At 37.3% G+C, this 72089-nt stretch overlaps 1 protein-coding gene across 2 annotated transcripts; it reads left to right on the top strand.

The window, feature by feature from the left end:
• Positions 1-24515: 24515 nt before the first annotated feature.
• On the top strand, positions 24516-55528 carry ASMT (acetylserotonin O-methyltransferase). 2 transcript variants are annotated; one of them, XM_020992918.2, is made up of 8 exons: positions 24516-24881; positions 27335-27506; positions 33191-33320; positions 37447-37515; positions 39110-39228; positions 46186-46326; positions 51179-51301; positions 54663-55528. In XM_020992918.2, the coding sequence occupies exons 1-8, from the start codon at positions 24813-24815 to the stop codon at positions 54872-54874; spliced, it is 1035 nt and encodes a 344-aa protein (XP_020848577.1). In that variant the 5' UTR covers positions 24516-24812; the 3' UTR covers positions 54875-55528. The 2 variants fall into 2 exon arrangements, with proteins under 2 accessions (XP_020848577.1, XP_020848580.1); XM_020992921.2 differs by lacking the exon at positions 46186-46326 and having other exon boundaries at positions 24519-24881.
• Positions 55529-72089: the final 16561 nt, after the last annotated feature.

Here is a 72089-nt window from a genome sequence, read left to right as displayed (position 1 = left end):
TTTGTACCCATTCCATGTTTTCCTGATTGGCACATAGCAATCACTTGTTGACTGACACTGTGCTCCATGCGCGGAATGCTGTCCCCACACTTTCCTCACAGCCACCTCCTGCTTGTCCAATTCTATTTTTTAACAAATTGTTTTCTTCTCTTACATTTTGTACCTCCTTCTGCATTTGGCCTATTTTACTTTTTAAAGAGTTCTTCTCAGTGAGTTTTTGTGCCTCCTTTTCCATTTGGCCAATTCTCCTTTTTAAGGAGTTGTTTTTTCAGTGTACTTTTTTTTTTTCAGTTGGCCAGTTGTTTTTTTAGGAACTTGTTTTCTTCAGTGTACTTTTTTTTTTCCCATTTGGCCAATTGTATTTTTTAAGGACTTGTTTTCTATAGTTAATCTTTGTCCTTTCTTTTCCAAGCTATTGACTCTTTCTTGCATTTCTTTTCCCAATATTTCTTCTACCTCTCTTGACTTTTAAAGTCCTTCTTGAAGGCTTTGTGGGCTTCAGACCAGTTCATATTCCCTTTTGAGGTTTTGGATGTGGGTTTGTTGACAATGTTTTCCTCTTCAGAACTTCTGCCTTGATCTTCACGGTCCCCATAATGAGAATCTATGGTCATTGTACATTTCTTTTTGCTCATGGTGTTTGCTTATTTCCTGGCCTTTAAAAAAATTGAACTCTCCTGCTGGGAAGCAGGGGACGCTGACCCAGGCTTCTTGTGCTGCGAGCCTGAGGCCTGGTCACGGGCTTTGTGTGCTGGGAACTCCAATGCTGGCAGTTGGAGGCTGTAGGGTTCTGGCAGCTTACCTGGAATCACTGGAGCTCTAGTGGTAGGGATGAGGAGTCTGGCTCCTTTCTTTGGCGCCTTACAGATGGACATTTCACTGCTGTAGGATGTTCCTCTGCCTGGAGCTTTCCCTTTTGGAGTTGTGCTTCCCAGAGTTTTGCTGAGGTACTGGGAGACTTGGCTGCTGGAGAACACCATGGCACCTGGTGGTTTTCTGAGCTGGTTTCCATTGGTTCCCCTGCTTGTACTGAGGCACTGGGGGGTCCTGGTGTTGGTGGTTACCTGCTCTAACACCTAGGGTTCAGGATCTCCCTCTGGTATGCTGAGGTTGGGCTTTCCGCTAGCTTCCCATCTGGCCATCTTGCATTCTGTACTGCTTCCCCTCCCCCAGGGCAAGAGGGGCCTTTCCTGTTAATCTCCCAAGTTTCCTGGCCCATAGGATTGCTATCCCCTGTCTTTCTATTGGTTCAGCTGTTGAGAGTTTTTCCTGGGTGATATTTTCTGGGCTTTCAGAGGTTAGTAAGGGAGGGTGAGAGCAACTTATTTCTTACTCTGCCATCTTGGCTTCTGGAAGCAGAACTCTCCCACAGCCACCTTCTGTATTTGATACTTCAAAGATCAGTGATTTCACTGATGTGGATATTTCCTCCTGTCATCAATACAAGTAACAACCCCTTTAAATGTTAAAAGGTCTTTGAAAGTTATTGTAAATGAAAAATTAATCATCCTGAGGCCAGACCAGTGATTATCCTCTCTGAAATAGGCTAATTCTCAGTCAACAGACAATATTATCTCTTACTGGGCCTAAACTCTAAATCTCTCCAATTTGGTACAGCTTTGTAGAACTTTCTCTTTGCTGGTAACAGCCTTTGAGAGCCCTGATCCTCTTTTAGACTAGGACTTTAGTGACGGTAGAAATTTGCACCCATCCTAAGTTTTAAACACAACACAGCTGAAGGGCCTGAAGTTAAGACCTTAAAAAAGGCCTGCAATTCTGAGATCTACCTAACTGATCTTCCTTTCCTTTTCTTGTTCTACCCCTATTGTACATTCTCACAATGACCCATGGTCCTGGATCCCTCCTTGTTTTCTAGTCTATCACCCCTCTCCTGGTATCATTTCCATTTCTTCACAATTATGGCTCTTTCATTTGCCCTATACTCCTACTAGCCACTGCCCTCAATTTTTGACTCCTTTACTTGTACTGGCACCTTTCACAGACTGCTGCTCTTCAACCCTAGGTCATCCTTGCCATCTGCCTAATCTCCTATTCTCAAGTTAGGTATGCTATTGAAAGAAGTTGTACAGCTGTGACCACAGGGTTCATTTAAAAAAATCATGTCTCAACTTGGTCCTCACTACTTTATGGCAATCTTTTTGATTTTCCATAATTGGCATTCCAAAATGATTATAGCTGTGGCTGTTCCAAGCCTTCTCTCTCCTCAAGATTCCAATGCCATTTCTGTCTACCTCTTTTTTAAGTTTTATTAACGTTTTATTTTTCTATTACAAACATGTACACTTCATGAGAGGTCTCTTGTAAGAAAGTAAAACAATTTAGTAAAACCAATAATAAAGTGACTTCATATGAAAGTGTATGCCACATTTCACATCTGTAGCATCCCCTTAACTCGCTAGTAAAAAAACAACAAGAAGAAAACAGAAATCGATTTCATCTCCCTTCCACTCCAACCCCATTGTAAAAAAAAGAAAAGAAAAACAGGTTTATTTTAACAAATATGCATAGACAAGCAAAACAAATTCTTCCAATGCCTATGTACAACAATGTATGTTTTATTCTGTACCCTAAATCCATCAAATCTCTCTAATGGATTGCGTATTTCATTATCTGTTGTCTGGAATCATGTATGGTCATTATAAGGATCACAGTTCTTACAGCTTTCAAAGTTGTCTGCTTTTACAGTGTTGTTGTTATTGTATAAATTGTATTTCTGGTACTGCTAATTTAATTTTTCATCAGTTTATAATTTTTTTTTCTGCTGATACTGCTTATTTCACTCTACATCAGTTCACATAAATCATTCTATATCTTTTTGAAATCATTGATTTCCTCATTTCTTATAGCACAGTAGTTCTCCATCACATTTATATACCACAACTTTTCTAGCCATACTTTACTTGTTGGACATCTTCTTAATTTCCAGTTTTTTTCCCCCCACGACCAAAAGAGCTGCCATAGATATTTTTGTATATAGGACCTTTCTCTTTTCCTTTGATCTCTTTTGGGTGTAGATCTAGTAGTGGTGTAGCTGGGTTAGTAAATTTTTGTGTAAGATTCCAAAATGTTTTCCAGAATGGCTGTACCTGTTCCCAGATCAACCAATAGTGCATCAAATGTTCCTGTTTCCCCACAGTTCTTCCAATCTTTATACTTTTCCTTTCTTGTCATCTTGTCATCATGTCACTCTGAAGGGTGTGAGGTGGAATCTCAGAATTGTTTTAATTTGCAGTTCTGTAACTAGTAGTGATTTGAAGCACTTTTTCATGTGGCTATAACCTGGCCTTCTTTCCTTGAGAAATGCCTTTTCATATTCTTAGACCATTTTTCAATTAGGAAATGGTTCTTTTTCTTATAAATTGGAATCAGTTTTTTAAAATGAGACCTTTTATCAGACAAAGATAGGCTCTGAATCGGCATGTGACCTAGATATAAGAGCTTATGTCATAAACAAATCAGTAGAACATGGAAAAAAATTACCTATCAATCAGATCTATGTATAGGAGAACAGTTCATGACTAAACCAGGAGCAAGGAGAATCACATTTTGATTATATAAAATAAAAAACTTTTTACCAAAATAAATCTAACATAACTAAAATTAAAAGGGAAACAATTAACTGTCCATCTCTTAAAACAATAGACTACCCTCATCTCCTATTTTACAAGGAAAAATAAAGCCATTTTTCAACATGAACTCATTTGCCATTTCTATTCGGTGCCTCAAAGCTCTATAAATCTTCACCTATCCTTTCCCCATTAGTATCTGAGAACAGACTGATCCTGCTTCTTGCCAAAGCTACACTTGATCTCATCTACTTTGTGTTCACTTGGAGCTTGTTCCTTTGATCAGTACAAGATCATTAAATGGATTTGTCAGTCAGTTCACAGTAGAGAGATCACAAGGATAAATGAAGCAACATTTTCTAATTTTTTACATTGAAAAGGATAGTGGGATTGAAGCTTGAGAGAACACAAATAGGCATTATTGACCTAATTCTCTTAATTTCACAGCATATCAGAGTACTAGTTTCAGTCTATGACCCAAGGCTATATCAGAGTACTAGTTTCAGTCTATGACCCAAGGCTCAGAATCAAAGCTTTGTACTTACACAGATGGGGTTCAATCTGGAAGATGTTTCATCATGGTGCTATGGAACTGGCTCTTGAGTCAGAGTGCCTAGGTTTAAATTCTAGCTGTGCTCTCTATTGCCTGTGTCACTTGAGGCAAGTCACTACCTTCCTGGGCCTCAGTTTCCTTATCTGTGAAAAAGAGGGGGTTGGATTATGTCTTCTAAAATACCTTCCAATTCTGAATCCATCATCCTAGGATCCTATGACCCTACATCCAGGAGTCTTTGACACATTACCCTAACTATGGTTTCCTGTGGGGATATGAGAATTTGGCTCATTTTGCCCCCACCCTGGGAATTTTCTGAAACAATGAAGTCTCCAGAAAAAGAGAGCAAGTAGTACTCAAGCCAGAATTTCAAGGAACACACAAAAGTTAAACTCAGTGTTAATAAGATTATAAAGAAGATGCCTATGTTTTCACGTTGATGATGCCTTTTTGACCAGATGTGGACTTAGCCTTGCCTTGGGTATTGGTTGGCCTATTAATTCCATACTAAAGGCACATAAACCAGTTTCAGAATATCTGGACTATGCCCTTGGACTTTTCCTTTAAAAGGAATTACCTGATCAGTAGCAAATCAAAAACAATCATGCAGAGGATTAAATCTGGACCTTGCCCTTCACTGGTACTGTGAGTACCCCACATGTCACAAGTTAGGGTAATAGGGCTTATTCTCTAGCAACCCTGACTTTTCCTCTTGGGTGGCTTGAGGTATGGGCTCAAGTCAAGATTAATACTGTAAGTATGGAGGACTGCATAGGTCGCTGACAGATAAAAACTTACTGGAGAGGAAAAAGAGGAGCTTTGAAAGTTTATGGGCTCAGGTGTAAGACCTTTGTATTTTTTGGTTACATAAAATCAAGCCTGTCCATGTATTAGTCCAAGTTAAGGCTTCTTAATCTTATTTATGTCATGATCCCTTTTGGTGGCCTGTTCAAGTACGCAGAGCCATTCTTCAGAATAATGTTTTTAAATGTATAGAGTAAAATACAGAGGATGACACCAAAAAATGTTGCCTGTCAATTGGGGAATGGTTGAAAAAGTTGTGGTATATGATTGTGATGGAATACTACTGTGCTATAAGAAATGATGATCTTGATGATCTTAGAAAAACATGGAAAGACTTGCATGAAGTGATAAAGAGTGAAAAGAGCAGAACCTAGAGAACATTGTATGTGGCAGCAAATATGTGTGTGTGTGTGTGTGTGTGTGTATACACACACACACATATACGCATACATACATACATATATGTACACACACACGCATACATATACATATATATATATACATATATATATATACATATATATATATATATATATATATATATATATATATATATATATATATATATATATATATATATATATATATATATATATATTTCCCCCCCCCCTTTGGTGAGGCAATCAGGGTTAAGTGACTTGCCCAGGGTCACACAGCTAGAAAGTGTCAAGTGTCTGAGGCCAGATTTAAACTCAGGTCCTCCTGCCTCCAAGGCTGGAGCTCTATCTACGGTGCCATCTTGCTTCCCCTAACAATATTGTTTTCAGAACAACTTTGAGTGAATATTCAAGTCATTTTGACTATTATAAATACTCAGATTTACTACAAAGGACATATGAAGGAAGATACTATCTGCCCCCAAAGAAAGGACTGATAAATAGAAGCATGTATGGAATGATTTTATGTTTGTGTATATACACACACACACATATGCATCTAATGGTAGCCATCTCTAAGGTGGAGGGAGGGAAGAAAAAAAATTTACATGATAACTATTATATTTAAAAGGAATAGCAAGTTGTACATAATAGATTTACAGTTTCATGTGCAATCATCTTTTTTATTATACTCTATTATGATATGCTTGTTTTATTCCATAAATTAAAAATAAAATAATAATAATAAAAGAAATACTGTTGTCAAAACATAGAAAAAGAAAAACAGCTTTGGATCCCAGGTCAAGAGCCAAGGCTTGTGGATATTACCTCTGGCATACCTTCTCTGGCATTTGTCTTCTCTCCACCTGCACAACCTCTATCCTGGTTCAAATTCTCATCATCTCTTGCCTAGATTATTTCAAAACTCCCTAATTGGTGTCCTTGCAGCTAGTCTCTCTCCTCTCTAATCCATCCCCCATTTGTCTGCCAAACTGATGTTCCTAAAACACAGATTAACTAGGTCACTCCCCTACAGCAGACATTTTTTATTGCCTTCAAATTGCTGCTAGGACAGGGGTCAGTGGACTAGTTATAAAAACTATTTTGATTATCATTTCAATATAATTGGTTTCCTTTTATTTCTGTGCAGTTTACACATTTGGTTATTTTTTTATTACATTATGGCTTTATGATAAAATACAAACTTCTCAGCCTGGAATTTCAAGCCATCTACAATCTAACTCCTACCTACCTTTTAGATCCAATTTCCTATTATTCTACTTTATTCCCTTCCAGGCAGCCTGAGCTTTTTTTTTTTTTTTAACTATTCTTGGTTCAAGAAATAGTTCTCCATATCCATCTGTAATGTACCTTCTTACCTTTTACCCCGCAGAATCCTATCAAAGCATAACTCAAGGATCCCTGAAATCAATCCTTGAGGGGCTAGCAATCTATCTATATATAATCTCTATACAAAATTAACACCAAATAGTTAATGGGGGAAGGCCATAGGAGTTGGGAGGGACAGGAAAGGATTCATACAAAAGATGACCCTTGAATTGAACCTTGAAGGAAACTAGGGAGTCTTCTTTTCCGGTAAAATTCTTTGGGACGGGGACTATTTTATGTATTCCCATCACTTTCACAGTAACCTACATGAAATAATCTTTAATAAATGTTTGTTTAATAAAATTGAATTAATCCAAAAGGAAAAGGTTATTTTATGATTTCATTGGTATGGGAAATTCCCAATGAGGAAACTCCCTGTACCATTTCTAAGTGTTAAGAGATTAACACTTCCTTAAGGAGCCACAGGGGAGAATTCAGAAAGGCCTTACCAGACTCCTCCCAGGCACATTCTTTATATTCTCCCCTTTAAAATATTATAGTACCTTCAAATTACATAAAGGTGCCTCTGGGAGCATTGGCTTACACCCCCGCTCTGGATATCTCGTTGGAGACTTAATAAATCTTCATAGTGTCCAACAGCTCTCTCAATGCAATAGCTATAGGGTCCTCTTTCCTGCAAACCTTTTGCAGTACTTTGCATCCCTCTCAAGAGTCCACCACCACAAAGTGCAAAGAGTGTCAGAGATGCTAAGAACATGCACAGGTGATATAGCGAATCAGAAACAGTTAATCTCTAGTATTTGAAATATTTCAGGGTACTTTTAGTACCTTTTAGTATACTTTTAAGTTTATCAATCTTAAAGAATTTTTTTTGGGAAGCCTAAATTATTTTAAACCACTTTGATTAAAATGATGTGTTGGTCACTATGGTATTGCTTGCAGTAAGTGAGCTTCCTCTGGCAAGAAATATGAACCATAAAAATGTCAAATGTGCTGCATTTTTGTTGTTTAGAGTAACAGCTCTATGTGATTGGCTGGGGTATACAGCATCTCCCAGAGAGAGAACATTTCACTCGTTCATCTTGTAATGTATTTAAAGTGAGTGCTTCAGGAATGATAGATCCTAGCAGTAACTTTGTACCTCAAATATTGATCTACAGTTTCTATTGCTTGTATATTCAACACTGAATCTCATTACTTGAAGTAATCTCCTTAGTTGATTATCCTGAAGAGACAACAGCAACAGCTGTTCATTTAGCTTCTCTAGAACATTGCTGTTTGTTTTTAATTAAATAAGTGTAATTTATTGTCTTCCCTCAAGTCTTCTTGGATTGCTTTGAAATATTGCTTTTATTCTTGGGTCATTTTTATATGCAATGTCCTGGATACAATATTTGGACTAACCTAACCCCATTTGCTCTTTTTTAAAAAAAGCGATACATTACGCAGATATTTTGCAGCTTTTCCCCTCTGCAGATACAAATGAGAAAAAAAAAACACCACTGGTGGCCAGTTTTAGCTTTTCAATGAAATCATTAACTTTTTCAGAAACGAATTTCAGTTTTTCTTGAAGGTTTCAGTTTCATGACAAGTATCCCTGATTTGTCAGAGAATATTAGAGTTGGAAAGGATTTCAGGGCTCATCTAGTTCAGCCCAAACCTGAGAAAGTATACCCTTTTCAGTATTTCCAGTAAGTGGTTGTCAAGCATTTTACCTGCAGACCTCCTCCTTGGATAGTCCATTCTACTTTTGAACAGCTCTAATTGTTAGGAATAATTTCTTATCATTAAGCCTAAATTTGTCTGTTTGCAACTTGTACCTATTGCTCCTAGTTCTTGTACCCTCTGGAGCCAAAAAACTAAACAACAAAATACCAACCATACACCAATTTACTTTTCTCCCATATGAAAGTCCTTCAGTTCTTTATGGTAGTTATCATGTCCCCTCTGAGTTTTCTCTCATCCAAGGCTAAACATCCCCAGTTCCTTCTGCTGACCATGATATGGCATGGACCATATCCATTCACCATTCTGGTTGCCCTACTCTAGATGCTCTCCAGCTTATGATGTCCTTCCCACAGTGGGGCACACAGAAATGAATACAGTTCTCTAGATATGGCCTGACCATGCTGGACTACAGAGGGAGGATGGCTCACTTAATACAACTCAAGGTTGCATCAGCTTTTTTGGCTGCCATCTCACCCTGTTGACTCATATTAAGCTATTGATCATTTGCATGTTGCTGTCCAGATCTTTTTCAGATAAATTGCTGTCTAAGCATACCACTACAATTTTGTGTTTACAAAGCTGATTTAAAACAAATGAACAAACCCTCAAATATAAAGCTTTAGATTTAATCCTATTAAATTTCATCTTATTAGATTTAGTTCAATCCTCTGGCCTGTTAATACCTTCTGAATCCTAAATCTGACATCCAGTATGTTACTGTCACCTAGCTTGGTGTAAAAATAGATAAGAATGCCATCTCTGCCTTGATGAAAGTGTTAAATAGCACAGGGCTATGCATAAACCCCTGGGCTACTCCATTGGAAACCTTCTTCAAAGTTGACGTTGTGGATGAAAGATGGATAACTGAGGAAACAAAGGTTCTGAGCATATTGATTTATTAAGCAATGCATTTTGTTGTTGTTTAGTTATTTTCAGTCCTGTTTTACTCTTCATGACCCCATTTGGAATTTTCTGGGCAGTGATACTGACATGTTCTGCCACTTCCTTCTCCTGCTCATTTTACAGATGAGGAATTGAGGCAACAGAGTTAAATGATTTGCCCAGGGTCACATAGCTAGTAAGTTTTGAGGCCATATTTGAATTCAGGTCTTCCTGACTCCAGACCTGGTGCTCAATCCACTGCAGCACTTACCTCCCAATTGCATAATGAACTGGGACCAGGACCTTTCCTAAGCTTAGGGCTGGACCCCGTATACAGGGGAAGACAGACTTTTATACATTAAAAACAATCAAATAAGGCCAATTAATTAAAAGGAAACAATATATTAGATAATCTGATTTCTAATTGAATAAAAGATTAGTGACTTTCTAAATTGGGAAGGAGACAGTGAACAGGTGCAATTCCTTGAAATCAGAAAAGGAGGTGTCCCACTCCCCAAAGTGTCTATAAACAATCAAAGCAATATGGAAATAATAACTGATCAGCATGGAGCAAGTTTTCAGATAAGACATATGGGTTGCTCGAAATGTACAATCATTAGAAAACTCCTTTCATCAGTGTGACTGGGTTTCTGGTCAGTATAATGTAGGTCCTTGGCTAAGGGTCTCTAAGCAGCAGGAGGAGGTAGTCCAGCTTCCCAGCCATGCAGGGCTAGGGTCAAACACTACAATAAGTTTTTCTCCCAATTTCCATAATTGAATATAATTTTCTCACAAGACAGAATTTGGACTAGACCCATAATTGAATAGAAAGGGAACTGAGCTAGCTCCAGAACTTAGTCATGAGATTTAGTCAGTGTGGTTTGCTCAACTTTCACAATTAACATCCTGCTGTCGTAATCCCCTCAATTCCTTCAAAACTCAACCATTAATGACTACTCTGGGATTCCATCCATTCAACCAGTTCTGAATCTATCTAACTGTATTATCATCTAGCTCATATCTCTCCATTTTCTCTACAAGAATACCATGAAACTTTTGATTAAAATGCTTTTCTAAAATCTAGGTAAGCCAGATCAATGCCTATCAGTTTAATAAGGCTGTTCATAAAACAAGTAAGGTGAGTCTGTCATAGCCTACTTTTGCTGAAGCCATGCTGGCTTTCTGTGAGCCATTCTTTCTTTTCTAGATGTTTGCTAATCCATCTCTTTATTAAAGTATTTTCTTAGAATTGAAGCCAAGCTCACTGATATAAAGTTAAAAGATTTGATTCTCTGTTTTGAAATTTTGTTTTTGAAAAATCAAGATATCACTCAGGGGATAGTGAATTAGAGAATGACTGAAGAAGTTATGGTATATAAATGTGATGGAATACTATTGTGCTTTAAGAAAGGATGAAGAGGATGGTTTCAGAAAAACCTGGGAAGACTTATGTGAAATTATGCAAAGTGAAAAGAGCAGAACCAGGAGGACAATGTACACAGTAAAAGCAATGTTATAAAGATAACCAACTGTGAAAGCCTTGCATTAATAATGCCGATCAATATGATGACCCACCATAATTCCAAAGGATTCATGATGAAAAATTCTATCACCTTTCAGACAGAGAAGATAGACTCATTGTACAGATTGAAGCATTCTTTTCTTTTCTTTTCTTTTCTTTTCTTTTCTTTTCTTTTCTTTTCTTCTTTTCTTTCTTTTCTTTTCTTTTCTTTTCTTTTCTTTTCCCTTTTTTCTTTTTCTCTTCTCTTCTCTTCTCTTCTCTTCTCTTCTCTTCTCTTCTCTTCTCTTCTTTTCTTTTCTTTTCTTTTCTTTCTTCCTTTCCTTCCATCTTTCTTTCCTTCCATCTTTCTTTCTTTCTTTCTTTCTTTCTTTCTTTTCTTTCTTTCTTTCTTTCTTTCTTTCTTTCTTTCTCTCTCTCTTTCTTTCTTTCTCTCTTTCTTTCTCTCTTTCTCTCTTTCTTCCCTTCCTTCCTTCCTTCCTTCCTTCCTTCCTTCCTTCCTTCCTTCCTTCCTTCCTTCCTTCCTTCCCTCCCTCCATTTTTTTTGGAACATAGCTAATACAGACATCTCCTCTTGGATCAGTGCCTTGTGATGGCAGAGGGGCTCATGTAGTTCAATGAAACCATGTTATGCAGGGTTACTGAAGGTGGATAGGTCATAATGGAGAGTTCTGACAACAAGTAGTCCACTGGAAAAGGAAATGGCAAACTGCTTCAGTATCTTTGCCAGGAAAACCCGATGGACACTATGAAGGGCCTGGTGTGTTCTGGTCCATGGGATCATGACGAGTTGGATGTGACTGAATGACTGAACAACAACAATGCAGACATATCTCTTGCATGACTTCACATGTATAGTGGGTATTTGTATTTCTTGCCTTTTTAATGGGTTGGGAAGGGGAGGAGGGAAGGAAGTAATTTGGAGCTGAAAATAAAAATAAATTTAATTTTAAAAATTACAAAGAAAAAATCAGGACATTTGCTTTTCTCTAGTTTAAATTTTTTTGTTCTCTACAATCTTTAAAATATCATTGACAGTGGCTCAGCTATAACATCTGCTGATTTTTTTTCAGTATTCACAGATGTGATTCACCTAGAGCAGATGACTTGACTCCATCAAGAGCAGCTAGGAACTCTCTTGCTAAATCCTTATTTATATTGGGTATCAAATTCCTAGTATCTTTTTTTGTTCTGTCCTCTTCAGGTGAAAGATTGTTGTCCTTAATAGAGGAAGGATTTCTATGGAAACCCATGATTTCACTGGTATTGGAAATTCTCAGGCAAGAAAACTCTACCAAAGCAAGTTGTCACTTTTTCTGCAACTTACAGTCTTAGAGAATTGCCTAGAGGTTAAATGACATGCATAGGGTCATACAGTCAGCATAGGTCAGACATAGGCCTTGACCTCTGGCTTTTCTGGCTTTGAGGTCAGCTCTTTCTCTATACATTATTTTATGAGACCTCTCAATAGAGCAGATGTAAAAGAAGAATTAGGCCCCTTTTTTAGTGCTCTATCCACCATACTATCTAGCTACTTAGAATCTCCCTTTATTGGTTGCAACACTTTTTGAAGGATAAAATTTTCACCAATTCAAGTCAAAATGTTATTAGCTGTTCTGCTTTTGTCAGAGAAAGAATGACTTACAACGCTCTCTGGTTAATTGAAGTTCCCCATCCCCAGGTATGGTATCTATTCCCTTTAATTCTTATCTGTTTCTTCTTTCTATCTGGGTAGTCTGTAGCATACTCTGATGACTAAATCCCTCCTGTTTCCCTCCACTGATCTTCTTTCAAAAGTTTTCCACCATACTCCTTTCTATTTTTTTTTCCTCACATGAATGTACCTTCTTAATATGCAATGCTATTGAGAGGGTACATTCATGTGTACTCTCTCTTTTACCTCTGTTGTTTATTTTGAATACAATGTAACAATCCAGCGCCATATTCTAGTCATGGGTCTTATGCCAGCAAGTTTCAGAGATACTTACAAGGTCAAAATTGCCTCCTTGCAGTAAGACCTCTGGTTTATCTTGCATATTGCCTAAATTTTGTGCATTTGAATATAAACGTTGGATTCCATGCATTTTACTTTGGTTCCTTCCTTGGATTTTGTCTCCTTAAACTCCTGGATATCACAATGGCTCTTCTTCCTACATTGTTGCTGCCTTCTATGGTATCCAGAATTGTGGAGTAATACAGTACTTATCTTCCTTCCCCATTCTTTTCAGTTTAAAGCCTTTTTAAAAATTAGATTTATAAGACAGCGGACAAATACATTCTCAGAAATTTTGTCAGGTGCACAGAATTCATGAACAGGAGCCTATCATTTATATATTTTAAGCCATGATCCAGAAACCTAGATTTCATTTTGAGACAACACTTTTTTTAACCACTTGAGAAATTTTGCCACTTTCCTAAAATTTAAAGTAAGCTATATTTACAGTGTCCCTCTCATTGACTAGTTTAGCAACACTGTCAAAAAAAGGAAGGATTTTTAACAATATTCTTATTCCCCAAGTATAATGCCATGCCTGGGGAAGTAATGCTACTAAGTATCTTTAAGTAGAGACCTTAACGGAGATATTGTGTTGGGAAAGACCAGTACAGGTTAGACTAGTACTAGCTGACACCAAAGTTTCCTTTTACTCTGAGAGTCTGTAATTCCAATATCAATTCTTCCAGCAACCCTTTTCTTAAGTTAAGAGTGGCTTGTCTTCTTTTTGAAGAAAGTATTTAGCTTTTTCTCTATTACAAACTCTAAGATGGAGTGGCATGCCCCTCCTCTAGGTACTCACTATTTCCAATCTAGCAATGAGTTCCTCCCTTTTTTCGAGAATTGGGACCAAAACAGAATTTCCCCTTGTTGCCAGAAATAATCATTTGGCAAGAGAAAGAATTACTAGCTATTGTGGCACAAAAAGAGAGCTCACACCATTGCCTAGATAACTGGTGTTCCCAGTCATTATTGTATCATGCCTTTGTGTCAGACTGATGAGCTATTTCCTGAATTCCTCATGCTTCCTATTTTTGCCCAAAAGACCTGTGGACATAATATCTCTTCTGTTTCTTCTTTCAGAGATCTTTACTCAAAAATTCTCCAAAATGCTTTCCTTATTCTGAATTTCCCTGCATGATTATGTCTTCTTGGTATACAATATGACCATGGGTCTTTTGATAATTGTGATTTTTATATTGTTTGCTGTAATGGTTATAATGATAGCATTTCAATATGGAGCACTTAGGTTAAGTGATCATGATGCCCACAAAGAATATAGGCAAAGGTAGACAAGATTGTACTTTCCCACCATTCTGAACTATAATAAACCTGTGTCTGGCACTTAATTTTCATAGCTTCTGAAGTCCTGGCCAACTCTTGGCAACTCCCAATTTCTTGACCTGGTAAAGAAACTCTTTCTGCCTGAGCCTTCCCAAGCATAGTATTCATAAGCATCCTTAAGAACTTCTCCACCACATTTTGGTGTGATTAGGAGTTTCCCTTTCCATATCTGACACTGATTATTCTCTACCCAGCCTATTTTTAGGGCATGTAACTCCTTTACCTGAATACCAACTTTTAGCATGTTCTCTCTTTGTTATGTCTCCTTCCCTCTAATGCTGGATGACTTTCTGGTACCTGTGGGGATGAACTTCTGTCATCCATATTGCCATATGGTGTGTGTTAGTATATACTACAACTATGACGATGACTATGACGACAATGACGATGACTTCTACTACTATTTCTTCTTCATTTTCATCATTATCATCATCACCATCATTATCATCATTTTCTTCTTTTCCTTCTTATTCTCTATCTCCACTTCCTCCTCTTCCTTCTCTTTCTTCCTCCTACTTCTTTTTCTTCTTCTTCCTTCTCTTAATTGCTGAGCTACATAATGATAAAGCTCTTGTTTGTATCACCTTCCTGAATAATGATTTTCTTTTAATTCCTAAATTCAGGTCTGTACTTCAACCCAAACCACGAGGCCAAATAAAGCAGGTATCCATTCCCCCTTCCCACTTTTTACCTATTCTGTTTCTTTTGAATAAGGTATACTTTTCTAGAATTGTATTCCAGCCATTGGTATCCCATAAAGTCCCAATAATACCTATGAAGCCAGATTTATCTCATAGTATAAGGCCATTTCTATTGCCTGAGCTGTGATCTAGAAATACAAACCTCATTCTCAGATACTATCTGCTTGACCAGCTCTTCATTCATTTCCCAAACCTGCATTTCTTCAATGGTGGGCAGTGATGAAAACAGCAACTAGCCCCTTAAGGTCTTTTATTTCTTGCTTAGGACTTCATAACATTTAGCAATACTTTCTTGGTTCCTTCTGTAAGTATCATTTTTCAGCTTTGTCAGTCACCAAAAATGAGTCATATTTATCCAGTTTTACAAGTTTGGGGAAATTCTCTGTCACATGACTTGCAAGTAAAACCTCCTATGTGTGTTATTTGCTCCAATTAGACTATAAACTCCTTGAGAACAGGGACTGTATTGCTTTTCTGTCTGTATCCCTGGTACTTAGTAGCACAGTGGTTTTGCCCATAGTAAGTAATTTGACAAATTCTTTGTCTCTTGGACATATGCCACAGGAAGAAAGGAGAACCTTCTATTGTCATCATTTCAGCAAAGAACTGTCACAGTATTCTTTAGCAGGTTGTCATTAACTGTCATCCACTATTTATCTTCTTCCTCTCTGGATTATGCCTCATCTGACAGCATCAGAGGATATAGATGACCATTGTTGGAGAACAAGTCCTGGGCTACCTCCTCAGACACAATTTGTCTTCTCTTCTAGAAGGATGCGGAGGTATATAGCGATAGGGACTTTTATCTTCCCTCACCTGATCTGAGTAACTTCATTTTTAACCTGATTTTCATTTGAGTGTAAATGAGGAGACTCATCTACTTCTTTATGTCTTGGTTATATCTCTATCTCATTTCTTCTATTAAGACTGAACACATTGCAAAACAAAGTTGCCCTATTCTCTCTACTCTGAGGTCTATGACAGACTAGCAACCCTCTGTTCTCTCTCCTGGAACAAGACAGACTACTGTGTCTGTCAAAGGCCAGCTGCATATAGATTTTGATCCACCAAAACTACCCTTATTTTTCTCTTCATTTTGTACTAGTGAGAGGTTGCTTGTGTTCATAGTTCACTTAGTTAACAGAGAACAATGACAGAGCATTTGACAAAGGAATCTGTCAACCAGTGTCTATCCCTACTGTGACTTGTAATAACAATATGAATAAAGCTTTTATTTGATTCATACCCTCAACCTTGAGCTATGGGTCTTTTTTATTATTATTTTTAAATCACATAGAAAAACAGCCTAATTTTTGGATATAAATGTGAGTCTTATGACCTTGAAAGAACACAGAATGCTAAATGTAGGCCATTGCAAAATTTACCCTTTTCTAAACTTACTCAAAGTGAGGTCCTCAGCCTTTGTCTTTCTTTTTAGTGGCTTCCCTACAGGACTATTGTGGCAAATTGCTCTTGGATGACTACAGTCCAAGAGTTGCCACTTTCTTCTTTGGTTCCCTTTTAATATTTTGACAGGGCAGCTAGGTGGCACAGTGGATAAAATGCCAGGCTTGGAGTCAGGAAGACTCATATTCCTGAGTTCAAATCTGGCCACAGATACTTACTAGCTATGTGACTGGGAAAGTCACTTAACCCTTTTTGCCTCAGTTTTCTCATCTGTAAAATGAGATGGAAAAGGAAATTGCAAACCAAATGGGGTCATGAAGAGTTGGAAATAACTGAAAACTGGCTGAACAACACTTTGATAGCCCTCTTTAGTAATTCTTGATACTTTGACCTTTACTATCAACTTCTTTCTTCTTCTTCCACTAATTTCTAATGTTCTATTACAATTTGTTTTTCTTATATTGTCTTATGAATTACTATCTCCATCTTTTTGGGACCTTATCTGTTTACTTTTCTTCCTCTTTCTTCTTTCAACTCATCTTACTTTCCCTTTTGAAAATTATTTTATTGATATCTTTGGATTTTTTCATCACTTTCACTTCCAAATAGATCCTTCCCTACTACTTTCCCTAGAAAGCCATCTCTTTTTTAAAATAGTATTTCATTTTTTCCAATTACATGTAAAGATGATTTTTAACATGTATTTTTTTAAAATTTGAGTTCCAAATTTTCTCTCTCCCTCCCTCACTACATTCTCTGTAAGACAGTAAACAGTTTGATATAGGATTGGCATGTGCAATCATGTAAAACATGTTTCCATGTTAGTTAGTTGTAAAAGAGGAAACAGGCCAAAAGAAAAGAACCCCCAAAAGAAAAGAAAATCAAAATAGTATGCTTTGATCTGCATTCAGACTCCAGTTCTTTCTCTGGATGTAGATAGCATTTTCCAGCATGACTACTTTGGAATTGTCTTGGATCACTGTAATGCTGAGAAGAGCTAAATCATTTAAAATTGGTCATTGTACAATATTGCTGATACTGTGTACAATGCTTACCTCATTCTGCTCACTCACTTCACTTCGCATCAGTTCACATAAGCCTTTCCAGGTTTTTCTGAAATCATCCTGCTTGTCATTTCTTATAGCACAATAGTATTCCATTACATTCATATACAACAACTTGTACGGCCTTTTCCCTTTTTAATGATCTCTTTGGGATACAGACCCACTGCTGGATCAAAGGGTATGCTCAGTTTGATTGCCCTTTCAACATAGTTCCAAATTGTTCTCTGAGAAAGCTTTTTCTTGTAACAAAAATAACAAAGAAAGAGAAAAAGAAAAAAAAAGTTCAGCAACACTCATACAAATACATCAACGAAATCTGACAGCATATGTAATGTTCCATATCTATATCCCACCCTTCCTCACCTCCTCTCCCCCCCCCCAAAGTCTGGCGGGAATATCAATGGGGGAATCATAAGTTATAGTTTTGGGGATGTGGACTCACAGAATGCCTTGCACCTGGGATAATTATCCACTCAAGTATTTACTGTGTGAACAAGAATTCAAGGTTCACCCAGGTGCTATACAAATGCTACAAGGGACAAATATGCACTGCAAACAAGATTGTTTATTTTTATCCAGAAGTTGGTTAATAATATGTCTTTAGCTATTACTATTGCTATTCTTCCCATTTGGGGTTTTCTTAGCAAAGATACTGGAGTGTTTTGCTATTTCCTTCCCCAGCTCATTTTACAAGTGAGGAAATCGAGACATACAGGGTTAAATGATTAGCCCAGTCACACAGCTAGTGTCTGACGCTAGATTTGAACTCAGGTCTTCCTGACTTCCTGGAGACAATTGTTAACATGTATTTTTTCTTTATAAGTTTGAGTTCCAAATTTTCTGTCTCCCTCCCTCACTACCTTCTCCCTAAGAAAGTAAGCAAAATCTTCCTGACCCCATGCCTGGTGCTCTAACCACTGTCATCTAGCTGGCAATAATGTGTCTATTTTGCACAAAAGTCTTCTGTGGCTCCCTATTGTCCTTCAGATGAAATATTTTACCTTGCTTTTAAAGCCTTTTGTAATCTAGCCCCAACATCCCTTTCTAGACTCATTTCATATTGCTCTGCTTCACATGTTCTATTCTGTAGGCCAGTGCTTCTTAAACTGTGGGTCATGACCCCATATGGGGTTGCAAAAAATTTGGCAACAATAAAAGGTTTCTTAACAGGAAACAACCAAAAATTAATTAAAAAGCAAATGTGTTTCTGGCAGCACTTGCCGATGTTGTGCACAACTTCATTGCAGCTGTAGTTCTGAACACAAAGCATGCACACTTTGCACTGTGCATGCCCTCAGGCCATGCAACTAACAGCTGCCAAAACGTGACTAGAAAAATTTTAAAGAGTCCTGCTCTAGGCAAACTGGCCTACTAGCTATTCCCCTAACTCAGCATCCCATCTCCCACCACTATGTCCTTTCACAGGCTTTCCGAAATGTCTGGACTTCACCCCCTCCTCCCTTGCACCGCTTAGAATCCTTAGCTTCCTTCAGGTCTCAGCCTAGGGGTCACTTCCTATGGGAAGTCTTTCTGATCCCCTCATCATTAGTATTGTCTTCTTCCTCAAAGTATGTTGAGTTTATTGTTCATCTGAGAGGTAAGGCCATTCAGAATTGCTTTTAGTACTCAAATTTTGCTAACAAACTACTGAAGCCTTTTGTTCTACTTGGGAATGTGATCTGCTGCAATTCAGAATAATGTTGCTATATCCTTATCTGTGATATTTATCTCAGGTACAGTTCTGCTTGGGAATGTGGTCTGTTGCAATTCAAAATAATGTTGTTGTGTCTTTATTTGTGATATTTATCTCAGGTACAAGTATAAACTGTGAGCTCCAGGAGTTCAGCAAATTCCAACCGTTGTCATTATTGGTGAAACATGTAGGTGTGTGTGGGGGGGTCAGAATAGCAGCTGTTATTTGGAACTCTCGACAGTCATTTTTGCTGTTGTTAATTATGGTTATAGGAACACAAGATTTAGGACAGGAAGTAAACTGAGATATAATCTAGTCCAACTCCATCATTTTATAAATGGAAAAAGAGAGGTTGAGAGAAGTACAGTGACTTGACCAAGGTCATGCGGATTATCACAGGTCCTATGACCCTAAATGTCTAGTACAATTTCCACTACACTATGATGGAATTTATAGTGTATAAATAGATACTATTTTTTTAAAAAATAGTTACTATTATTTTGAATTTAACAATGATCAAAACAGAACATTTCCAGATTCGAAGCAGGACAAAGAGAACTACGTGTACATATCCTATTATTTAAAGCTTCCTTTGAAAAAAAAATATTAAAGCCGAAATGGTGAATTAGGGGCAGCCACCAGCTGAATTCTCCCAACAATCCCCTCCAAAAAACTTAAAAATAACACATAAAATAAAATTTTATAGTAGCACAGTCAATAAAATGTTGCGGTGAAACATTTTTCTGGCCTAAGAAAACTTAAAAGGTTGGTAGAAGAATTCTGTGACATGGGATGAAGGCTTGTCCAGAGCCCACAAAGGCAGTAGTGGTGATAGGGCTGCAGCAGCTTCAGGATCTCTCAGGCCAGAGACAATAAAAGATTGAGATAACCAGGGAGAAAAAAATGATAGAGGACCCTTTGCTGGCACTGAGTAGAGCTGGCACTGATGGGCAACTTTATTGCCCATATGCAGTTCTGTGCAGTTCCAGGGCAGAGAAGAGCACTGGTGGTTGGTCACAAGGAAGCAGGTCCCTGGTCAGAGTTCCAAAGCAAAGAGGAATGCCAGCACTTGTGGCTACAGGGGACCAGGTGCCCTTCCTAGATAAAGATGACAGGGCAGACCAAGAGAACAGTGACCACGCTTCTCTCAGGATCTCACCACCTTGGATAGTGCTGAAAATAGCAGCACAAAAAAGCCTAAAGCTTGGGTCAGGGCCTCCTCACCCCAAGATAATCAAGTTCAAAGTCAAGAAATAAGCTGGAAAAATGAGCAAACAACAACAACAAAAAAGAATTTGGCCATAAAAAGCTAACAGTGGCAGGGAAGATCAAGGCATAAACTCAGAAGAAAACACCAGTGTGAAAAAAGCTATTTAAAAAAATGTCTCAAAGAAAAATACTAATTGGACATAAGCCAAACAAAAATTCCAGGAAAAGTTGAAGAAAGAAATAAAAATGGTAAGGAAAAATTGGTAAAAGAAATGAGAGTGAGGCAAGAAAATTATCAAAAGAGAATTAAAAGTTTGGCAAAAGAGGTATTAAAATACTGAAGAAAATAACTCCTTAAAAAATAGGATTGACCAAATGGTAAAAGAGGGACAAAGATCCACTGAAGAGAAGAAATCCTTAAAAAGCATAATTGGTCAAATGGAAAAAAAGAAGTAGAAAATCTCACTGAAGAAAATAATTCCTTAAAAATTGGAATTGGGCAATAATTCCATGAGAAATAAACAATGAAGCAAAGTCAAAAGAATGAAAAAATAGAAGAAAAGAAGAAATATCCCATTGGAAAGCAACTGACCTGGAAAATAGATTGAGGAGAGAGAATTTAAGGATTATTAATTACCTGAAAGCTATGATAAAAAAGAGCCTAAGTTCAAGAAATTATAAAGAAAAACTGCCCCAATATCATAGTACCCAAGGGTAAAATATAAATTGAAAAAAATCTACTGATTACCTCCTGAAAGAGGTCCCAATATGAAAATTCCCAGGAAGTATAGCCAAATTCCAGAGCTTCTCTAGGTCAATAGTAGCCAGTAAGTAGCCAGAAAGAAACAATTAAAATATCATGGAGCTACAGTCAGGATCACACAAGATTTAGTGGTTTCCACAATAAAGGAGTGGAGGGCTTGGAATACGATATTCATGAAGGCAGAGGATCTAGGATTACAAGCAAAACTGACTATATCCTTCAGGGGGAAAATGGATGTTGAAGAACTAAATAAAAATTTTGACTTTCAAACACAGGACTTAAAAAGTAAACATGAAAGAGTAATGATAAAGGACTCAACAAAGTTAAATTATTTATATTTCTACATGGGAAGATGATACATGTAACTCCTAAGAACTTTATCATTATTTGGGCAGTTAAAAGAAGTTAATATAGGCAGAGAGCATTGGTATGAGTCAATTATGTTGGAATGATCTCCAAAACAAATGAAAGGATGAGAAAGAGGGATGCACTGAGAAAAGAGGGGGAGAGAGGTAGAATGGAGAAATTTTTCTCACATAAAAGAGGTATTCAAGGAAGAGCTTTTACAATGAAGAAGAAATGAGTGGGGAGTGAATGGGCAACGTGTTTACATCACTCTCATTGGAACTTGTTCAAAGATGAAAGATTACATATACCCACTCAGTTGTGTATAGAAATGTGACTTACCTAGTAGGACGAGAGGAAGAGAGAAGTAAAAGGAAGTGAGAAAAACCAGGAGATCATTGTGCACAGTAATAGCAATGTTGTCATTATTATCAACTGTGAAAGATTTGGCTATTCTGATCAATACAATGATCCAAGACAATTCCAAAGGAACCATGATGAAAAAAAAAAGCAATTCACTTATAAAGAGAGGACTGATCAACTGAGTGCAAAGTATGGTTTTCTCACTTTATTTTTTTCTTGCTTTTTTGGGAAATATGTTTAATTTTGAAATATGTTGTGCATGATTTCACATGCACAATTGATATATTGCTTGCTTTCTCAGTGGGTATGAGAGATGGTGGGAGGGAAGGAGAGAATTTGGAAGTCAAAATTTAAAAAGAAAATAGTGTTAAAATACATAAATAATTAAGTAAAATGTTTTTAAAAAGTATACAATAAGTTAAACATGCTATTTTCAAAGCTATCCTATTTGTCTGTTTCCTTTTGAACTTTATTCAGTTTTTTTCTGTGCTTTAAGAAAAAAATGGCTTCAATGGCCTTCTTTTCTCTTTTTTTCTGTGACCGTATTGCTAGCTTGCCTCTCTTACCCTACCTTTCTTTCTCTTACTGTTTCTTCTCCTACAAAAAAAAAAGCACAACACAATTCTTATAACAAATGAATATAGTCAAGCAGATCATATGGATGTTTCATATTGTACTTTGGGTCCATTGCCCCCTCTATGAGAAGACGGGTAACATGCTTTATCATTAGTCCTTGGAGTTGAGGTCAGTCATTCAAAGTTATTTTTTGTGACAGTTTTGTAGTTATTATGGAAATTGTTCTCCTGCCTCTACTCATTCATTTTCCCTAAGTTCATGATAGTTTTTCTTACAGCACAACATTATATTCGGTTACATTCATTTACCGTAATGTGTTCAGCCATTACCTAGTTGAAGGACACTCCCTTAGTTTATAGTTCTTTGTTAAAACAAAAAATAAAGATACAAATATTTTCATAGATGTGAGTCTTTTTCTTTAGTATTTGGGGGTGTAGACCTAGTTATAGTATTTCTGAGTTATATGATATACATGGTTTAGTGACTTTTGAGGTGTGATTCCAAATTACCTTCCAGAATGGCTGGACCAATTCACAGCTCCCCTACCATTGCATTAATGTGCCTGTTTTCCCCCTTCAACAATTGTTATTATTTTCTCTCCTCTGCTCTCCTCTGTTCTCTTGTCCTCTGCTCTCCTCTTCTCTCTACTTTTTTTCTCTCCTCTCCTCTCTTTTTTGGTCATTAGGGTTACTTATTAGTGTCTAAGATAGGATTTGAACTCAGGACTTCCTGAGGACAGGAACTGAGGAGGATTAGGGTTCAACTAGACAGAGATAAAAATGTGGAGAGAGTTAGCAGAGTAAAAATATTTTGAACATTTGAACAAAAAGAAAGGTAGATGGCACCAAAAGAAATAAGCAGACCAGAAGGTAAAGTCATGGAGTTAGAGGGGCTCCTCACCACATCCCTTGACTTTAACTGCCAGTTGTCCTTTCCTAAGGCCATTTGTGAGATATGAAGTATAGATCACAGCAATGAAGTGACACTTCTCTGTGGAAAAAAAAAGTGTGCTCCCCTCCCACCCACCAAATCTTTGTACCTGGAGCAAAGCACCTACTGCCCCACCCAAATTATGAGTTCCGTTCCAGGAACAATGATCTCTAGTATAATGGAATTCCTTCAATATTGGTGTGGGAACATAGGACTTGCAGTCACCTAAAAGGTCTTGGGTTCCAAAACAATAATTATGTATTTCCTAATAAATCTCAAACTTTTACTGCCGAATCTGTTAGCTAGTTATTTCTATGGTATTCTCCTCCTGGAACTACTGGAATAATATTTGAACTTATGTAAGAGCAAACTGTGTTATATTGAAAGCCTACTTTATGATATCCACTTAAAGAGATGATAGCACCATTAATGTAGAACTGGGAGGGAACTTAGGACATCATATGGTCCAAATTTCTGACTTTACAGTGAGCAAAGTGAGACCCAGTAGATAATAAATGAAAGAATTAGAATATGAACTGAGGTTCAGACTTCATATCCAGTGATCATTCCACTATGCCACCATTAAGCAAATGAATTCAGATGGATAAGTGCTTAATGAATACTATTCATTCACGCCTTCATTCCTTCCTTCCATCCTTCCTTCATTCGTTCATCTATTGTCTATTCAGCGTACCTGGAATCAGTCCTTTGGCTTTTCTGTGGGGCTTTAAGGGCTCTGATCTGACGCTACTGTTAATTAGTTTTTTGGCTTTTGAAGAATGATCAGCTGTTACTTATTTCCTGGACAGACATGAGTGTGCTTTGTTTTTGGCCTAGGAGGTTTTGTATGACTTTAGTCAACACTGCATCTTTATAATACATTCTTTGACTTTCGTCCCTTTTGTACAGTGTTGATTTGTTAGTGATTGCATAAACACGACCAACACACATTTAATCAGAAGTTGCCGACGATACCAATTTTGCTTCTCCATGACCTTTTCTTCCTTTCTTCTCCTTTTCTCTGTCAATATTTTGGCTAGTTCTCTCTGGTTATTAGAACATTCTCCATAACTGGCATCTTCCTTCCTTCCCCTGGCCCCCATCAGAGAGGAGGGATGCCAGTCTCTCAAATGCTACTTCTGAGTAGAAGCTCTGAAAAAGGTTTAGTGGGAGAGGAGTTTGAAGCTAATGGCTAAAATAAAGTTGGAGGATTATCAATGGATTTAATTTATCCCTATTATCCCTGGGCCCTGGGGGCATCCTGGCTCCTGTGACAGCCTCCTCTGTGTTCAGACTGGGCTTTCAAGAACTTTTCTCCTTATGCAAGTTTCCCTCAGATGGCCAAATTAATTCTGCTAATGAAGCGACAAGGTTATGTGACATAGAAGCAGGAAGGACAACTGTAATGGTGGAAATCAGTTCAAGGAGAGCCAGTGTGCACCCATTAATAAAGTACATGGAGCCTTCAGAATTATCTGCTTATGACTAATCCTGGTGTGGCAGTGGGCTTTTGGAAGCAACCACAAAACGTTTTGCTGTCACATAACCTTCTCACTTCCAAGAAACTTATTTAAACGAGGACAAACAAGTACTTTCCAATTCTGGATGGTTCTGAGGAAAAAAAATGAGTTTTGCAGAAGACCTTGACTATGGCCTTTTCAATGAGTATATAAATGGCTTTATGGTCTCCAAGGTAAGAATGTTACATAATGTAACAACTTGTTGGGAGGAAAACATTTTGTTTTGTAACTATGGTCTGGCTAAGATGTATCAGCATAACTGAGTAGTTGAACAATGCTCATTCTTTAATAGTGATCATAATTATTTACTACAATTCCGGGAAAAAAAAGAATAGCAGAGATGTACTTAGTTGGACTTTGGAACCTTTCCTTAGATAAAGAGGCATATTCTAGATATGCCTATTGTTATCTGTCCAAGGGCCTTCAGTAATTTGACTCAGTCATGGTAATAAAACCAATTTGTTTTATTAGAGATGTCAGTCAGTCAATAAATATTAAGAGCCTACTATGTGCTAGACATTGTGTTAAGCACAGAGGATACAAAGAAAGGCAAAAGAGAGTCCTTGCTCTTGGGGAGCTTACACTATAATGGGGGGAGATGACATGTAAAACAACTATATGTACAAACAAGAAATATTCAGAATAAACTAGGAATAATCAATAGAGGGAAGGCACTAGAATTAAGAGGGATTGGGAAAGAATTTTGATAGAAAGTGGGATTTTAGCTGGGACTTGAGGAAGTCAAGGGAGCAAGACAGCAGAACTGAGAAAGGGGAGCATTCCTTGTAAGAGGGATGGACTCCCCTTCCCTTCCCTTCCCTTCCCTTCCCTTCCCTTCCCTTCCCTTCCCTTCCCTTCCCTTCCCTTCCCTTTCCTTCCCTTCCCTTCCCTTTCCTTCCCTTCCCTTCCCTTCCCTTCCCTTCCCTTCCCTTCCCTTCCCTTCCCTTCCCTTCCCTTCCCTTCCCTTCCCTTTTCCATTTTCTTTTTCTTCTTTGGACTCCCCCTATGATTTTATAGCAGCAGGGAGCTCCCTCTACCATGTAGATCACACCCCCATAACATATAGTCTTACAGAATTGCCTGTAACACTGGGTTCAGTGACTCATCCATACTCATGTCGTGTAGACAATATAGGGCAAAGATGGGACTTGGACCCAGGTCTACCTGACCAAGGTCAGCTCTCTAATCACTCTGCTAATGCTTGTTGATTATAGTTCTCATAAAATCAGAAGGTGATTAATGTACAATAAAATCTATTTCATGTAGAACCTTGGAAATATAGAGTCATTTTAGTGTCACTCAGCATCTCTAATAGGCAGAAAGAGAGCATGAAATTTAGTCTATGTGAGCAGACATTGGTCTAGTCATGCTCCATTTTCATTGTCACAGATAAAACCTATATTTTCATGACATTTCTCAAAAACTTACTATGTTGATCTTGACTGGCAAAACTATGATACACATACGGATAAAAAGGGTCTCCACTTGCTTGATGTAAAATTCATGGTTTAGTTATAGTAAAACACAGAACAGGCAAGACTTTGGTAATAAGTTGGAGCAAAAGAAGAAATTAAAGTGTAATAATCCTACAGGCCAAGATATGCTTAAAGGCAGCCACATATGTTACTCAGATATATGACTTTGCAATTTCTTTTTGGCAAAAAATTTCTTTTGCCTGGAGGTTTTTCTATAATAAATTTGCCAGTAACTCATTCCAATTGTAAGAAGTCCTTCAGGAATTTCACTTTCCAGTATCTTTCTCCTGCCTGAGCTGATGATTTAAGATTTCATTTATATGTGGGTTTTTTTCTCCTTGTTTTCATTCTATTAAGCCAGTATTCCCGAAAATGGGGACTCCTAGGAGTTCACAAGGTCAAATTAATTTTCAAAATAACACTAAGGCATTCAAATTTCTAAAAGAGCAAATGTTTATAGATATAACCCACATAAACAGAGACTCTTTGGGATCCTCAATAATTTTTAAGCATATAAAGGGGTCAAGAATTACTTAAATGCTACTGCAGTTGAAGTAGAAAGGGAAGATGCCTGGGGAAACTTTGCATATTAAGAATCTCTCAGTTGCTTAACTTCTTTTTGCTGCTTCCCTTTTCCTTTCAGCATTTATCACTGCAAAGATTTGTATAAGAAACATAATGACAAATACGCTTTCCTCCTTGTCTTGGCCCTCTCCCATCCCTGTTATCAGCTCTAGACACAAAAAGGCAGTGAGATATAATGGAGAAAACACCAAATTTCGAGTTGGGAGAACCCCTTTTGAGGACCTGTCTTTGCCACTTGCTAACCATATGACCAGGGACTGATGTTTCTTTATCAAAACTGAAGAAAGTCATAGTTTACTACCTAACTCACAGTGATGTCACAGGAAATCAAAGTGCTGTGTAAATAAGAAATGTTGTTGAACATTTCTGTTCTCTCCCCTCTTTCTCCCATGCCAGCTAATAACCCCATACCTTATGGGACCAGTTCATTTTTCAAGAGAATGTTCAACTCTATATGCAATGCTCAGTGAAAAAGCAATGCATCTCTGAACCCATTAAGCTCCCATTAAGTATTTTCCCCAGAAGAATAAGGCATCCTAACTCTTTTTTGCTTTGCTTATTATGAGGCCATGTTTACCGCCTGTGAATTGGGAGTGTTTGACCTCTTGGAATCTGAAGGGTTCCTGACCTTCGATGTCATTGCTGAACGCTTAGGCACCAGTTCCCAAGGAATGGAGCAATTACTTGATATCTGTGTCACCCTGAAGCTACTAAAGATGGAGATGAAGAGAGAAAAAGGTAAATAAAATGTAATAGGAATAGGGTCCCCAACGGATTATTCTTATAATTTTAAATCATAGTGTCCCAAAGTTGGGGAAGCAGCATGGTGCAGTAGAAGAAGCACAGGCTCTGCAGTGAGAGGGTTTAAATTTAGGGGTGGGTGACCTGTGGCCTTGAGGTTACCCACCCCTGGTACATTCAGGGGTGATGCTCACTATCTGTGTGACCTTAGGAAATTCCTTTATTCTCCCTATCTCCCATTTTCATCACTTATGAAATGAGGGAGTTGGATTAGATGACTCTGTCTATGATAGAGCACGTATGATGCTATGATTTGGAAGGGCCATTTTTGCTAAGCCACCCACAAGCAGGAATCCTGTCTCCTGCATCCCTGACAAGTGGTCACCCTGCTTCCACTTTAGCATCAGCAGTGATGGGAAAATACGAAGCTTTAAAAGAGGTAGAGTAGATGAGTGCTCCCTTTTTAAGATTTAGGGACCCCTAGGATTAAGCTTAGAGAAGTTCAGATAAGGTTTAATACTGGTGTTAAGATTATTTAAAATCTTATTTGAAAACACACACTCTTAAATCTTAGGGAGGTCTTGATCAAAGGAGAAGAGTGAAGAAATCTGGTCTTCAATAGTAACAGTAGGGCTGTAGTGCTTATAAATGGGGCATGTAGTTACTGAGCTGTTGCTACTCTAATGGCAGACCTGGAACCAAGACAGTTTTGGACAGGACACAGATGGGCTAGCTTGGACCACTGTACACTGTAGGCTGAATTTTCATTCATTTAAATATCAAATAATCAAGGAATTCTGGGTGCAAGCCTGGCAGGGCTGTGTCTTGGGATAAGTTTATAGGACATCCTTTGAAGATATGTGTACAAAATATGGTGTTAGATTCCATGAGTTCTTGCATTATCTATCTCATAGGATAATATTTCATAAAAGTGTTTCATAAATTGTAAAGCAACATGTAAATAACAAAGTGGTTAGCGAGACAACCTTGGCATCAAGAAGGCCAGGGTTGGAGTCTTACCTCTGTCATACACTAATTGAATGATGATGGCAGGTCACTTAATCTCTTAGGGATCCTGATAACTCTGATTTTAAAAAAAAAGATAATAAAATTTGCAAAATGTAGGCCAGTGAACTTTACTTCAATTCCTGAAAAAATTCTGTTAGTAAAGAGATGGTGAAGAAAATAAGTTAGTGAAGAAATAGAAGTTATGATCACAAAACAGTAGCATGGCTTCAGCAAAACTAGATCGTAGTAGACTAATCTTATTTCCTTACTAAACTGGTAGATCAAGGCAATGCTAAAGTTATGACTTAACTAGGTTTTAGAAAAGTATTTGATAAAGAAACTCATGTTATTTGTGTGGAAAATTGGAGAGATGTTGGCTAGATACTCTGAGATGCATTAAGAATCAGTTGGATAGCCAGGTTCTGAAAGTAGTTGTTAATATTAATAAGTCAATGACAATTTTGAAGAAAGTTGCCAGTGGAATTGTGGCTTTTTAACATTTTCATCAGTGACAGATGAAAATGTATTTGGGATGCTCCTCAAATTTTCAATGCCACAAAGTTGGGAGAAACTTTGGAAGAGATGACATAGGGAGGCAGAGACAGGATTCAAAAAGATCCTGACTGGCTATAATTTTGGGTCAAATCTAATAAGATGAAATTTAATAGGCTTAAATTTAAAGTCTTAAATATGTGCTCAAAATAAATCAACTTAATAAGTACGTGGTGGGAGATATTTGTTTGGACAGTAGTTTGAAAAAAGATCCTGGACATCTTGGTAGAATGAAGACTCCAAAGGATTCAACAAAGAAGGTAGTCAAAAAAGAAAAGTGATCTTGGGCTATATTAAAGGATGATATTTTTTTTTTAGAAATAAGGAAATGATGATAGATCTGTTCTCTGTTCCAGTCAGACCAGATGTGGAGTGTTCGGTTCAGTTTTAAGTATCACATTTTTGGAAAGACATTGATAAATTGGAGTGCAATTGGAGAAGGGCAATGAAACTAAAGAAGAGCCTACAATCCAAGTCATAAGAGGAATGACAGAAGGAACTAGGGATCTTTAGCATAGAGTATAGGAGGTGTAGGGGTACATAATAATTTTCTTCAAGTATTTGGACCTTGATAATGTAGGTTGCACAGTGGATAGAGTGCCAGCTCTGGAGTCAGGAGGACCTGAGTTCAAATCTGCCCTCAGACACTTACTAGCTGTGTAACGTTGGATAAGTCACTTAAACCTGTTTGCCTCAGTTTCCTCGTCTGTAAAATGAGTTGGAGAAGGAAAGGGCAAATCACTCCAGTATCTTTGCCAAGAAAACCCCAAATGGGGTAATGAAGAGTCAGACATGACTGAAACAATTCAACAACAACAATGTGGAAGAGGGATTAGATTTATTTTGCATAGTTTCAGAGGAGAGAACTAGAAATAATAAGAGGAAGTCACAAAAAGGCCAATTTAAGTGTTATGTAAAACTTTGATTTGAAAATTTGATAACATTTAAAGCTATCCACAAGTGAATGTGTTGTTTGGCAGATGGCAGATGGCAGATCTTCAAGTAAAGTGGATTTTCACTTTTTGTCATGTTGCTTTGGGATTATTCTCTGGGGCTATGGATTGGATGACAAGTCCACTAAGGATCTTTCCATTTCCGAAATTCTATGTCTGATAGTGATGTAAAACTATTACATGATCAATTGGTTTCTGTTTTAATCCTGTAAACCCAGACTTCCAATGCATTATGATGATTGTCTAAGAGAAGTATTTTGTTAATATCATGCCCTCAATTTTATAGAGAACTTATTATAGGACAACACAATTTAAGAGTGAGAAAGGACCTGGAGTGACCATATGGCATAATGGAAAGAGTGAAGACCTTGGAGTAAAATCTTGCCTTTGACACTTGTGAGGTGGTTGACTATGTCCAAATTGCTTATCCCCTCTGAACTCCAGTTTTCTTATCTTTAAAATGAGAATAATAGATTTAGAAATGGAAAGGACTTTTAAAGTAATACTGGGAAAGACCTTAGCTTAAAAGGGCCGAGTCTCCCACTCATCCGGGACCACAGCCAGTCATCCTGACCTATGTCTTGCTACTGGGCACAGATGGTTCTGGAGGAGAGAGTGAGGCTGATGACTTTGTGCAGCCCTGCCTCCCTTAAATCCAATTCACTTGCAAGTCAAGACATCACCTCTTAAAGTCATTGGTCTGCTTTGAGATCAAAGGATGGATAATAACAAGCAAGAATAAGAACAATAATATCTATAGTCCTCTCATAAGGATGCTGTGATGATCAAATTGGATGCAAATTGCTTTGCTAGTCTTTAAGTGCTCCAAGATTTTCTGTCATTATTATTGATTTTCCTTTCCTTATCCTTTAATCCCTATAACAAGGGTACTTGCAGTCCAGTGTTTGCTAAGGCCCTTACATGGTTTGTTCTACCCCATTTGTAGAACTTAAGGCTCTATAAACCTGGGAAACCCAAAAAAATCTTTGGATTGAGTCTTGGTTGGCTTCTTTTAGCTAAATTGATGATATTCAACACTAAAATTCATTGCTCAGTTTTTTTTTAAAATAACAATACTACTTTCTCTTTTGCTTCCAATACATCTTCTAATGATGGCCAAAGCTTAATATTTTTCTGGTCTTTGGGGATGTTTCAGAACACTGAGTCCAGTGGCTTCAGATAATGTCCTTTAATATTTCCTGCTTATAACTTTCTTTGCTCCCTAAATGTGTTCCCTTACTTAAGTGGATAGTAGGTTGATGAGAATTTTACAAATACTCCTATTTATCCCTTACACTACTACTGACTTATTGTACAGATGGATTTCCCAGGATAGATGCTCCTTCTCTGCTCTGAGAAGTAGTATCAAAGGATCTGTGATTCTCTTTATTTTTTTGTTAGCTCTAAGTCCCCAGCCATGACAGCACTTTTGGCAAAACATTTCAGGTCAAATCTATCTCTATAACTATATTCCAAATAAACACCCAAACTCCATTCCTAATAAGCACAACAATAAATGCTAGTGGTTAACATTGTTTAGAAGGACATTTAAAACAAAGAAAGGTAAACAGACATGCTCAGAGGAAAAGTCTTGAGTCTCTCTGTAAGGAGTGATAGGAGAGAGAAAGGAGGGCAGGTAGGTGGCACAATGGATAAAGTGCCAGGCCTAGAGTCAAGAAGACTCATATCCCTGGGTTCAAATCTGGCCTCAGACACTTACTAGCTATGTGACCTTGGGCGAGTCATTTAATTCTGTTTGCCTCAGTTTCCTCAACTGTAAAATGAGCTAGAGAAGGAAATGGCAAACCACTCCAACATCCTTGCCAAGAAAACTCCAAATGGGATCACAAAGAGCCAGATGTGACTGAAAAATTGCAGAACACACATGAGAGAAAGGTGATACAAAACCACCACCTTTGGGTCCGGGAATATTTTAGCTCACAGCTTCTGTCCCAATGCACATCATGCTAATTAGTCCAAGGCCAGAGTCCTAGCCCCTTTCTTTTTGGTGCTTTCCCCTCTCCAGATTTTCTTTCTGCAAGCTCCGTCTAGCTTGTCTGTTACCTGAACTCAGTGAACTTTCCAAGTCACCTAGAGCTGTGGCCTACAGTTCTTCATCCTTTATTGCGTTCTTTCTAATACACTCAGAGGGCCTAATCTGCACCTCATGAAAAGATCACCTGGTGAGGCTGAATTTTTATAGTTAGCTTAACAGCTCATTTGGTCTGTGAAAAATCAACTTCCTTACACTTACCTCAAGGTTCTTCTACCAATTCAGTTTCCTGATAGAATCATAGAATTTCAAAGCTAGAAAGGGCCTCAGACACCATCTAGTCCAGTGGTATCAAACTCAAATAGTAAAAGGGGACATTAAACTGTACATAAAGATCTCTGTGGGTATATTGACTTAGAAAACTACATATTACAATAGTCTATGTTTTATTGTATTTTAATTTATTTTGTTAAATATATTTCAGTTACACTTTAATCTGGTTTGAGGGGTACTCAGCAGTGTTGTGACCAATGGGATGTAGTTTTTAATCTATCTGATCTCATCCACACCCCTTTAGAGATCAGGAAACTGGTGTTCAGAGAGTTTAACTGATGATTCAAGGTCACACAGCAGATTCCAGGGCTTCTGACTCTCAATTCAGTGCTTTTCCTATGATAGCATATTGCTTTATATAGACTTGCTATAGTTCTGCCTCATAGGCTTGACATACTATTACCCAGAAGATTTGTGCTATCTGTAAGACTTAAAGATGTACTTTCTATCTTTGAGATATTTTATGCCATTATTAAGTATCTAACCGCTAAGACTTTATCCGGAGAAATATTTGTTATTTCCTAATTTTAATTTTGTATCTCTAAGTTATTTTCTTCCTCATGATAAAACATTGTCTTTATTCTTGGGGTGACTCATTTCACTTTTTTAAAAAAAGGTTTTTTTTACAAAATTAAGAAGTTAAACCCATGAGATTTAACTTGTTTATGCATTTACTTATTCTCTCTTTAGTAAATCTAATAAATTGATCAGGCATGATTTTCCTACTAAATCCACATACCATGTCAGCTTGCAATTTGAGGTAATTTAAGTGCTCAAAGGGGGTAAATGAACTCAATGCACTTACAATGATGGTAAAGGCAATAATTATGTTTCCTTTTCAGCTTTATATCAAAACACAGAACTTTCCACCCTTTATCTCACCAAGACTGGCACTAAATCCCAGTACAATATGCTACTTTACATGTCCAAAACTACCTACTCATGTTGGAATCACTTAACTGAAGCCATAAGGTAAGGTAGGCAGGATGTTTCAAACAGTGATAGCTTATTCTCTGCTATTTTATTTATACACTTGAAAAGTGCAAAAAAAATTACTAGGCTTCTTTCAAACATAACTTATTAAATTAACCTGAAATTGATTTAAAACAGTAGTTTACTTTCTCTTAGAGTAGCACTTGGTGGGATTCATTAAATCAATACCAGAAGAACAGGACACTTGAATTAAATATAGAAATACCTGTGTTACCTGTCAATATCTAGAAAGCTATGCTAATGGAGGTAAGTGATGATGTAGATAATCTAAAATGAGAGAGGGGAGATCCTAAATAATGTATATGCACCTAAGTCATGTAATGAATGGAATGTGAGACTTGGATTCAGTAAAAACTGAGTTCAAATCCTACCTCACACATTTACTAGCTGTGTGATCCTGGACAAATCATTTAACCTCTCAGCCTTAGTTTCCTCATCTTTAAAATAGATATGATAGAGTCATTGTGAGGACCATACCGGATAACATGTGTAAAGCATTTTTCAAATCTTCTGTAGTTTATAAACTCTAGTTATCTTAATTCTGAGTCTGATTCCATCATAGTTATTTTTGAATGTAGTTGTTTTGTAGGAAATTTTACTTAGATATCTCATCATGGTATGAAGGTAAGCCATAGATTCTCAAAAATTATGCCAGCAAAGCACAACATCCATGATTCTATTATGTTAGAAAAACTTCAAGTATAGACCTGGTAACAGATGGAGTCTTGTCTGAGGACCAGCCTACCTAAGTACAGAGAAGTACTTTACCACTAGGCTGGCCATTTGATGAAGGATTCTATGGCTACTGCAACTCTTGAAACAAACAAAAATATAAATTGCCTCCTAGTGCTTTTACTTTTGCAGTGATAGCAGAAAAGATGTGGAAAAAGGGCCAGGGGCCACCATAAAAGTAAGGAAAAATTTTTAGGCCATCCATAAACATTAATTTTACAGTTGGTACTCTACATGTGATTTTTGTCTCGTGACCAAGGAAATATAATACTGGAGGGCCTGAATCATAATAATCTTGACATTGTCACTAGAAATGAAAAAAAGAAGGAAATTGTAGCTAAATGGAAAGATGGATCTGTTTTTCATTATAGAGGCAAATAAAGGAATTGACTAAATAGCATTTTTGATGTGCCCCAAAATAAGAAAAATCATTTCATGGGTATTTGGTCATCTTATTTTGCAAATACACAATGGGTATTTGCAAAAAGTTCACCATGAAAATAATGGTATTTGAACTAATATATATATATATATATATTATTTTTTTTTTGCAGAGGATAAAGAGGTAAAGAAATTCTATGAAGAACTTTATAAAACACACCATACTAAATCAATACATACTTTGATATTATCTGGCTTCAAAGCAAAAACAGGAGTAGGACAGGATGGTGAGAAATATTTTGGAAAGCAGGAGTACTGAATCAAGTGTAAGGAAATAGAAAGTCTAAAGACTGGTAGACTGTGTAGCAACCTCATACTTATGTATGATGGATACCTTTTTCAAAAAAAGCGTTGGTAGCTGAAGGATATATGGAACACAAAATAACATCACACACAAAAAACCGATTGTATGTTTAAATTATTTTTGTAATTTTGAACTTGATAAGTACTAACAATCATGAATATTTTAATATAAAAAGAACAGAAAAAGAGAATTGCATATGAAACTGTAAATCCCCATTTCCTACAGTTTGTTTTTTAAGTATATAATAAATTCAGCATGTTAGTTCCATAGCTGTCTCACTTGCCTGTGTTTCCCTCTGAACCTCCTATGGATTAATGATGCTTATTTCTTACTTTCTTGGGGGGCATTATTGTGGCCCGGTGTGGTACTGGATAGCGGCACACAGATGCAAACAATATCACCTTCCATCCAGTGTGGTACCCTCACTCACTTCAGTTTTCTTAGAGATGGCTCACTTACCCCAAATGCCTTCTCACTAGCAAATCTTGGAGTTTTCCCAGAATGAAACTGACCTCAGTCATCACCTCTTCACTATAATTTATGCCCTCTCATGGTGCTAGGGGCATTCCTGACGAGGGAAGAATACATTCCTAGTACTCAAAACTGTAACCCCTGAGCCACCAACAATATGCTTTCCATTTACACAAAATCATGAACAATGATACCATTGACTCAGACACAAATAATTTACTAAATGATAATGAAAAAGCAGTAATAATCATAACATTTACTCAAATAGAGTGTAAGATAGTAATGATCATAACTTAACTCAGTAGAAGGCAAACCAAAAATAACAAAAATACCATAGTTATTCAATAGAAGGCAAAAGCAGGAATGATCAAAACATCATAGTCATCTCATAAACCTGGATCACATTCTCTTAGTCATCTATGCAATGTCCATGGAGGAAAGTGGGCACACACTTATAGAAATCTGGGAGGAAGGCACATGAGAAGGAAAAAAATAACATGCACTGGGGCAATTCAAAACTCTGGAATGCACACTTGAAATCCTTGGTCCCTTCAGGGACAATCTGCACCACATGAAACCACTTCTCTGCTAGCTGCTTCCCTTCTGATCTTCATTTTTCTCTTGCTAGGCAAAACTGCTCCTCTTCTGTTCTCAAGCTGGTGAGAATTCCAAATCCCTTGGAGACTAAAAGAGACTAAAAATCTCCTTAATCAGCAAACATTTGACAAGCAGAAAGAGATGCCAATCAAAGACATCACATCAATAATTTAGAACATAAACTTATGTGTAAGATGTCATGGTGAAATGATGAACAGTTATGAGCAATATCATTCAAGATAAAGAGAGAAATAGAGAGAACGAAGGAGAGACAGAGTTACAGAGAGAAGAGAAAATGAGAAAGAGAGAGAGAAAGAGAAAGAAATAGAGAGAGAAAGAGAGAATGAGAAAGAGAGAGAAAGAGAGAGAAGCAATAGAGAATAAAACCAGTTGAAATAAAGTTTGTGGGGAAGTTTTAGCTCAACAAGTTGTCCCAAGAACATTAAAGGATAAAAAATGGAAGGAGGGCAACAAATAGGAGAAAATGGAAAACATCTGCAAAGTTTAAGTTGTATTTTTTTCCCTTCATCAAAGATAGTAGAACCGTCATACTTAGACTCTAATAGATGGCATATAAATGACATAAAGAACAAAGAACTAGACCAAGTATAGACAAAGGAAATCTATGCAGGAGTCAATATAATTGTGAAGATATTATGAGATTTATTTACAAATTATCTAAAGTAAGGGAAGATACCACAGATATAGAAAAATGTCAGACCTCATTAATACTGTAAAAGGGCAACCAAAACAGCATCTACCAATTAATAGTCCTACTTTCCTAACTACATATAATTTTAAGGAAAATCATTTTCACACATTGAAGAAATCTTTTTCTTTTTTTTAGCGATTTATTGAAGAAATCTTTGTTGAGGGCATTAAGAACATGTTGCCTTCACAAATAATGTTACGTAATGCACTGCATCTGTATTATCATGTAATTTTGGGAAGTTGTAGACAATACAACAACCCTCTGTGCTTATTGTTGATTGATTTAAAAAAATTTTTTTTTTGGTAGGGCAAATGCTGACTAAAAGGCTCTCTTCCAATAGTAAATCTTCCATCCAAACCTCACAATTATTCAAGAATCCTTAAAAGATATGGTGATGGAGATCAGCAGCTCTCTTTCCATCAATATCACATAAATGGGTTAAACCAGAAGAAGTATGCCTGCCAAAGATGTTTGTGATAGTAATGGAGATGAGTCTCCCGTGGCAATCCATCCATCTTATGTTTTCTTGTTTGTTTGTTTTTTTAAAGGTAGTTGGGGTTAAGTGACTTGTCCAGGGTCACACAGCTAGTAAGTGTCAACATCTTATGTTTTCTTAAAATTGCTTTAAAGAATATTTTTCAACCCTTTTTTTTTCCAGTGGCCTCTTACTGAGTATCTTCCTTGGCTCAACTTGAAGAACAGTGCTCGTTAAGGGAGCCTACAGTTGGGCATGTGTATTTATGAGCTCATTAAGAAAGGGTTTATATGTACTCAGGACTCTGGAACATCTAGTAATATGCTGATGCTCAGTAAGTACACATAAGTAATAATAGCTTTTTCCCCCTCAGGGAAGGAAAAAATCAATATTTGAGGACATTTGGTATTCCATCAGATGATCTTTTTGAAGCTATCTACAGGTAATATGAACACTCTGATATTCTGTTCTCCTTATTTATAATTACTGTAGGAGGGAATAAGTAGGAATAAAAAGACAAATTGAAGCTGAGACTTGTGGTTATCCAAATAATTTTAGCAATGACTATAGGCAACTATATAATTCAGTCCTGTGGAGTTTACACTTAGTTTACACTTATCCAACCTACAATAAAAGAAACTCAGCAGAGCTCTGAGCCAATGGCACTTTATTAAATTGTCCATGGCCCTCTCCAATGAAGTGGACTTCAGATCCTCCTCATGATCTGAGATGCCCTGGTCCCCAGATTTGATACTGAAATATGCAAAAGAGACATGGTAAAATACAGAATCTCATTGGTTTATAGATCTTGCTCTTGAGGGCCAAAAAATGAAGTATTAGCCAAAAAATGATATATCAACTAAGGGGATGGTCCACAGGTTGGGTGAAGCACAGGCCATTGCTACTGACTAAATGGTTATAAGATGATCATAAGATGGTTACCTGCTCATGTTGGATAAGAGAGAGTGGTTCAGAAGTACAAAAATAAGTTGAGCAATTTCCAAAAAATCAAGGCGTCTCACACATGCAAGGCTTGGGACATGGAATTTGAGCAAAACAGGATGGAGATATCTTTGTCAGCATTTTTGTGCTTGTGCAAGTGAGCATCATAATTGGAAAACAAGTAATGAATATTACGTTAAAGTTTTAGGCCCGTTGCAAAGGCCTACATAATAATCTATTTTATCTTATCATCCCTATATGATTTATGTAAAATATCAAACTGATTAATACTAATTGGAATAGAGTAGGAGTCCAAATGAATCATTTCTTACTGACCATCTCAAAGTATATTTGTGTCCTGAGTCATCTCAACATGAATATCTACACCAATTAAATCCCTAATCACTTCACTTTGAGTATACAGACACAATCTAAAATCTATCTTATTTGGGGCTGAAGAATCCATGCAATTTTCCCCTTTGTTTTGATGTATAGATTTGTCATCAATGTTTGAATAATGCTTTGATATTAAACTTCTATGACAATATCTTCATCATTTGATGAAATGGAAACAAGCCCTCTTCAATGATAATAAATGTGTTTCATTATATAAAACTCATCAGGAGAAAGTTATAGAAGGCTTATTGGATCAAAAGATCTAATAAGACTAAAAATGCATTTTCAGAGAAAAGATTAAGGTTTATTTTCTAACCTAGGCAAAATCCAATCCATTACTGATATCCCTTTTTAAAAAAGTGTTAGCAATTTAACTAATTTAAAAAATTAGTTAGGGATTGCCTTTAATCACTTTTCACAGTGATATATAGAATATTTAATGTAGTTTTTTTTCCTTCTCATGTGATTTCATAAGTACAGTACATGGGTATTCCTGAAAAGGAGCATTCTCTCAACATTGCTGGGAGGCTTAGAGAATTGTTTGGGACACTGAGAGATTAAGTGACTTACCTAGGATCTTATAGCTAGTATTGTTAGAGGTGAGACTTGAACCCAGGTCTGACTCCAATGTTGGCTGTCTATCTACTACTTCATACTGTTTCTTGATATAATGTGACATTTATTATTTCAACTACTAGGTCAGAGGAAGAGCTGGTAAAATTCATGCATGGCCTACATGAGATTTGGAGTATTAATGGCAGAGATGTGATTACTGCATTTGACCTTTCACCCTTCCCCCTCATTTATGATCTTGGTGGTAAGTATTGGCGAAAGAATTAAGGATTGTTTCAAATACTCTAGGTAAGTGCTGAGAACCAAGAACTTTCACGGAGGTTGAATAAAAATTGTACATGAGGCTTAGAATCATGCTTTATATAATTCCTACTATGTGCCAGGTACTGCATGAAGGGTATCCCACAACAAACCTGTGAGGTGGGTGCTATAATTATCCCTATTTTATAGTTGAGGAAACTGAGACAAACAGAGGTTAAGGGACTTGCCCAGGGTCACACAGCTAGTGAGTGTTGAAAGCTGGTTTTTTACTCGTTTTTCTGACTCCCTGCCCAACATTCTATCCACTGTATTACCAGCTGCCTCTGGAAGGCAAGAAAAGGTAAGTTCCTTCTAGTCTGAGGTTCTGGCCTTCAAAAAGATAATCATTTCTAAATTCCTGAGCCCCAAACACTTGCTCTACTTTGTTGGCTCATTTATTAGGAATTTTAGAGAGGGTAGGATAATGTACAGTGTTAAGTGGTCTGAATCTGGAGTCTGGGGAATCTGTATTTGAATCCTAACTCTAAGTGGCCTCAGTTGCCACTTAACATCAGTCTTTTCATCCCTAAAATGGCCAGGTAGGATTACATGATACCTGAGGCCCTTTCCAGAGCTAAACTTTATGTTCCTTTAATAGTTTGCCTCAGGAACTGAGGCAGTATCCATGATTTTGTGATCCAAGGAGCCTTACCTAGAGTGATTCGTTAATAGCCAGTGACATTTCTCTGTGGAAGATTACTTTTGATAAAGTAGAAGGAAACATTTTGCTCAGCTGTCTTAAGGTAGTAGGAGTGCCCACTTTAAGAAGTTAGCATCCACATTCAAATGCCCTGACATTTTTGTCTTTGACATTCTCTCTACCATCAAGTAAGCTAAGTAAATGAATGTATTTTTCAGTTGTGTCCTACTCTTTGTGACTTCATTTGGAGTTTTCTTGGCAGAGATTAAGGAGTGGTTTTGCCATTTCCTTCTCCAGCTCATTTTACACGTGAAGAAATAAGGAAAACATGGTTAAGTAACTTGCTCAGGGTCACACAGTTAGTAAATGTCTGAAGCTGGATTTGAACTCAGGTGAATGAGTCTTCCTGATTCCAAACCTAGTGCTCTATCCACTGTACAACCCAACTATTGATGGTATTTATTAAGCACTGATGATGTGCTAGGTGCTAGGGATACAAGTACAAAGAATGAAACAATCCCTATTCCCAAGGAGTTCACATTTTTATGTGGGAGATAAGTACATACAAAATATATATAGTACATATATGTATTTATACATATATACACATATATAACAAATAAATATATAAAAATAGTTAAATATAAGGTAGTTTGAGAGAGAGAATTTTAGCAGTTGTGGGGATCAGGAGAGATTTTATGTACAAGATGGGACCTAAGCTGTTTCTTAAAAGAGGAGAGGGAGTCTATGAGGAAGAGGTAAGGAGAGAGTGCATTGTCGGAATGGAGGACAGCTAATGTAAAGGCTCATGAGTGAGGAACAGAGAGAAAGGTGATTCGGCTGGATCGCAGAAGTGACTTGCCTAGGGTCACACAGCTAGTAAGTTTGGTCTGAGACTGGATTTGAACTCAGGTCCTCCTGACTTCAGGGCCAGTGCTCTATTCACTTCACCACCTAGCTGTCCCTTGCAGAGCATGTTAAGAAGAGTAATGTCCCATGAGCATGAAAAATAGGTTAGGGTGAAGTTGTTTTGGGTTTTGAAAGCTGAACAGGAATTTATATTTTATCCCATAGGCAATGAGAAGCCATTGGAATTGGTTGAGTAGTGGAGCACATTGTCAGATCTATGCTTCAGGCAAATTACTTTGGAAGCTATGTTGACTGGACTGGAGTGGTGCCAGCATGAGGCAAGGCGGCCAATTAAAAGGCTGCTGCAATAATCTAGGCAGAAGTGATGAGGTAACTGTGTGAGTGAACAGAAGGGTCTGCATTCAGGAGATGTTATGAAGGTAGAACTGACAAGATTTGATGAATGAATGGACATGTGAGGTGAAAGAAAATCAGGAGTGCAGGTTATTATTGAGATTATGAACCTGCAACATTGGAAATAATGGTGACAATAGAACTATGAAAATTTGGAAGAGGGGAGAGTTTGTGGGGATAATGGGTTCAATTTTTGGCACGTTGAGTTTCAGATGCTCCTGGGACAACTAGTTTGAAATGTCCAGTAGACAATTTGCTTTCTGGAGATTGGGGCTATATATATAGATTTAGGACTGATCTGCACACAGATGATAGAGAACAAATTAAAAAAAAATGATTGAGGAATATATAAAAATATATTGTTGAATCTGTTTTAAAAACACTGGTATAGTCTTCCTACTATGTAAGTTCCAAAGCTGCATGTTTTGACATTTAAAACTGCTCAAGAAAGAACTATCCATTCAGAAATAAGCCAGGTGAAAAAGCAGTTCTGCCAGCAGAGGGCCACTTACTCCAACTGTCAACAATCTTTAGTAGACTCAGAGAGGAAACAACCCTTTCAGTTGTATACTAAGTAACCTTGAGGGGGGCCATTTCCAGTAGTTCCTGATCTATATCTTGCCACTGGACCCTGATGGCTTCAGAGGAGAAAGTGAGGCTGGTGACTCTACATAGCCCTCCCTCACTTAAATCGAATTCACTTGCAAGTCATGGAATCACCTTCTGCATGTCATGGTCCTCTTCCAAAACGAAAGACAAACAACAACAACAGGTAGCCTGAGCCAAAGAACTCTCAGAGCAAAATACTCAACAGAAAGGCAATAGGAAAGACCTGGCGGTGGAGGATTGAGCAGAAGACCCTCAATCAGTTTATTTCCCACCAGCCTAGTTGATGAAATTACAGAATGTTAAGGATCAGGGAACTGAGATAATAGATTGTTGAGGTCTTAAACAAAATGTAGGAAAAGTTTCACACTTTGTTAGGCCTTTATGAAGTGTGAAGAAGTTTTTCAATTAAGCTTGATGGAATGATTAGGTTGCTAAAGAATGATCACACCCTTGGCAGACCTTTAAACATTGAGACACATTTCTAGGCAGAAAAATAATTCTGAGAAAATGTGACCTCTGGTAGCAGAAAAGAGAGCCATCTATGGAGGAAAAACTCAGGTCTTGAGAGGAAATTATCCCTTTTTTGGGTGAGGGGATATCATGAAGAAGGGATTTCTGTCCATAAAGCATGATGGATCTACTTTCCCATTAGCTGGAGACATTGCATCCATCAGCGAGCAGGCCCTGTTAGTCAAGGCATAAGACTGGAAGAAGCTTGTGACTTGAGGTAGTGTTAGACTTGAACTTTGGGATTTGGTCTGCAGAGACGAACAGACCCAAGTAACCCATCTGAGTGAGCTGCTCATCAGAGGGCTTTCACCCAAGAGCAATAGCATGAGGACATCACTAGAGGAGATGGGCATTAAAGCCCCATAGTACTGGAGCAGTAAATTTCTTTGGCCACCTTCCTTAACTGTATGCCTCTCAAATAATGCACTCTATAAATGAATGAACAGAAAGGCATTTATTAAACACTTTCTATTAGTAATAGAATGAAGCAAGATAATCCCTGCCCTCAAGGAGCTGACTCTTTGGGGCAAATCAAACATATAAGAGAGTTCAGCTGCAAGGGGCATGTGGAAACTTAGGAGTCCCATCTAGCAATCAGTAAAATGAATGGCCAGGCCTTAGGATGAATTAGCAGGTCAGATGGCCTAGAAAATCTGGATGGCATAGTGGAAGGTCAACAGATTTTTAGACATTTTAGTTTTCCTTGTTACCCGAAAGATTCCTAGTCACCCAGTTGTAGACTCATAACTCACCCAAGTGGTGTGAATAGCTATGTTGCTCTTATTGCCAGATCACCCTGAATAGGGTCTTGACAGCCAGGAAAAGGTGAAGAGAAGGCACAGGTTGGAAGGTTGTTATCTGCTGTAGAGTTTCCCCACTGACACCATATACAGCTGTGAGAGAAGGTGGCTATAGGTTTATGTTACTATTGCTTATGCTGTGCCATCTCAGCATGTACTTGTGTTTTGGACTGATTCTGTCTACTAGCTAAGTAGTTCAGGATAAAACACCAATTGTTGATTCATGTGAAGTAGTTTTAGGAGTGTGAACCTGCAGAATACTTTGAACTCTGTGGGTCCACACTGTACCTAAAACCTGAGGTACTTATCTCCCAGAAGACCTAGCCTGTGAATGAGCATGATTGGGGAGGGGGGAAGGTAGCCCAGAAGGGGTGCTACAGGAAACTGAAGAGAGCAAAACAAAAATTTTCCAATATATGACATCCTCCATCTTCCTAAATTTGCCATTTGTTTATTGTACATTGTAAAAATATCCCTTTTTGCATTATTACCCCACCCTAAACTCATATTCAAAAGTTAGATCACTCAGTGGATAACTACACCCAAGTTCAAGGTACTCTGTGGGTCCACATGACCCTCCCCCAATATATTTACCTTGAATAGACTTCAAATAGACAGTTGCTTCATAGAAAAGACATTCACTGAGATGGTGTAGGGTGAACAACAGTAATAATGTGAAATAAGCAGAATCATGAAAACAATATGCACAGTGACTATCACAATATAAATAGAAAGAACAATAAAGAACAAAAGAATAAAAGCTGAACGCTGCATCTGTATCATGACCAAACTTGGTCCTAAAGAACAGATATAAAGATATCTGTCTCCATTTCACAGGTTGGTTGTGGAACACTACCTGCATCAAATAGTTTTGATATGTTAATTAGTTTTGCTAAACTTTCTCCCCTCTTTTTAATTTCTGAATGTAAGGGATGGCTATGTAGGTGAGTTGGAAGGAGGAATATGGTGGAAAAAGTAGGTGATGTAAAAGCAAAAGATAGCAATAATTTTTTTTCTAAAAAAATGAGTAGGTGTGTCCTTTAGCTTTAAGGAATTTAGACTCTTATCAGAGGTAGGATGAAGGCATAATCAGTGGAAACATATAGTGGAGATATGGCAATTACATATTATTACACTTGTCCACTGGTCATTCATGACATGTGAGGTTTTGCTGGCTCAAGGTTACAGGCTTGGTTTGTGAGCATTTGAGCCCTAGAGACAAGAGTACTGTGGTTTGATACACCTGGTTGGGTGTATCATTGTGAAGACAGACAGTAGGAACAGGAAAGAGCCAAGGCATTATGGTCTGTGTAGCCTTGGGCAAATAGCTGGAAATCTCTCAATTGCAAAATGAGGTTTTCAGACTAGCTGAGCTCTGATATTCCTTCCAACTAAATTCTATGGTGATATCATAATCTGAAGGCATGAAATAGTGTCCAGGAACTCTACTGGGCAGCATAGTTGAAAGGTTATGATAGAAGTGGTCTTTGGAGTCTCTGTAGTACCAGCAGCCAGGAGGGAAGAGGTCTATGGCAAGGCAGCTATCAGACAGCTTTTGTTCATTTTCAAAGTAAGGCAGAGTAGGGCACCTTGCTCAACTCTTAAGTGCCTGGCCAATCTCAGTAACCTAAACTTGAAGGGCTTTCAATGATCCACAGCTAGGGTGTATCATTGTCTGTCTAAATAGCTAAATAGCTTGGGGGCTTAGAATCTGATTCTCTCCCTTCTCCTTAGAACATGATTGGGGAGGGGAAGGGGTAGGTGGTATGGTACAGTGAACTCTTTTGTTTTTTGTCTTTCTATTCCCAGCACCTACTATACAGCCTTGCACTTAAGAGGTGTTTGATAAAGGTGGAAAGTGAATAGTCTTACATGCATTCAAGAGAGCTTGGTAGGAGCCCAGGTTCTCAATGCTTAACTAGCTTTGTGAACGTGGGCACTTCACTTATGCTCATTGAGGCATTGTTTACTAATCTGTAAAATGGGCATAATACTACTTGTGCTGCCCAATTCAGAGGCTTCTTTTTTATTGTTTTTTTGGCTAGGCAATGGGGTTAAGTGACTTGCCCAGGGTCACACAGCAAGTAAGTGTCAACTGTCTGAGGTCAGATTTGAATTCAGTTCCTCCTGACTCCAGGTCTGGTGCTCTATCCACTGTGCCACCTAGCTGCTCCTAGAGGTTTCTTTTGAGAAAGGTGCTTTCTGCTATATTAATATGAGCTTTTGTCTTCTGAGCATGCAAAGACTATGACACAGAACAGAAAAGCTCAAGTCAGAGATTGTGTTGCAAGACAGGAAAATAGATTGTAGTAATTAAATAAAAAATTTGACAGACATTATTAAGCACTTATTACATATAAGACACTGTATTAGATTATGGCAGCTCAAAGATAAAAATAAAACATGCATAAAATATATTCCTGTCCTTGGGTTTAAAATCTAGTAGAAAGAATGAGACATGCACATAAGTAACTATATTACAAGTTAGAAAATGAAGTAAGGTGGGGTGGTGTACAAACAGAATAGCCTGAGAAATTCAAGTGAGGAGGAACTTATTTCTAGTTTTGGAGATCACTGCAGGCATTGTGGAAGAAGTATGACATATAGGAAGGATATCTAGGTTTGGAGTCTGAGGGCTTGGGTGTGAATTCCAACTCCAATGGGTATTACATATATGGTCTTGAGTAAGTTACTTGATCTTTTCAGGCCTCAGTTTCCTTGTCTGAAAAATAAGGAGAGTTGAACTAGATGATCTCTGAGGTCTCTTCCTGCTCTAAATCCATAATTCTACAAGATGGCATCTGTGGAAGTCCTTGAAATAGGGGAAAGATATCATTAGGCAGAGATGGAGTGGGGGCCAGGAAGCATACAGAGAAAGGGAAATTTTCTGAATCCTGGTGCTAGTGAAAAATTAAATGACCAAAAAAACCCCAGCAGTTAGAAAAAGGGAGAAAGTGAAGATCCTGGACAATTATTATCTTGAATGAAGGGCCCCTGGAGTTGACTGATTAGTGATGTCTGTGCAACTGGTGGGACCTCCATCTTTAGCTGAGATTCTTCCTCTATTTTTGATATTGAGGTTGTTCAGGTGCCCTAGCCAAGGAGTGTATCACCATATATCCTGAATGCCAAGTGACAATATTTGAAAAGGAAGAGGTGGTACAAGTGGCAAGGAAGCATTTTCCATTCCTGGAGGAACCTCGGATCAGTTTCCACATCGGTAGGTCTGGGATGTATGGTTTAAGTCTACAAGGAAAGACAGATATTGTTCAAGGGATAAGCTTTTTATTTTTTTATTTTTTATAAAATACATTTGAAGTAATGGATGACCCTAGGTTATATCTGGAAGGGAACATATCCATCATTTGTCCAAGCCCTTCATGTTACAGAAAAGGAAACTGAAGCCCAAGAGGTAAAGCAAAATTCATCACACAATTGGGAAGGCAACCCAGGTCGCCTGACTACAGAAGCAACACTCTTTACCCTCTTACCCTAGAGGAAATAGGGAGCCATGAAGATCTGATTTTTCTTGATATATTTGAAAAGGTTTTACTTCCTCTTCTCCATCTGTAATGACCCCAGTAGTACCCTCCCTGCCCTGAAAAAGGAAGAAATCCTGGAGAAGCTTCATTGTGGATGTGCCCTTAATAAAACTGGTTTCCTGTACTGTCTTATGTGTTCCATGTTTCCTTGTAGTGGACTATCAGTATTCAGAACTTTCCCAAGAATGCAGCAAGACACCACTACACACACCTCCTTGGGTGCACCTTTTGAGAAAAAAAAAAGCTTAATCAGAACTGCACAATATAGCGATTACCTGGGTAGAACATAAGGTCCTTTCAGAAGGGACTATCTTGACCTTTGTTTTTCTATTCCCAGCACCTGTGCACAGTGTCTTGCATATCATAAGAGGTTAGTTACTAAGTACTTGTTGGATTAAATTGACCTTCGAAACACTTGACACAATTTTACATTCACATAAGAAGTTGTTTGTTATCTGAGTCTTAGGTAAGCACCATTTGTAAAGATTCTAGGGGATACCATGAAGCCAGGAGGCAGGGGAGAGAACCATAGATGTTATGCTCAGTATCTAAGTGATGTTCAGAAAGTCTATAGAACTTCTTATATAATTTTTAAGAAAATCATCTATATTGTTGCTTTATGATTAATTCTCTGTTGTCTTCCATCAAAACTATAATATCACAAAATGAAACAAATATATGGGACTAGATTTCATGGGAAATTACAGGAAAAATGATGGGCTAAGAAGTATTTTTCATTATTTCATCCTAGAAGATCAAGCTGAAAACATAAGTGGAAATTGAATGAAAACTTCCCCTTTTCATTTAATCATCAGATTCTGGCTTCTCAGTTTTGAAATTATGCCTCAAGAGACAAATACAAATAATAATAACTTACATTTTTATGATAGTTTGAGATTTCCAAAAAATACTTTCCTAACAACAGCCATGTGAAGGTAGTTTAAATATTATTATACCCACTTTATAGATGAGAAAATGGGAAGCATGGTGCAGTGAAATGAGCATTGGATTTTGAATCAGAGGACCTGGATTTGTGTTCCTTTTGTTGCTACTTATTTGTGTAATCATAGGAAAGTGACTCACCCACTATGGACCTCAATTTCCTCACCTGTAAAAAGAGAGGGTATACTAATTGATTTCTAAGGTCTTTTCCAGTACTAAATCTTATGAATATGCTTTTCACGTATATTCATAAAAACCTTTCTAAACACAGAGGGGTTAAATAATTTACACAGGGTCTGATGGCCAACGGATGATCTAGTAGGTATGCACAAACTACATGAATCTTTGCATACATTTGAAAGGTAGAATTTAAGGGGCAGCTAGGTGGCACAGTGGATAGAGCACCAGCCCTGAAGTCAGTAGGACCTGAGTTCAAATCTGACTTCAGACCAAACACTTTACACTAGCTGTGTGACCCTGGGAAGTCACTTAACCCCAATTGCCTAAAAAAAAAAAGTTTGGATTTAAGTTCTTCTTTTTGTATCTCCAAAGCTTAGCACAGTGACTGGCACATAGTAGGTACATAATAAATGTTTTTATTGCCATTCTGTTTTCTCTAGAAATCTATCATATATAACTTTTCTAAGATTCTATTTATCTCCTTAGCTTCTTTCTTATTTGTTTTATGGTTAGATTTATTTAAATCTGAGAGTAGAAAGTTGAAGTCCCCTACTAGCAAAGTTTTACTATTTCCTTCTGTAACTTATTTAATTTTTCCTTTTAGAATGTGGATACTATGGCATTTGGTGAATATATATTTAATATTGAGCTTACTTCATTGTCTATGGTACCTTTTTAAGCAAATGTTGTTTTCTTGCTCATCACTTTTAATTAGATCTATTTTTACTCTTGCTTTGTCTAAGATCATGATTAATATCTCTGTCGGTTTTTTCTTTTTAACCTCAGCTGAAGCATAGTAGATTCTGTTCCAGCCCCTTATTTTTACTCTGTGTTGTGTGTCTCTCTGTTTCAAATATGTTTCTTGTAAAGAACATATTTCTGGATTCTGGTTATTAATCCATTCTGCTATCTGCTTCGATTTTGTAGGTGAGTTCATTCCATTCATATTCCAGTTGTGATTACTGTGTATTTCCTTCTATTCTCTCTCTCCCCTCCCTCCCTCCCTCCCTCCTCTCTCTCTCTCTCTCTCTCTCTCTCTCTCTCTCTCTCTCTCTCTCTCTCTCTCTCTCTCTCTTTTTCCCACTCTCTCCCCTCCTCAAAAGTTTGTTATGCTTTTGATTATCACCTCCATTTATCTGTCCTCCCTTCAATCAGCACTCCTTCTTTCCCCTACCCGCATCATTTTCACTTCCCTGTTGGGTAAGATAGATTCTGATACTCAACTGAGTGTGTATGTTATCCTGTCTTTGAACCAATTCTGATGAGAGTGAGATTCAAGCAATAACTATAACCCCAAACTCTGGGTTTATTTGCATCAAGTTCAGTTTTGTGGAATTCTAAAAATCATATATCTTTGACTTATCTTGTCACTATTCTTTGATTATCTTTTTCTGGGGACCTCAGAACATAAATTATGACTGGGTCTACAAAGGCTGATGTAAAAGAGCTTTCTTTCATCTCCCGTGGGGGTGGGGAGAGATTAAAAAAAAAAAAGAAAACAAAGGATGATCAGTTCAATGCAAAGAAAAATCTAGCAAAAGCACTGGGAGAATGGAGATAAAATTTTTACGTGCTAGTGGAATGGGATGAGGTAGTCAGGGAAGGCTTGGTAGAAGGCTTGATGATACTTCTAAAGGAAGGGAAAGATTTACATTTTAGGTATAGGGGATTCCTTGATAATAGACCCAGTTTTCACATGTCTACATGTCTTTCCCAAGCCCTCTAACATATGATGGCAGTATTTACATATACAAAGAATTTTGGGGGTGTAGATACATTTATATTTTCATAATTTTGTATGTTCAGATGCTGTCAAAGACTTATACTAAATTACCACCCTTGGACTTTTGAACTGCATCTTTTAAAAAAAATTTTTAGACAATTGGGGTTAAATAACTTGCCCAAGGTCACACAGCTAGTAATTGTCAAGTGTTTGGTCTGAGTCTGGATTTGAACTCAGGTCCTCCTGATTTCAGGGCTGATACTCTATCCACTGCGCCACCTAGCTGCTCCCACCCTTGACTTTTGTGCTGTTTAATGTCATCAGGTTTTATTTCACCTAATATAAGAATTTTCAGATGGATGCCTTCATTTAAGAACATCAGGAAGTATATTACTTCCAGAATTTGAGCACGTTTTTAAGAAGACATTGGAAAGCAGCCTGGTACATGGTCTGGTGGACAGGGACTGGATGGAAACAATGAAGAACATTGCTTAATCTCTTAGTTCTTTAAGTTCCTCACCCATAAAATCAGGAGGTTGGATTAAATACCTCTAGAGTCCCTTCTAGCTTAAAAGTCTTATGAGTCTTCATGATTGTCTTGGAAGAGTTACTGAGATTGAATAATCGACATTGAAAATATATGGCTATGTCATTGTTCTTTCCCCTACCACAAAGGGTTCAGTGTGTAATACACAACTAGTACTGTAGCACGTCCACTTAATCTAGTAGGATTATTTGCTTTGAATGATAAAAGAAGGTTGCTTGGTTGTTTATATATGCATGGTATTCTTTTTTTTTTTTTATTGTGAGGCATTTGGGGTTAAGTGACTTGCCCAGAGTAACACAGCTAGTGAGTGTTATGTGTCTAAGGCCAGATTTGAATGCAGGTCCTCCTGACTCCAGGGCCAGTGCTCTATTCACTGTGACACCTAGCTGCCCCTATGCAAGGTATTCTTGAAATGATGGATGTGTGAATCACAGTTATAATCTGTAGGCATTTTTGTCTTGAAAAGCCTTCTATTTTAGATTAATGACTCAAATTCAAGTTTTGAAGGATATTCTGTCTCAAGGCATCTTTTCCAGGAGTTTTCTGTCCTCAAGGAAAAATTGCCTACACTAGAACTTTAATTAGTGCAGGATGACTGGGGCTTTGCTTCTACCTACTAAAACTTAGAGAGCAATAATAGAAATGTCCTGGAATTTACCTCTTCACAAGTTCCGTCCTCCACTATGACAACATTCCACCTGAACTTACCACTGAGTTCCACTCCCTCCAGCTAAGTGACTTTGTCTCAGGGTACACTTCTGACTCCTTAGCAGTGGCTAGTCCTTGAGCAAAGTAAAAACCTGATGGCGTCATGTGATGCTCTTTCTCCTCTTGAGTGGCAGCACCCCAAGTGATCTCTCTTCCACCATTGCCAATGGCCTCATCTTTGCTCAAGGTACAAAAATTTTTAGCTACAGCTCTGACCATCACACTGCTAATAGATTTATTATTGTTCAGTGTTTTCAAATGTATTTATTGAGGATTTTGACTCTGCCTCAGCAGAGACAGCTCAACAAAGGGTTATGCTTCCCATGTATCCTTGCAACTGCTGTAACATAGGATTCTTTGATATAGTTCAGATTTGTATAAATGGAATTGAATTGCTGGATGATCTCAGGTCATTTGCTTTGTATTTCAGGGGACTTTTTCAGAGATCCCATTCCTAAAGCTGATCTGTATATTTTGGCTAGGATCCTCCATGATTGGGCAGACAATAAATGTGTACAATTGCTAACAAACATCCACCAAGCCTGTAAACCAGGTATGTGTGTTTTTTGTTTGTTTGCTTTCGGTATTGTGAACTAAGACACATTTATATTTTGTTGTTGTTATTTAATCATTCAGTTGTGTCCAACTCTTCATGACCCAGTGGACCATACTGTCTATGGGGTTTTCTTGGCAAAGACACTATAGTGATTTGCAATTTCCTTCTTGTGGATTAAGGCAAATACGGATTAAGTTGCCCAGGGTCACACAGCTAGTAAATGTCTGAGGCTGGATTTGAACTCATCTTCCTGACTACAGGTCCAGTGCTCTATTTACTGAGCCACCTAGCTGCCTCCTAAAAGGATTACAGATCTGGATTTTAGAAGAGACCTTCTTGTTGTTGTTCAGTCATGTCCAACTCTTTGTGACCCCATCTGAGGTTTTCTTGGCAGAGATGCTGGAATGGTTTGCCATTTCCTTCTCCAGCTCCTTTTACAGGTAAGCAAACAGGATTAAGTGACTTGCCCAGAGTCACACATCTACTAAAGGTGAGACCAAGTTTGAACTCAGGAAGAAGAGTCTTCCTGACTGTAGGCCCTGTGCTCTATCCACTGCATCACCTGGTTGCCCCTTATGTTCTATATGGTGTACTAAAAATAGCTTTGGAACTTGTAGGCAGGAAACATGGGCTTAGATATAGCCTCTGACATTTACTAGTTCTATGACCTCGGGCAAGGCACTTAGCCTCTGTTAGCATCAGTTTCCTCATCTTGTGGGAGTACTGGAAAGAATGGTAAATTTGGAGTTATAAGACTTGAGTTCAAATCCTGGCTTATTTAATCCTTTTCATGGACAAAGGGCAAATAACAACAACAATGACAATGATGATGATGACACAACAATAACTACAGCAACAATGATTTTGGTCAAATAACAGCCTCTGTTGATCAGGTTAAACTAAATGATCTCAAAAGTTCTTCCAGCTTTAGAGAAATCCCTATAAAAAAGGGATTATTATCCTTGTAAAACTTCATGCAAGTCCATCTCCTTGGGTTTCAGTTTCTTCATCTATAAAATGGGAATGTTGGACCAGATTATCCTTTTGGCTCTAAGTTTATGATCTTATGGTGCTGTTACTTAGTGAGATAATGACTCAAATCTAAGTCTTCTGACCCTTAGTCTACTTTGGTTGTGCTACCTCTAATAGCCTGTAATCTTTCCCGGACAGAAGCAAGTTTAGGATATTTTAATTGGTAAAGTTAACATGTAGTGGAAAGAGCATAGGTCTGGGAATCAGGAAGGTTTTATTGTACCCTTGGCCTGTCACAACCTAGCATCACAAGGTCATAGAGCTAGAAGTGATCCCAGAAGTCATCAATTCTCCTCTAACCGACCCCCGCCCCAACCATGAGGAAACTGAGACCCAAAGAGGAGTGAGTTGACCAAGGCAATCAATGAATTACTCAATGAACATTTATTAAGCACCTACTATGTTTGAAGCTCTTTGCAAAGTTCTGGGGATAAAAATGCAAGGAATGAAACAATTTGTTCTTAAGGAATTTACACTTTTTTTAGGGAGACAAGTACATATGTAAGTGTAGATGCATCAAACCACTTATCCTCTCAGAGTCACAAGTTTCCTTGGTAAAATGAAAATGGTACCTTCTAGAGCTCTTCTAGATATAGACATAATAAATACTTGGTGTTTAGGGGGTGTGCATTGGGGACTACCTTCATTTAAATGACCCCCCTCCAACACACATTAATTTCACTGAAATATGAGGCATTTGGTGCCACTCTTTAAAGAACTATGCATTAGAAGTTGTTGTTGTTGTTGTTATTGTTATTAGTGGAAATACCTTTATCCCTACAAACATGTTCTCAATCTAACAGAACTGCTCAATCTAACAAGTCCTGTTGGTATTCTTATACCTAGTTTTAAATAAAATGAAGTAACTAAAGAATTTATATTTCTCTATAAACACTTTTCCTTTATTCAGTGACTTTTTTTTAAATGTAGGTAATAAAACAAGCATTTCCATACCATTGTACAATAAAAAAGATGATTGCACATGAAACTATAAATCTACTATGTGCAACTTGCTATTCCTTTCAAATATACAACAAAACTATCTTACAAATTTCTTTTTCCCCCTTTTTTTCCTTCTCCCCTCCCTCTCCAACCCTAGAGATGGCTTCCATTAGAGACAAATAGGTATATATGTGTAAAATTATTCTGTACATACTTCTATTTATCAGTTCTTTCTCCAGATACAGATAGTGCCTTCATATGTTCTGTATAGTTAAAACATATTTTTTTAAGTCTGGGTCTTCATATCTGGGAATGCTGGGGTTGCTGAAGGGCCTGCTTCTACTATTGATTAGCATTGACCTGATCCATTTCTAACTTGGGTCAGTTTCCCTTCCTTAGGCAACCTGGTCCCCTCTCCCCAACCCTGAGAGCTCACCGTGTTAATGCCAAACTCAATGCAGATACCCAATTGGCTTAGTCCATTACAGTTCAGAGCTCCCACTAGCTTAGTTGTAGCATTAGAGGCAGAGGAGGAGGAGGAAAAGTTCCTGGTCCATAAGGCCAAAGAAAGATAAGGGAGGAGAAAGGCCTTTTTGGAGAAGACTGCTACAAAGGATAGTCCCCCCTGCCTCTTTTTTTTTTTTAGAATGAAGAAAGTGGGACCAAGAGAGAAAGAAGTTAAGCAACTTATCTAATATCACATATGTAAGCTGTAGACTCAGGATTTGAACTCAGATTTCATGGCTTCAAGTTATGCATTTGTCCACTTCTTCCTTGATACCTCCATGAATTAAAATTTGCCTTAATACAAAGCTAAAGCACTAGGAAGAGATAATACTTTGTCTTCTCATCAGATAAAATGATCCAAGGTCCAAAGCAGAGATTGAGAATAGGGAAATCAGAGATAACACCAGAAGTGGGCACCCTAATATATAATGGCACAGAGTTAAACCACATGTATGCTGATCTTCATGGACTCATTGGTGTAGGCTTGGTTGACATGTTACTGTGAGGAAAACGAAACATTATGGAATATAGCTGACCTGGAAACAGATATATCTCTAGGCAGAACTGGTTACTCTGGGCAATATACCCTTGCTGTGTTGCTGAACGAAAGTAGAGCTAAGCCCTGCAGTTAATGCATGTTCATTGCTTTATTTTCGCGCTGAAAGGAGCTTGGCATTTTCACTGCATCCAGACTTACAATACGGGAAAGACTGATCTCCCTGCTCACCTGAAAAATAGTCCTTGTGTATTCCTTATGACCAGCCCCCAAACTGAACCCACTGATGGGAAGGGAAAAGAACAAGAGACAAGGCAGAAACCTGTTTCAGTCTTTTGCTTCTGGTCCGGCCCAGCTAACACCTACTTTGTTTCTCTCTAGGCTGTGGTGTTTTAGTGGTTGAAACCCTTTTGGCTGAAGATAAGAGAGGGCCTTTGACAAGTCAGCTCTATTCTATGAACATGCTGGTACAGGCTGAAGGAAAGGAGAGAACTCCAACAGAGTACCGCAAGATCTTCACTCAGGCTGGTTTTCAAGATTTTCAGTTCAAGAAAACTGGAAAAATCTATGATGCCATTTTAGCTAGGAAATAATTGCTTCTTATCCCACAACTATTATTAAACATATGAAATAATTTGGTTAATCTTTGTGAACATACAATATAACCTGCAACCTGCTTAGTGAATGATGGCAGAACACTATAGGAATCAAGTTCTTCCCTCCAAAGAGGGGGAATAGAATAGAATATTCTCATATAATAGATTCTCAGAGTTGGAAGGGAAGGTAAATGTCATCTAGGCCAATCCTTGCCTGAAGAATAGGAATACTTGCCTTGATAGATAGCTATTCATTCTTACATGTATCCTCTTACCCATCCCTCTTCCACCTCCCACCTAGATGTACAGATAAAGAGATTTCAAGGAATCATAGAAAAAGTGAGTTATGGAATGCACAGCTAGAAGGCCTCAGAGGCCATCCAATCCAATGCATACCTGAATGAGTATCCTTTGTGTAGTATATCACAGAAGAAGTCACCGAACTTTTACCTTAAGACCTCGGGTGAGGGGAAATCCATTATCTCCCAACACAGTCCATTACATTTTTAGATAGCTCTGACTGCTGGGAATCTGCTCCTTCACTGTTTTTACCCCTTTCTCATATCCTTTTGCTTAACATCTTTTGTGCCTCAGGTCTCTCATTTGTAAAACAATCTTAACTTATTGAATAAAGAAACATTATAGATGCTATGGATTTCTTTTTTCTTCAATCTTACTTGCACCAACAGAAGAGAAAATTAAGGCATATTTCAGAGAAAGCCTAACAACAGAATCTAACTGTATTCTGGGCCATCTCCAGTTGTCCCGATCTATATCTGGCCATTGGACCCAGATGGCTCTGGAGGAGAAAGTGAGGCTGGTGACTTTGCACAGCCCTCCCTCATTGCAATTAATATACGTTCATTGCTTTATTTTCATGCTGAAAGGCGCTTGGCATTTTCAATGAAATCCAGACTTAAAATTGGCTTGCAATTGACTCCAATTGGCCAATTAAATCCAGTTGTCTGGCAAGTCATTACATCATGGTCTTCTTTGAGAACGAAGACAAACAACAACCACACACACACAACAGAAGATATGCTGCATATGTGAAGAGAGATCTGTTTCTTGCTGTGTTTTTGACACAGAAATCAAAGATAACTAATTTAAATGAAGCCATCTCAGTAGAAGAAACAGTGAAGGATAACAACTTGTGGCTGTGACATCTAAATCCCTTATCTTATAGATGGAGAAACAGAGGCTAAGAGAGATTAAGTGACTTGTGCAAAGTCACATAGCTAGTAAGTGTCCAACGTAGGATTTGGAGGTGCTTATCACGCCAAATCCAACAATCTCTCTCTCCACTGCTCCCCCTAGTAGGAATGGAAGGATAGAAATCAATCAACAATGTGCTATCTTCCAAGTGTTATACTGAGTAATCATGTTATGAATACAAAGAATGAAATAATCTTCACTCTCAAGGAATTTTTAGTCTAAAAGTCATTTGCTTATCATAACTATTGACTTAGAGAAAGATAAGAAACATCAGGTCCAACCTACCTCACAATTTTAAAATAAACAGAAAATATGTTTAAAAAGCTAGTAAGCTCAACAGTGGAAGAAGGGGAAATTACATTTATTTAAAGAAGATGGCAGACCACCTTTTATCCTGAAAATGTTAGAATCACATAGGAGGTATTATGTGAAGTTAAAAACACAAACACAAAGCACAAACAAAACCAGTGCAGCCAAAAATCATAAGAAATCAAGAAACTAGGGGAAATTTTTTGCAGCAAGTTTCTCTGATAAAAGTCTCATTTCTCAAATATATAGAGACATGAGTCAAATTTATAAAAAAATAGGAGCCATTCCCCAATTTATAGTCAAAGAATATGAACAGGTAATTTTTCAAGAGGAAGAAATCAAAACTATCAATAGTTACAAGGAAAAATGCTCTAAATCATTATTGATTGGAGAAATACAAATTAAAATAACTCTAAGGTATCATATCATGCCAATCAGATTGGTTAAGATGACAGAAAAGGAAAATGCCAAATGTTAAAGGGGACATGAAAAAACTGGGACCCTAATGCACTATTGGTGGAGTTGTAAATTGATCCAACCATTTTGGAAAACAATTTGGAACTATGTCCAAAGGGCTAGAAAACTGTGCACATCCTTTGATCCAGCAAAACCTCTTCTACAAATCTATAATGCCCAAGGAGATTTTTTAAAAAAGGAAAAGAATCCATATGTACAAAAATATTTATTTTAACTCTTTTTATAGTGACAAACAGTTGGAAATTGAGGGGATATCCATCTGTTAGGGGATGGCCAAACAAATTATGGTATTTGAATGTGATGGAATGATGAGTGGCAAGAAATAATGAAGGGGATAGTTTCCAGAGAAAAGAAAACAAACAAACCTGGGCATATTTATATGAATTGATGCAAAGGGAAATGAGTAGTACCAGGAGAACAAATTTATATAGTAACAGCGATATTGTAAAGATAACTGTGAAAGACTTAGTAACTCCAATCAACACAATGATCCACTACAACTCCAAAGGACTCATGATATAAATTGCTTTCAAGCTCCAGATAGAGAACTGGTGGTCACAGATGGAAGCATATTTTCCCTCTTTCTTAATTTTCCTTGCTTTTTTTTTTGGGGGGGGAGACATGGCTAAGGCAGAAATATGTTTTTCATGACTTTATATGTAGAATGGGTATCATTTCTTGCCTTCTCAAGGATGGGAGAAAAGGTAGAGAATGTGGAACTGAAAATAAAAACTAAATTAAATGAAAAAAATAAAATTCACAGGCTTCAGTTTTTCTTAAGAAGGAGATACTTCGTGTTCCATAATTTAGATCTCAGTCTTAAAATTCAGTTTTTATAAACTCATCTAGATAAGATCATGCCTTGGTAAATTGATTTATGAAATCCAAATGCGAAGAAGTTGTATTTGTTAACCAGAGTGATGATTTATGAATTTATAGTTAGAATTCCATCAAGATAGCTAGCTCAGGTGCTAGCTTCTACTTAGAGTCTTTCCTAAGCTCCTCCTCCATCTTGCCCTCCTTGACCAATACATTAGCTTTTGGTTTTCACTTCTTCATATTGCCTTGTTTTTTGTTTCTGTATATGTTATACCTACCCCTCAAGAATGTAAATTCCTTGAGAACAGAGCTTGTTTTATTTTTGTCTATTTATCTTCAGAGTCAGGCAGAGGGATTTGTATATAGTAGGCACTTAGATTTGTTGTGTTGGATTGAATGTGAAAATGACTTTGGCTTTTTCAATTTATGCCAATGGAACACAAGCTTTGACACATCTTATCAAGCTGGAAAGTGGGGCCAGAGGTGTCTCTTATTTGGGTTTCAGCCTATATAAGTTTATATAAGATTATCACTAGCTGGTTGGCCATCAGATGATGATGATTTTTTTTAATCTCCTGCAATTCATAAACTCTTTCTACTAAAGTGAAGAGGGTCTCTTCACAATGGATCCTTGGAATTTTCAAATGTAGCTCTTATAAGTTCTGAAGATCCTCATCTTAACTTCCAATCATATGGATGAATCAGGTTCCCTATAGCAAGGCTAGCTGTATCTCTCCTCTGGGATCTAGGGGTATCTCTAAGGGGTTAAAGGTGTTTGTGTCTTCTTTAATGCTATTATCTTTAGCTTCCATTTGGGTGCATTCTTTCTAATGTTAGTCACCAATGTTTAGAAGCAATTAGCTTTTATAAAAATATTTAGTGAGAAGATATAGAAAGAGCAGAAGTACAAACATTTTCCCTCAACATCTGGAGGGCATACTCTTCTCTATACTACCTTAGTCCCTGAGAAGAATAAGCCCACACTTAAACTAGATAATAAAGGCAACGGCAGGGTCTTCATGCAGATAAAATCATGTTCAGATAAAAAAAAAAGAGGATTGGTCTTATACCTGTAGAGCTAGACTGTATTTTAGTGGTTGTACAAACAGCAAGACATCAAATTCTAAGTCAGAGGAAAATGCGAACAATTTTACCTATCATATAAATGGAATTTGAACACATGCAGTAATGGCAGGTGCTTTGCAAGTAGTAGACATTTAGATAAATGGATGAAAAGATCCATTTCTCAGATTTCTGTATAGTAGCTTCCTTTGATGTTTTATTTCTTTGACTTTTTGTCTATTGTTTTTTGGGGGGAAGGCTAAGCAATGGGGTTAAGCAACTTGTCCAGAGTCACACAGCTAGTAAGCGTCAAATGCCTGAGGCTAGATTTGAACTCAGATCTTCCTGACTCCAGGGCCAGTGCTCTATCCCCTGAACCACCTAGCCACCCCCTTGTCCATTTCTTTATGCCCGTGGTGGGAAGGATTAACACTAGAATAACATTTCTGTGTAAATGAACAGGGACATTTAATAAATGCTCATTGTTCTCAAAAAGAGATACAAAACAAATACAAGACTTTGGAGTCTCTGCCCTTGAGAGAGATTCCGTTCAGATATTATGTTATAGCAGAAAGAACAATGAACTTGAAATTACCATATGTGCTTTTGAGGGCTGGTTCTGCCACTTATTAAATGAGAATTGAGTGTACTTTAACTTCTCTTAGTCTCTTTCTCATCCGTGAATTGATGGTATCATACTTGTATTACCTACCTCTGAGCACTGGGTTTACAGTCAGAAGATCTAGGTTCAAGTCAATTCAACTAGTGTAACAAATACATTTTAATCATGAATAAAGTCTCAAAGTCTTATAGGATATTTTTTGGCCTTCTGGTATAGGAATATGATGTATAAATACTGAGGATGGAAAGAAAGTAGACAATATTAACATTAGCTAATAGATTGCCATGATGGAATAATCTACCAGAACAAAGCTACCATTGTTAAGAGGCTTCTAATATCACTTTGTTACCTTCTAAGTATTTGGAGGCTGGGTAGAAAGCAATGATAATGTGTGTTCCTCTCTCCAGCTCCAGGTAGAAAAAAGTAGGTTTTTACAAAAATCTCATGTTAGCATGGGCCATGTGATTGTATTTTAGAGGCAACCTTTTCTGCTTTTACCAGGGTAAATGACCTTATTTATTCCAAACCAACACATTCTTTAAAACTAGGCACCATCCCCAGTGGCCATGAAATCTAACATAGAACTTGAAATGCACAAGATGTGATTTTGTTTCCTATTCTCACAGAGATCTGAGGAACAGGCAGTAGAAAGCCAAGCAAGTGGGAAAGTAATTTTTGTTGTACTCTTATAGATAACTATACTGGAAGTATTGGGAAGGATATAGGGAAGTTGCATGTGAGACTTCCCCTTTCTTCTGGAAGGCAAAAAAGAATCTCTGCTCTGTCTCAGTGCCTCTCTCTCTGTCTCTCTCTGTTTGTCTCTTTCTTCCCACCTGCAACACTTTGTATCATGTAAGCACAATGGGCTCAAGGAGGGTACCACTAGATAGCATAATCCTGTTTTGCAGGAATGCTTATGAGTTTGTTTTTAGTGTTATTGTTACAAGCATGTCCTAAATTTATAGATGCTTTATGACAGATTTACATATTTGTATTGTGCTAGAAAAATCCCTGAAATTCCACGTGTTTATAAGTTTTTATGTAACACCCCTCTCATTCTTTCCTTCATTAGGAAAATCATGTCTATTTTGGGGATGTGTGAGATGTATGTGCTTGGCTCAAATGATCTTGTCTCATTTGGACCTCAGATATTTCTCTTTGGGTGAATTTCAAGATGAATTAGCCAATTGGAAAGTTATGCACACGCACATATGTATATATGTATACACACACATACACACAAACACACATATGTATATATGTATGTATGTATATACACACACACATATATATGCACACATATACACACACACATATATATATACACACATATGTATATACACACACACACATATATATATACACACACACACACACATATACACACACACACATATATACATACACACATACACACACATATATATACACATACACACACATATATATACACACACACACATATATATATACATACACACACACACATATATATACACACACATACACATATATACACACACACACACACACATATATATATATACATACACACACACATATATATACACACACACACACATATATATATACATACACACACACACACATATATATATACACACACATATACACACACACACACACACACACACACACACATATATATATACACACACATATACACACACACACACACACACACACACACACACACACACATATATATATATATATATATGTAACCTGGTGCCATAAAAATGAATTATAGAATTGTAGAGTTGAAAGGAACCTTGTTGGCCCTCTAATCCAACCTGTTGCTAAAAAAGAATTCCTGTTATAACATTCTCAAAAAAGTGACCATCCTATCTCTGCTTTAAGACCTTCGAGTAGGGGAAACTTATCACCTCTAAAGGCAGCTTTTTCTGCCTTTGGATTATTAGGATTTTTTAAAAATCAAGCTTAAATTTGCTTCATTTACCTGGTTGTCTCCTCCAGAACCAAACAGAACAAGTCTAATCCCTCTTCCAACAAGAAAACCCTTCAGATACTTGAACAGGGTTATTGTGTTTTCTCTAAGCCCTCTCTTCTCTAAGCTAAACACTCCCGTTTCCTTTAACCAATCACTACGTAACACGGAATCAAAATCTTTTATCCTGGTTGCCCTACTCTGGACACTTTCTAGTTCATTAATGCCTCTGCTAAACTTCAGAACCCAGAATTGAACGGAATGCTCCAAATGTGGTTTGACCAGGGCGGAGTACAGACTATCACTTCCTCCTTCTTGCCTCTCTTAATGTAGTCCTGAATTCCATTCGGTTTTCTGCCTGCTGCATTATACTATTATTCCATATTAAGCTTGCAAAGTGCTCTTAAAATTGATTTTTTAAAACCAGAGTGTAAGAACTTACTTGTATCCCTATTTTCTGTCATTCAGTATATTAGTTTTCCCTCCAAGCTTTGCATGATATGCAGATTTGATAAGCATGTCAAATAAACTGGTATCCAAGTCATTGATAAAAATGTTAACTAGCACAAGACAGAGTACTCTACCATTGACCTCTTATGAAGTTGACGCTGAAATATTAACAACTGGTTCTTGAATTTGGCCATTCATCCAATTCTGAATCCATCTATGTATTACAAGTGTGGAAATACCTGGGTTGGACAATTACTAAATTGTGCCTCCACTAGAATTAGAAGCTGAGTGAGAATTTCAGATTAGAACTCACAATTAGGCATGGCTGAGTTATTTTTTCTTGATACTGCTTATCGCATTTAAGCAGTGATTTAGCCTCAATTTTAGTATCTTTCTTGGAGAAATTAGACTTTATTATTTGTTTGATTACATGACCCATTTTATTATGCTCTTTGGAATGTGGTTAGAATTGTTTCCTACACTACTCTCTTAAATGAATGTGAACAGGAAGGCTTTTCAAGGGAAGAAATTTTTTATAATAACTATTTTTTCATCAGTTACATTGGCTCCACTGGGCTTGATGTCAAATATTTCCCCAGGATGCATTTATAATTTTTTTATAACTTTTTATGAATGCAGGCCCCATCAAGTTAGGAAGAACTTGAATATTAATGAAGAAGGTCTTCACTGTTCAAACTCCAGGGAAATCTACACTTCTACTCAGTTTAAGAAAATCAAGGTGGAATATGGGAGAAAGAAGATGAAAATGGTATGTTGTGTCTAGCAGGTTGCAGAAAAAAAAAAGTTAGCCAAGAAAATACAGTAAGTTACAACATCCAAAATCATCTGATATAATGTGTTTATCAGACTGTTATTTAAGTAAATAGGATAACTCTTCTAATTCCTCCAGTAAGGAACTGCCTGCTTCATTTGGTTGAAGATGAGTTCTTTTTTGGGGGGGAGGAGATGGAGGAAGGGACTGTATCATGAACTCTACCACACTTGTCTGGGAAAAGAATAAAGAGGCCTAAAACCACAGAGGCTTTTCCTTTTGAAAATTTCCTTCTAGCAACTAGGTAACCCCATGCATTCGATTTGATTCCAATCTTCTGGATTGAACCATTGTCCTTAAATGACCCATGAGGGAAGGATGAGAGATCATTTAAGACCAAGGAAAATCCATTCAGACCAAATGAATATCCTAGGCTTTCAGAGGGTTCTAGTCTGTGATTACGAAGTGACTGACCACATAGGTGGACAAAAATAGCTTTTGCTATTTCTTTATATACAAAGAAACATCCATTATTGGACTGACTCCTCTTGGATTTACATTTTGTAACGAACCCATTTTATTTACTGCTGTATATTGGTAGATTATATTTGAACTAAGATGAAATCTGGGACAAACTAAATGCTTCACATTCAAAAGTCACTGTTGAAGTTTTTTTGTTTTTGACCGATACATTCATAAATGGATTCTGTCTTTTCCTCTCTGTGCCATGTTATTAGAAGGTGAGGATCTAGTGGTTTGAATGAAGAAAGATCTGGTCACTCACAAGATACATATAATTGCTATCCATGCTTAAATTACTTGGAGAAAAGAATGTATGCTCATTCAATCGCTCATTCAATCAGCCACTGAAATAAGTATTTCTTAAGCACCTAATATATGCCAGGCACTGTGCTAGGTGCTGAGGATACAAATGAAATGAATGAAAATAATGAAGAATAAAGATAATCTTTCATCATAAGGAGCTTACATTCTAATGGGGGACACAGCAAGTGCGTTATAGAAACATATATGGTATAAATATAAAGTGAATGTATACAAATATATACAAAATAGTTAAATATATGGTATTTTTTGCAGGGAAGGTGCTAGTATTTTGGAGGGGGTGGTCAGTGAGGAAAGGCTTCACTGTAACAGTTTGGTTGAGCTGTGTTCTAAAGGCAGAGAGCTGTGAGGTAAGGAAAAATGCATTCCAGGCATATGGGATAACTAAAAAGGCACTAAGGCAGGAGATGGGATGTCATGTGCGAAAAACAGAGAGAAGACCAGTTTGGTTGGAAAGATAGGTTGTGGCCTCTTTAAAACTTAATCAGGGATGGGGAACCTGTGGCCTTCTAGGTCCTTGGGTGTGGCCTTTTGACTGAGTTCAAGTTTTACAGAACAAATCCTTTTATTAAGGGGATTTGTTCTTTGAAATTTGGATTCAGTCAAAGGGCTGTACTTGAAGACCTAGAGGGCCACATGGGACCTGGAGGCTGCAGAGTTCCCCCCTACCTTTAGATTAAGGGGTTTATATTTTCACCTAGAGGCAATAGGAATGGATTTATTGGAGTTGATATACCTTTGGAACGCTGGGAAAATAATCTCTGAGGGTAGTTGCAAAGTTAAAAGTTAGATAAAAAAAAAACCCTGGAAGACTTTTTAAGATAGCTTATGGAAGGAAATTGTTTCTGTACTTGTAGTTTTTCTAAATAAAAACAATGCATCTTAATTAAATTGGACCTCTTCTAGGTTAAAGTAATAAATGAGAAAAATAATAATTTCTCTTTTATATTACTAACCATTTACTATTGGGAAGATCCAGGATTTTTCCCTTCTTATTTATATATTCAGAAATCAGTCCCTTATAGGTTATTCAGCCAGCATCTGAAGGACATTGCTGATAATGACATTGGATTAACTTTCTCCTCAATCTGGTTCAGACCCTACCCAAGTGGGGAAACCTATTGTGTTCTATTCAGGCTTGGGTGGGAGAATAGATCCTTTGTTTAGATTGCCCAAGGCTGGGGGTGATCTGGGAGTAAGAGTGACAATCAGTTACATCCTCCAGCCTTTCATTAGAATGGTCCACCATCAGAAGAGATCCACCTCTTAATATAATATTCATTCTCTCATTAATTGTTAACCAGTCACAGTTGATTGCAACCTGTGGGGAATGCCCACTCTTCCAAGGACATATAAGTGTCAAGAAATTGCTATGATCCATCTTTGGTTCATGAGAGATAGCCAAATGACCAATCTTTTTATTAATTATCTACTAGCAATGAGTAATAAAATGATAAATTATGTCTCTTGAACTTTTTATGTGTCACACAAGCATGTTTTACTTTACATTTTATAGTACAAAATAAAATTTTGTGGAAGACTGTTAATAAAAAGGTCCATGACTAGTTTTGATATGTAGTCTTGAGAAAGTCCCCTTCTAATTTGGGTTTTATTTTCCCCATCTGTTAAATGAGGGGTCTGGCTCGGATGATTTTCAACATTTCTTCCTGCTTTAATATTTTATAATGCTATTGTTGGGTCACTTTTTTGTTTGTCTTGGGATTGAAATGTAAAGTATTCTTTAAAGAAATAATCTTCTGAAGTGATGTACCTTCATGGAGAGAGAGAGAGAGAGAGAGAGAGAGAGAGAGAGAGAGAGAGAGAGAGAGAAGAGAACAAAAACAATTTAATTAGTGTTATTAACTCTGCTAGCCATGAAACTCAATTAGTGTATCCATTGGAGTGAACATGACAGTTACTTCCTAGGTGTTTTCATAATGTGAGCCTCTGCACTCATGTCCTGCACCCAATGTTAAAATAACTTCCTCTTCTTTACACTCACAGATAGACTATTCATTCCATTTGAACTTGTAGAGCTTTTGAGAGGGACAACCTTAGCTGATCTTAGTACCTATTATGTGCCAGGCATCGTATTAAGTGATGGGAATACAAAAAGATGCAAAAGACAGTCTGTAACCTTAAGGAGCTTATAATTAAATGGGAGAGCCAACAAGCTAACAAATATGTACACACAAGGCTATCTAGAACCCTCCTATGTTCCCTTGCACTTCCTTGTGCCTCATTATAGAATAAGCAGGAAGAAAAAGTTATTTAGAGTGATCACCCTCTAATACAATCCTCTCCAAATCATGTTTCCTTGCCAGATAAATCTTAAACCCTTTTTGTTTTCTGTGTAAGTGGAAGTCCTGACTCTTCCCCCCTCCCTGATTAATAATTTAACTGGGTGTGGGGAAAAACTATATATATATGTATATGTATATGTATATGTATATATACATATATATATAATATATATATGTATACGTATATATACATATATATATTCATTACCATAGCAGTTATTACAGATTGATATGCTCTTTGATACAGATTATTGTCATTGAAAGAAACCATAGCCCCTTTCCAGCTGTAACTGTTTAAAGATGCTGTATTTTATGGGACACTTAAAGGCTTTTTAAGGGTAATTATGACTACATGTGATTTTAACCTTAAATACTTACTGTTAGGAACCTAACCACCTCATAAGGTATGACTGCTCTGTATATATGATGGAAATTAGCAAGGAAAAGTATAAAATATGGGTTTTATCTGATTTGGATGGAAGGAAAAAATAGAAATATGTAGAAGAACAGATTGAATAAAAGAATAAATTAGAAAACCATGGTGGTGCAAGATGACAAACAGTAGAAAACTAATAAATCAGACTTACACAATTCACCCAGAGAATATCACACTCATTGGGTTTCACCTGAACACCAGATTCTAAGGCATATCCAACCCCTTTGTGTGGTAAAAGGCAAGTCATTAAATTGCTCTAAGACCAGATATCTTCACCTGTAAAGTGAGGATTGTAATGCTTGCATTACCTGCTTCTAAGAAAATGCTTTGTAGACCTCAAAGAGCTATAGAAACATGAATCATTTTATTGTTGCCCAGAAATTTCAAAGAAGCAATTCCACTCAGGGAGTTAGCAATTTTGTGAAGGAATAGGCAGATAGTTTATGACATTAATTATTAGTAATCAGTAATACAAATTGAGTATATTGTAATGGGTATCCAAATCAACTCTGTAATCACATATTACTTCAGTATGGGAAGAAATATGGCTTGAGATCCCATTCAATACCTATTCTATCAACAGAGCAAAAAACAACCATAAATCATAGCAATAAAAATAGCAAATTATTCAATTAGAACAGAATTGCAAAGTAAATGGCAGGAAAAATCCTAAAGTAAGATAAATCTCAGCCCCTTACAATGAAATATGTTGATTCCTGCACTGGTGGGAAAGAGAACAGCTTCCCAGAAAACCCCCACTTTGAGGCAAAGGAATGCTTCGAAAATCACAGAGTTGTAGAATTTCAGGTTGGAAAAGGCCTCAGAAATCATCAAGTCGGACCACACGAACAAGAAGAGTTCCTTTAGCGTTCTTGAAGAGGAGTCATCCAGTCTTTCCTGGAAGACCTACAGCAAGAGGCAGCTGATTATCAACTGAAGATTTTTCTTATATTAAGGCTAAATTTGCCTCTTTGTAACTTCACCCAGAGCTTTTAGCTCTTCCTTGTAGCACCAAAGAGAATGAGTCTAATCCTTCTACATGATAGCCCTTCAAAGGCTTGCAGAAAACTATAATTTATTCCCCATGTCTTATCTTTTTATACCAAACATACCAAGTTCTTTAGACAGTCTTCAGTTGGGACAATGTCATGGACCTTTATCATATCAGTTGCCCTTTTCTTGATACTCTTCAGCTTATCAATATCCTTCCTGAAATGTGGTTCTGGGAACTGAACATAATACTCTAGATGTAGTCTAATCAAGACAAAGTAGAATAGGGCTATCAACTGCCTGGTCCTGGACAATAATGCTCTTTTACCCAAATGCTCAAATGGATCGATGATGTGATTGATTTGAGGGTCCTCCTAAGATGTAGATTGCAACCTGTCAATGCTTGCTCATGATGTACAATTCTTGTCCCTGTTCTCCCAAAAATTCACTACAGAGGGTCCACTCAATGTGCTGAAGACCTCATTCACTTACTTATTTCTGATATTCAGAGGGTACCAGTGGAACACTGTGGCTGTCTACCTTTCATGCCTTGTTCTTGCCATGTAAGTAGTTCATATCCTCTTCCCATTATACAATTCCTTGATGATATCCTTTATTCCTATTTTTCTTCAGAGTTCTTCATTGGTTATTAGTTGCAGTCTGTCTACACTAACCATGTATCTCTCCATTGTCCTCCATGTGATGCTCATTTTTAGCTTTTTGTAGTCAGGGGTATTCCCTGTCTCACTGCCTGATAACCACTCCAGTAAAATATTGCAATTTAATTTTGTATTAGACTTTTTGACAAAATATTATTCGATTGAAGCATACTGAAATTGCAGCCCACTAAAATCCCCACATCATTTTTAAAAAAAATCTGTTCTTTAAATGAGATGATATAATAAAGAACTTTGAACATCTTAAAGCACCATATGCGAGATGATATAATAAAGAACTTTGAAAATCTTAAAGCACCATATGCGTTATTTTATAATAAACATAATAATAAAAAACTTTCTTTTTTCTTTTAAATTTATTGTGAATTTAACAATAACCATCAATCAAAAGTATTTCAGTATACATGGAAGAACAACAAACAAAATATATGAAGCCATGGATTTTTGTTGCATATGTTTTGTGTTTTTAAATTGCACATTAAATTTAACAAGGTAGTAATGAGGTTGACCTGTTGTGTGCTCTTCTGAATTTCTTTCTATTTCATTATGTCTATTTTTAAATGTTTTATTATATTTTCTTTCTTCTTTATCTATTACTTCCCATTAATTCCCATCTTCCAACCCCAAGTAAAAGTCCCTCTGTAACAAATAAGTATAGAATCCCTTTTGAGGCTACTCGCTCAAATTGCAACTGAACTTTCTGACCGAGTCCCTAAAAATCAGCTGCTTGCTTCTTCCCTCATCATTTTTATGGCAACCTTGAGGGGTTGTGTACAATATTCACTTTCATGACCTCCCTTTAGTGTTTTTACTCAGCGATTATCAGGCTGACTTAATACACTTTTAGAAAAATGCCGTCATCCTCAGTTACTACATGGAAACTGTTACCAAAAGCTGATGGGACTTCTAGGCCTTCTTAGCTTTTGATATTCATAATCTCACAATCTGGTCAATTTCACAAACGCAACCTTGATTGCTTAAGATCGGGAAATAACAAAGAGACAGAGGTAGCCATGTACTCACAGCCATCATTAGGTTTAGGTGGGAGACAGGGCAGCCATATCTTCTCTGAATTTTGTCACTTTCCAGCAGGAGGCAGAAAAACAGAGTCTCCTTTCTTGAATGGCTTTCAGTTTGTTCTTGGTATGTCTCTCAGCTTCTTAATTGGATGAGTTATATCCTACTGGTACATTCTCTCCACTAACAGGGTCAGTGATGGTAGTGGTGGAATGTAATATAACTGAGTTCATTCTCTCCACCCTTCTTGCTACCTTCCACTAAAGGCGAAAGGGTTTGCCTGTTTAGCTCCTGAAATGATGAATTTTCAGATTTGAGACATTCCACTGATGGACTGAATCACTGATAAACCCAGCTGATGTCTTTATGCATAGGCCCAGGGGCATGGCTGACTCAGTCAAACATAAAATATTTCCTATGTGGTGTCATCTGCTTTCAAAGATTTCAGAGCTCTATAATCCTTTCAATTTACTTAAGGACTTTTTCATACATCATAAGAAAATTCTTTTAAATTTAATATTTTTGATTAGTTTGATTGATTGTCTTAGTATCTTCATTGAGGTTTATGGCCCTTAAGTTGAAGTAGGAAATGGAACCCCAACTCTTACAATAGTTGAGGAAAACAATTTTTAAAAACGGTCACATCTGAAAACCTGTGTCTCTTTCTGATCCTTCTATCCATTTTTTTTTAAGAGGTTGTGGGTGGCATGCTTCATCATCAGTCTTCTGAAGTCATTATTGCTTACCGCACTGACCAGAGTTCTAAAGTCTTTCAAATTTGCTTTCTTTTGTTTTATTGTGGCCATCCTATAAGTTGTTCTCCTATATCTGCTCATTTCATTTGGTATCAATTTACAGAAATCTTTTAAAATTTCTCTGACTTCTCCATATCATCATATATATGCTCAGTAATATTTCATTTCATTCCTACGCCACACTTTATCCAGCCCTTTCCTAATTAATCAACACCCATTTTGTTCCAGTTCTTTGTCACAAAAAAACCATTACATATACGTATACGTATACATATATATACATATGCATATGCATATGTATATACATATATATTTGTACTTATGGATTATTTCCCTCTGCCTTTGACCTTTTAATTCCCAACTCTTTTACAGAAAAACTGATATGTATCTATAGTGCTCCAGCTTTATACATAAGAAATTGGATTTTTGAACCCAATGTGAGACTTTATATTTATCCCTATTAAATTTAATTTCCCTATGTTGTAGCTTGGTAAGAACTTTTTAGATCTTCATGACATCTGCAAATTTGATAAATATGACACTTTTTCTTTGCCTTAAGTCATAAATACAGGAGGTATAAACAGAGATTCCCAGGCATTGCATTAGAGAACCCCTTTCAAGTCGACATAGACCCATTAATGACTATTCTTTTGGACTGATCATTCAAATCAGTTCCAAATCTATTTAATCATGTAATCACATAATAGATATCTTTCATCCCCCCCCCACAAGAATTACATGAGACATTGTCAAATACATCACTAAAATATGGGAAAACTATAATTGTAGCATGCTTCTGATCTACAGTTTAATAACCATGTCAAAAAAATGAATAATTGAGGTTAGCCTGGAACAACCTCTTCTGGATGAAATCCCATTGGACCTCTTGGAATCACCTCTTTCTTCTCTAGATGCTCACAAATTTTCCTTGTAGAATTTTTCCAGGGATTAAAGTAAAGCTCGCTGATCTCTAGTTTGTAGTCTCCATTTTATTTTCTTTATTCTTTTTTTGAAAACCACAATCTTTGCCTTCACCAAGGGAGAATCTATAAAAACATTACCGTAAACATCCTCTCTTTCTCTTCACGCTTTCAAAAATCATTGGCAATGGCTCAGCAATCACATATTCCAGTCCATTCTCTACCCTTCAATAATTCATCTGAACCTGCTGACTTTAACCGATTGAGGATGGCTAAGTGCCTTTGTTGTTGTTTAGTTGATTAGTCATGTACAATTCTTCGTGATCCCACCTGGGATTTTCTTGGCAAAGATACCAGAGTGGTTTGCCATTTTCTTCCCCAGCTCATTTTACAGATGAGGGCCTTAGCAAACAGGGTTAAAATGACTTGCCAAGGGTCCCACGGCTAGGAAGTGTCTGAGGCCAGATTTTAATGCAAAAAGATGAATCTTCCTGATTCCAATTCCAGTGCTCTATTTACTGTGTCCCCCAAGTGTCCCAGCTAAGTGCTACCTTCTTCTTTTGTAGGCTGGTAAGCGGCACAGTGGATAGAGCATTGGATTTGAAGTCAGGAAGACCTTTGTTCACATTCAAGCTCTGGTCTTCCCAACTTCTAAACTATCAGGATATCACAGATCTAGACAAATGATTAAATAATTTAACGTTCTTTCTCATTTGCCTTCTTTTCTTTCTTTTTATTCAGATTCAATATTTCTCCTATTTCTTATTCCATAGAACCTTCTTCTGCCAAGCCTGAAAGTCAAATCACATTTGACAAATGCTAACAAAAAGCATGTCTGAGCGAAGGAAAACAACCAGATACCCTATAGGTGGCAGAATCTTGGAGGTGGGAAGCAAGATTTGTGTAACACAATGCAAACACATACACACATACACAATGATTTGAAATTAAAATTCATACAAAGGTTAAGACAAATAGCCATATTGCAAACTTGAAACCAGGAAAGTAAGATTGATCAAAAGAAAACAGGATACACTCTATCTGGTCTGTCACTATTAATTGGAGCCTCACTGTCCAAATCCACTTGGTTGATTCTGTATGATGGATTGAAATGCTTCAGTAGCATTAAATTCCTTGACAAAAGATGGCCTAGTTTTGTAAAAAAAATATTTATCGTGAAGTAGAAATAATCACCTGGGTTTTTTTTTTCATTCTGCTTCTTTGGTAAAGATTAGAATTGAAGAACTAAAGTGATTCAAAACTTCACAGTCAAGAAGCAAGCCTTGTCTTGGCAAAAATACTCAGTTTTGTTTTTCTCATGTATGAAACTGGTCCCTTGGAGTTACTAAACCACACTGGTCAAGGTCATTCTTATCAGAGTTCCAAAGGCATCCAACTGGGATTCTATCTATCAATATATACACAAGAATTGGGTAAATAGGCAGCTAGATGGTATAGTAAATAGTTTCTTGGACCTAGTGTCAGGAAGAGCTTAGTTCAAATCCAGCTTCAGACACTTGTCAGCAGCATGGTTCGAGGCAAATCAGGTAATCTCAGTTTCTTGTTTGCAAAATCA

This window comes from Phascolarctos cinereus, unplaced genomic scaffold (genome assembly GCF_003287225.1).
Source record: "Phascolarctos cinereus isolate Bilbo 61053 unplaced genomic scaffold, phaCin_HiC Scaffold_726;HRSCAF=1367, whole genome shotgun sequence".
In the NCBI taxonomy this organism is placed as follows: Eukaryota; Metazoa; Chordata; class Mammalia; order Diprotodontia; family Phascolarctidae; genus Phascolarctos; species Phascolarctos cinereus.
Note: the sequence above shows the minus strand (reverse complement) of the source record. Positions and strands in the feature narration are given on the sequence as shown.

What these genes read in the sequence shown, in the direction of transcription:
- ASMT (XM_020992918.2), top strand. Translation starts at nt 24,813, where the DNA reads ATGAGTTTTGCAGAAGACCTTGACTATGGCCTTTTCAATGAGTATATA. An exon ending in CACTTAACTGAAGCCATAAG is followed by an intron (nt 33,321 to 37,446) that starts GTAAGGTAGGCA and finishes TTTCCCCCTCAG; the next exon opens with GGAAGGAAAAAATCAATATT. An exon ending in CCACCAAGCCTGTAAACCAG is followed by an intron (nt 51,302 to 54,662) that starts GTATGTGTGTTT and finishes GTTTCTCTCTAG; the next exon opens with GCTGTGGTGTTTTAGTGGTT.